Source organism: Coturnix japonica, chromosome 26 (assembly GCF_054131305.1).
Source record: "Coturnix japonica strain WE chromosome 26, WE-NBRP24, whole genome shotgun sequence".
Lineage (NCBI taxonomy): Eukaryota > Metazoa > Chordata > Aves > Galliformes > Phasianidae > Coturnix > Coturnix japonica.
The window spans coordinates 2,951,112-3,017,980 of NC_140688.1; the positions used below are offsets into that span (position 1 = coordinate 2,951,112).

At 40.9% G+C, this 66,869-nt stretch overlaps 1 protein-coding gene across 1 annotated transcript; it reads right to left on the bottom strand.

Annotated features, from left to right (window-relative positions):
• Nucleotides 1-10,219: 10,219 nt before the first annotated feature.
• Nucleotides 10,220-57,947, bottom strand: LOC146756626 (uncharacterized). The gene is made up of 32 exons (XM_085524241.1): nucleotides 57,326-57,947; nucleotides 56,263-56,377; nucleotides 55,831-56,004; nucleotides 55,613-55,719; nucleotides 55,050-55,187; nucleotides 54,157-54,305; nucleotides 48,904-48,937; nucleotides 48,754-48,823; nucleotides 47,452-47,512; nucleotides 46,902-47,086; nucleotides 45,976-46,123; nucleotides 44,946-45,091; nucleotides 32,439-32,460; nucleotides 30,794-30,879; nucleotides 30,395-30,510; nucleotides 30,175-30,224; nucleotides 28,544-29,423; nucleotides 28,128-28,131; nucleotides 27,564-27,781; nucleotides 25,796-25,979; nucleotides 24,064-24,210; nucleotides 22,523-23,479; nucleotides 22,131-22,283; nucleotides 20,686-20,861; nucleotides 20,424-20,490; nucleotides 17,844-17,956; nucleotides 17,294-17,435; nucleotides 16,244-16,537; nucleotides 15,324-15,556; nucleotides 14,690-14,936; nucleotides 12,723-12,768; nucleotides 10,220-11,211 (listed from the first exon to the last, which is right to left on the bottom strand). The coding sequence occupies exons 1-32, from the start codon at nucleotides 57,526-57,528 to the stop codon at nucleotides 11,069-11,071; spliced, it is 5,808 nt and encodes a 1,935-aa protein (XP_085380367.1). The 5' UTR covers nucleotides 57,529-57,947; the 3' UTR covers nucleotides 10,220-11,068.
• Nucleotides 57,948-66,869: the final 8,922 nt, after the last annotated feature.

Sequence of the window (66,869 nt, forward strand, 5' to 3'; positions counted from 1 at the left end):
GTGCTTATTTCCTCACATTCATTAACAAAGAACACGAGAGAGGCGACATCTCGCAGTCCATACAGTATCCAAGCTCTTCCCTCCTTCACATGCTGTCTCTTCACGAAGCCTCTCTCACCTCCCCAGTGAATAACTCACCCCCCTGACCTTTCTGACAGAGGTTGGCCCCCATGTTAAAAACTCAATCCATGCTTTACAAACACATTTACATATTAAAACAAGCAACACGCCAAAGATGAAGATAACCTTGGCGTCAACACACAGAACATGCCACACCAAAAACATGGCAGAAAGAAAGTACATGAGAAACTGAATTACAAAACCTCACAGCGAATGAATTCTCCAGAATGAAGCAGGCAGACACCACGGATTCAATGGAAAAACACATGGATGGACATCCTGGCACTTCCTGCCTTTGCATTTGGTAAGAAACAGCCCAGGCAATTCTAAGCAAACTCCATTTGCTTGACAGGGGAAGCACTTCAGCAGAGCAGACAGTGAAACACCTCGTTACCTGCTGGCTTTGCGATCTGCTGCATCCGCAGGGCTTTCTCCTGCTTGATTTCTTCTAAGCTTTTAATATGCATTTCTTCCAATCGCTTGATTTTACGCGGTGGCTCTTCCAGTTTCACTTTACCAGGCTCAGGTGGAGGGAAAATTCTCTTCTTCTTGCGCTTATCCTTAGATCTCTTCTCAGTAAGAACCTCTTCTACTTTTTGCTTCTCTTCTTCCAGTCGTCTCTTCTTCCAGATCTCCCCTGCTGGCTTGGCACCCTTCTCTGTCATCATCAAGAAAGGAGAAGCATAAGGATTACAAGAAATTCCAACGAGAGCTCAAGTTTCCAGATTTGTCATAATATTACAGAATATACGTGTTCCCAACAACAACGCTCCTGAGAAAGAATAAGCAGAAAGCCTAGAGAATCTGTGCAGCAAACACCGATGACCATTTACCTCTCCTTGGTGCTCTGTCAACCTCGATCTTCTTCCCCAGCCTTTCTACGAGGCTGCGCTTCAGCGGAAGGCCACTGACATCAGCTACAGAGAGAAAACAACAACATTCCTAAGATAATTCCTTTGGAGAAAGATTTTTACAAGTCAACCACAAACTTTGGTTTCTCCAAGTGTATGTTCTCAAATTCACCTTTCAGCTGCTACACTTGTGTGCCACTTGGAGTCATCACAGACCCACGACACACTTTCCTCCCTCCTGCTTCAGCAGTGCCCTCCCATTTGCGTGGAGGCAGCCAAACAGCAGCTCACAAGCAGCCCTTACCTACAGAGGATTTCCGTTTTCCAGGTTTATCAGCAGTATTCAGTTGACTCACAGGCACCTCCCCTAAAACAAAGAAAAACAAAGTGCTTATTTGACAGAAACCAACAGAATTACTGTCTTGTGAGCCCATTTCCCACCCAAAACAAATACAACCAAAAGACACCACTTTGACAGCCCTGACAGAAAATAATATTGCAACTGTAAGGCACTCAGGGTAAGTCCCAATTGTAATTTATCCATTCCACTTAGGAGCCACCAAATGGAAGCAAAGGTACTCATCATTACCCTGCTTTGCAGGCAGCATCACAGTGCTGACCAGTGTCCGCACATTCTCCTTCTTAGGCACACGAACAATCTGAGATTTGAGCCGATGAGCAGGAGCTCCTGAAGGTCCTTCTGATCCAAGTGTTTTTATTCCAGCATTCAAACTGTCATCTGGGAACACAGAGCAGTAAATGAGACCGAGGGACAGAGGCACACGCTGAGGACCACAGCTCTGCAAACTGCCTCCTGCTCAGAAGCATGCCGAACAAACCCTGTCAGCTCTCCCCACAGCTAAGAGCACCATGGACCTGATGTCTGTCTGCTGCCCTCCTTTCATCCTTCTGGATATTAAAAGTAGGCTTTATCCCTTACTTTATCCCATCCATATGACATTAGATTCCTCTATCAGCAAATGTGGCTTTCACCACTGGTTGAAAAGATGCACATACAGGCACTTAAACTCCATGCTGTGGCCTCGTCTTGCTCTAATGATGTAAACAAAGGAGTTTACCTTCCTAATCTGAAAGGCACATGAAGTTACAAGGTAGGAACAAGATCATGGAAATAGCTGATTCCATTCAGCAACCCTATGTTCTGTTGTGTTTGTACAATGAATTGCTTTGGAGTTAATTGGCAAGTGCTTCTGATTAATCCTGGAATACCTTGTTTTGTATCAGCATCAGATTTTGTAGTGGAAATTATCTGCAATCCATGATGGTTTTCTTCAGCTGGTTGCTGGACAGGTGTTTTTGTTTCTTCTCCCTCCTTAGAAAGCTGGTCTGTACAAGCAAAGAAAAAATCAGTCTCTTCAGTTATGCGGTAGGAATTCAATCAGATTATCCACTGCACAAAGATGGCAGGCAAGGCTGAAAACCCACACAGATAAATGCTGAGTCTCCACTTGCCCATCCAAATGGCTTCTCTGTGAACAAAGAAATCCCCCCCTACACAACATTCATCTCCCTGACACCCAGAAAAAGCTTAAATGCAGGAGAACAACCTGCAAGGCAAAGGCCACAGGAGCAGAGAGAAGCTGAGCATGCAAGATAAACTGAGGTATCAGAAGCGCACAAAGTTCAGCTCTGAACCTATCTATCAGCTCACAAGTGAACGTTACCTGGCATTCTTTATGACACTATACCCACCTGTGAGTAATAGAGTTAATCTTTCGTACCTAAAAAAGACAAACTCACTTTGGCTTGGTGGAAAGAAAACCCCATTGAGGTAACGTCCCTTGGTGTGATGGAAGGCACAGTTGGATTTCTGGCAGCCTCCTGGCTGGTTCTCCCAGTAGCAGGAAATCATGCTGCGTTTTTTCTGAAGACAGAAAGGAAGAAGAGCTGATGATAACGTGGACCTAAGATCTGCAAAGGGAGACTAAGCTCCAGACGGTGCCACAAAGAGCAGACTGCCACAAAGCAGCACTCAAACACCACTCTGAAGAGTGCGCAGGCTGGGAGCACCAGGCTCACTGAGCTTTCCTAGCATTCTGTGGGTGAGGACACCAGTTTAGAAGGGGTTAAACTAACACACCTTGCAGAATGCTTGTCTGATTGATGTGGTTCTTTAGCATCTGTTGATAGAACACTGTTGGTATCAACTACAAGAATATTCTGCTATGATATACCAATGCCATTGAGCTCTCTTCCCTCTGCTTCCTCCCCTATTCTTAACCGTAGGAACCATCATCATTTCAAAGCAAATGAACCTAATCTGCAAAAGCACATTCAGCCCACCTAAAGAAATGAGAAGTGGGTTTGGTGATAAACTCTGAGGAGCCAACACTCACACTGATCTCCATGTGCCTGAACCTGCAGACATTCCTGAAGCAGCGGCCCTCCTTCCACAGCGTGCAGATGGTTTCATTGCCCAAAGCGGCTTCACAGTGCCTGAAGGGACAGTTGTCTCCCTGTAACCCAATGGAAACCAAGAGAGGAAAATGAAATAGTACAGCCTGAGAACTGGCCATGCTTTGAGCTCATTTTTAGCGAGTTGCTCTATTGTACAATGCAATTAGTTATGAAGTTTGCTGAAGACCAGTAATACTTCTACTTATTCTACCCATTCCTCTTAACTTCAGAACTGAAAGAAAGAAAAAATGAAGGAAAAAACCCAAGCAGACCTTTTTACAAGTGGAATAGAAGTAGAAATAGCAATCATTTCCTTTAATTGACATGCTGGATGAGCGCACAGAAGCGGTTCTGGACTCGAGGATCTCTGTGCAGCTCTTCCTGTGCTTCTCAAAGAGCTGGCTCGTGCTTCCTTGGACTGAAAGTCTTCTACAGTCTTGATCAGTGAAATCTTCTTTTGAAAAGGAACCCTAAGCAAAACACCGACAAGCAGAAAAGAATGAGGAATGCCCACCCGTCTTCCCAGCTTTGTTCTCTTCATTCAATCAGTCTCTCAGGAGCAGTTGTTTCAAAACATTGCCCTCCTCAACACTGGTCAAACTCTAGTAACATCACCCTGACTCAGCACGGAGTCCCTGGGCTGCACGGCTGCAAGCCCTCCAATGGAGCCCCTCCTTCAACACCACGAGTGACAGCAGTGAGTAACCCCAACACATTTGTCTGACCGCTGCAGGTCTTCAAGCTCACCCACCTGGACAACCTCAGCAAAGACAGCGATCTTCCAAGCCTTGCAGTTCACTTCTCCTGTAGGCAGAACCAACACTGAATCCGTGAATTAATTAATTATAACAGGTTAGGAAGAATTTTCCTCCTCACTTTGCCTATGTCAAATTCTGTAAGTTGGAATTTCTGGTCTTCAAGGATTTTTCACCTTTGAAGAATCCACAAAAACCATCCTCCGTCTTTATTACCTGTACAGCAAAAGCATGCCAGTGCGTATCAATACACAAATCCACACACATGTGCCTGTATACTGTAACTCAGCACTGCATGGAGCTGCAGCACGATCTGCTCAGCCACAACAAGGGTTTGGGTTGGTTCATTTTTTTTTTTCTTTTCTGATGTAAAAATCAAATATTTTGATATTTTAGATTTGTTTTGTTGCTTTTTTTTTTAAGGTACCAAATGCAGTAAAACCTGCAACCAGGCCAGACAGAAGATCAAATTCAAGTGATTCAGAACTCTTTCATTAAAGTGCTGCACATTTCTGAGCTAAGCATTTCCGATAGTCAATAAAGGTTGGAACCTTTTACTCACACGGACACTAGTGAATTTTCGAGGAATTTTTTTTTTTTTTTTTTTTTTTTTTTTTTTTTTTTTTTTTTTTTTTTTTTTTTCCCAGGGAATTTCCCCAAATCTAAACTAAAGAGAGGAGAAGTAGGGTTCTCAAGTTAGTTGCTGGATTGACTGCATGACAAAGGGAACAAAAACAGCACTTAAGGACAAAGTTTCCTACCCTCCTCCAGTACTGATAGAAATGCTGCCTTTTACCTTTAGTACCTTCACATCAGATTCCTCTCTGGCAGATTCCTATGCTTCTAACAACCTCGGTGCTGCCCCGCACAGACGCCGGGCACCAACTGTCACTGGACTCTGCACCATGGAACACGCACACAGCTCAGCACTTCTGTTTCCTCACAATTGGAAGGGTTCTGGAATCGGGAGCATGAAGCGGACTAGAAATACCTCACATCCCTCTGCTCCTTACGAGCCCATCCATTTTAAAACAAGATAACCCCAGACACATCTGTTAGCACAGCAGCCCAAATGCTAACCAGAACACACAGTGTGTAACGCCGAAAGTACCAGTTTAATGCCGCGCCACAAACCCTATTTAATGGTGCAGGTGACCGCCCCTATCAGATACCCATGACCTCCATGACTCCAGCCCTGGTGCACGCAGGCACCACCTGCCCAATACCCAACATCTCCCCCCTCTTTATCATCTCCAGCCCCTGTAAAGGTTCCCCTGCACACTCCCTGTTACCCCAAAGGTGATTTGCACATTTAAGGCTATTCCGCAAATGAATCAATCATTAAACATATGCGAAAAACAATGAAACTGTCATAATAACATACCTAAGAGATGCAGCTGCAGTGACTACAAACCTGAAAGCACACAACAGCAATCTGCCTAAAAATTGTGAAATGCTGTATGGCAACACTTAGTCAACTTGTAGAGAACGGTGCATTCAAGTTCAAGATAACAGCACAGTACACAATGGAGTTACAACTTCTCCAAGTTCAATGTAACACTATTGTACAGAATCTTCATGGCAATCCAGTTCTGTCCAGTGTGCATTATAATGTCACACTCCATAACCAAATAAGAAGACAAAAACATATTGGCTGTGCAGAATCGTTCTGAATGTCCACCACTGGGGGACTATCCAGGAACAAGGTCTCCCCCGCTCACGAACTATCAGTCCGGCATGAAGGCTGGATTCCCAGTTCGGACCTTCAGGCACATTGGGAGCAACGCTGTCTCATGTGCCGTTACCAGCACCCGCTGCCCAGTGCTGACGTCAAATCACTGGCTGCACTGGAGACATTAACCAAGGAGACGTTGACGAAAACCGGTGCTGAGATGTTCAGATCCTCACGGTGCTCAGGATGGCTCGTCATTTGGTGCCGGCTTAACCCAACGTGCCGGCAGCCAGCAGGGCCCACTTGGGGTCCCGACACAGACGTGTTTCCTGCCCTTGACAAGGAGTGGCATAGGGTCTGGGAGCCATGGCCCTCCGTCGGGTCTGATCAGGACCTGACCTATTGGTGTCCATTTGGTCAGCTGATGGTCTCCCATCCGATTCTCTTACGCAGGAGGAGAGCGTGTGGGCACAGCTCAGGCCCCTCCAGCCCTCGCCCCTCTTTAAGCGCACAAAGACGCCCCTTCAAGGTCTGATGTGCACACTCCATAATAGCCTGGCAGGTGCTGCTGCCGGGAATGCTGAAGATATGCTTAATGCCCCAAGCTGTGCACCAACGTCCAAAACATGCATTTCTATATGCTGGGTCATTGTCAGTCTTTGACTCACGAGGTGCACCCATGACAGAGTTGGCCATGCACAACGCTTTTATGTAATGCATGGCGGTCTGTCCAGATTGTGCCACAGCCCAGAGAAAACCACTGCATGTGTCAGTTGTGACATGCAAGTGACGGAAACACCCAAACTCTGGGAAGTCTGTGACATTCATCTGCCAAACCTCATTTGGTCTCAAACCTCTGGGGTTCACCCCTGCAGGAAACAGGTTAGCCATAACTCCCGCTCCTCCTTGGCCGATTCAGTTAACTTTCTAAGAGCACCAAAGGTGGGTAGCAGCTTCTGCGCCTCTTCGTCCCCTGCAAAAGCTCACAGAACTCCATGCTGGCTTTCTCTAATGCTGACCGACTCACACAGTGAGAAGCTCCGTCAGCCAGACCTCTCCGCATTATCCACATAATAAGCAGATTGAGGTCCTCATCACACACTCTGTGTCATTTCTTGTCAGCATGTCCTGTCCCATCCCTGGCTCTCCAGCAGGACTGTAATGCTGGGTTGAGCAACACTGGGCACTGTCAGTGTGTTTTTCTTGCAAGCATCTTCCAGGGAAATACGTGCAGGCGTTCCCCACTCTTGGCTGTATCTCTGCAGTGCTGGGTCCTGTGTGAGCAGAGCTCTCTGCCCCAGAAGCCAAGTCACTGCTGTGCAGAGCTCAGCCTCGGGGTGAATGTGCTCCTGAGTTTGTCCCAGTGCAAGGACAACCTTCTCATTGCCCTTTAGGAGCACCTCTGGTGCTGATGGGTGCTCTGCTCTCAGCAACCACTGGATACACGGCTCCAGGCGCGTGTGTGCTTTGTCGCCTTGAGCTGTTTGCTCTGATCGCATCTCACCCTGGGGAGCCGGGATTTCCCTTTGGTCTCGGTGTCACTTCGAGACCAGTAGCAACAGTAGGGGTCAGAGGAGAGCTGCTGAATGTGTGAGCAAAGCTGCTAATTGAGAAGGGGATCGCACGCGTGTGACTTCGAAACCCGAATTAATGAGCTTACCTTCACCCTCCTGACTAATGCAGACCTCATGCAGCCCTGGGCCTGCCCTTCTCCAGCCTCCTGCCTTGTTTTGCCTACTCATAGGAAAAGATTTAGCATAGCTCAGAGCCCCACTGCAGTGCGTCTCTGTGGCAGAAGGACACACCAAGCCTGTGCTCTGCCTGGATGCCACCGATGAACTGCTTTTCACTGCCTAAAAAGGTATATGTTGGACAGAACAGGTGTGGGGGCTGTTGGCTTTTTATGTGCTATTCTCATAGATCTCCCCAGGCTGGCATGGGGAATTGGGGTGCATGGCAGGGATGGCTCCTTCTGGGCTGCTCCCCTGTCCCTGCCTTCTGATGTCCAGGTGCGGGAGCAGGCTGGCTCCATTGCCCTGGAGAGGAGCTGTGGGTGGTGGGAGGCAGCGCTTGGGAAGGAGTCGGTGCCTCCACGCCACGGATGAACTCCTTAGCCCAACTCTCTCAGTCACGTTCTTCTTCCTACAGACCGGAGCTGTAAGATGTGGAACTTGGTGACGGGTCAGTAAATTGCTTCCCTCAAGGGTCACCCAAATAATGTCGTTTCCATCAAGTACTGCAGCCACACGGGGTTGGTGTTCACCGTGTGTCATGGTTTTGTAATTTTGTAATTTTGCTATCAGTATTCCACATCATAACATCATGTAAAGTATGGATACTTCTATTGAATGTGCAGTCCACAGAAGAAGACTACGTTACCCCTGTTGTTCTCTGGGATATGATAAGTCACGGGACCAGGACGCTGTATAATCTCGTTCCCAGGCTGGAGTGCCCTCCTCCTTCTCTCGGACTTCTTGGAGAGTGGGAAGCGTTCCAGCCGTGTCGCATAGAGTTCACAGTAGGCCTCTCTGTTTTCGGGGACTCTCTCTCTCTCTGTTTGTTCGATTTGTTAGCCTCAATTATATTATATTGTGTTATCTTGTATTTCGATATCATATCCGCAGGCACCGAACCCCAAGGGGCCGCACACGCTCCGCCTCACTGCTCCGGCAGCCCAACTCTAACTCGGTCCGGTCCTGGGCTTGGCGCAGCTGCTAGTCCGATGGCAATGGAAATTATAATAATTGATCACAGTCCGTTACAGATTTCTTTGTTCTTTCTCCACACCCACTGCTGCATTTGACTAGTCTTTAAAAAATCTGTCATGGGTTACTTAGATTTACCTATGCATGTGACAGGGGAAGCCACCCCGTGGGCCCCCCCCAGGGCCCAGAAAGGAGGGGGAAAAAGGGGAATGGGATAAAAACAGCGGCAATCTAAGGAGGAAAAACTTATTTTACTAAATATGATATCGAAATACAAGACTCCTCACAAATTGAGGATTTCCCCTGCAGTTTCCTTAAATGACAGCATTCCCTGTCCCTTCTCTATCACAAGGAACTATCCACTCCCTGCACTGAATCTAGTTTAAAGTGCTGGTAATCAATCCAACCAGCTTGCTCCCCAGCATGCTTTTGCCCCACCTGCTCTGTCACATTCTGTCTGATGTCCACATACCTGGTCTCTCAAAGGCCTGCCCAAGATCACAGTAACCAAAACCTTGATCTGACACCATTACCTGAGCCAGTAATTTACCTGGCCCATTCTCCCTCTTCATTTCTCAGCCCCCAGTCAGCAGTACAGAGAAGACTACTTGTGTTCCTGCTCCCTTTAACATCTTCCCAAGGGATTCAAAGTCCCTTTTAATGTTCTGTAATTTCCTTTTTTGCAGCCTCCTGGGACCCTACTTGAATGAGACCTTGAGTGGGTAGTAGCCTTCTATTTTATCAGAGGCAGTAGAGTCTTCTTAACATCTGTGACATGTGGCCCCACATAACAGCAAACTGCTCTGGAGAGGTTATTTTTGGTGACAAATTCGAGGCCTCAGTGCCTCCCAGCAAGGAGTCCCAATTACCAAGGCTCGTCAGCTGTTTTTGGTGGCACTAGTTTTAATAGGACTCCTTGGTTGGCCCTGCCCCGCATGCTTGTTGTATGCAGTGGAAGCAGGGACAGGTAGCTGGGAAGGGGCCAGGTATGCTGTCTGGACATGCATGGGATCAGGAAGGCTGAGGCACAGATGGAACTGAACTTGGCGAGGGATGTAAAAATAACCAGAAGGGAGCCTACAGGTGCACTGGGCAGAAGTGACAGACCTGGGAGAGTGCACTCCCTCTGACAAATGAGGAGGGAGAACTGGCTTTAACCAACATGGAGAAGCGCAAGGTACTCTATGAGTGCTTTGCTGTCTGGATTCTGCTGGAGATATTCTTCCACCTGGCTCCTGGCTTGTACCAGCTGGAGAGAGCACAAAGGGCCACCAGAAGTTATCTCATAAAGGAATGGCCAACCTGCAGAAAAGGCTCCAAAGATCCCCCTCCCAAGCATGGCCAGGTTTACAACAGAGACTTTACCCTCGGCTTCCTGTTAATGAATCACCACCGAAGACCTGAAAGTGGTTCAGCACACCCATTAAAATCACAACCCTCCACACTTGTTTCAAGCATATACCCCTTAATTTCTATGATGACAAACCTTATGACATATAGTAGCTGTTTGCCCCACTGCTTCAAGTACCCAGGAGGAAAAGAACACAAATGCATGCTGGCCACTTGTCTGATCTCAGGGCAGACTGAAGGCACCAGAAGGAGAGATGGAAGTGAGCAGAGGAGGACTGTAGCAAGTCATAGAGGCAAGGAATGAGGTGGAAAGCAAGTCAAGAAGGCCAACAGAATAAAACAAAGATGTACCAGATATGAAAGTTTATTAAATACCAAGTTGGAACATAAATATCTGGAATTAAATATAGCATATTAGTGTCATAAAATACATTCATATAAAAAGGTGCAGTACCAATTAGACAGAAGGTTGAAACATTAATTTTCCTTCTTCCCACTATGAACCGCTTCAGGTTCATCATGTGTTCATCTACCAACTGTGAATGTCTTAAGATGGGTCAAATTCTAATGCAAAATCCAACAAGGATATCAAGTCAGAAATATCAAAAAGGTCACATTAAAGCTTTCTTGGCACTGCTACACACGCACAGTATTTTTAAACTCTAGGTGCGTGAAAGTGACAGCAATGTAAAGTGCATTCTTCTCCAGCTTAATCACTGCTAAAACTTCCACTTAACCAGCAGAAATATTCACAGCATCAGGACGGAAACAGCTGGCAGGAATCCAATCAAAATCTCCTATGCGTTAAAATAACACTGGAGACTCTACCACAAACAGTGGAAGGGTTAAATAGAACCAAAGGAATGCTTCTGGTAAAACCTTTAACAAAAAACATGGAGCAAAATAATGTGTCAAAAACATTTTGACAGTTCCGTCAAGTTCAAGAGCCAACCTTACTCAGTCTGACAGTAATTAAAAATAGATATGGTTCTTATCCTGAGTGCAAAATAAACTGACTACCCCTCGGTGACCAACAGGTAAGTGCAGAGTGTCAACCTATTTAATATATTTAAAATTTATATTCAAACCGCAGTAAAGATGTTTCCACACTAAGCTGCAGGATGGGAAGTCACAGACCTCCTATGTAAACAAATGATCTCCAGTACTTTTCCCTTTACATTTTAAATAAAAATATATTTAGATCAGGTAATTTTGGTTTAAAACATCCCGGTACTCCTGTACCGCTCTGCAAAGGGGATCCTGTTCAACATTGAGATTTTTTGAAGATCCATAAGTAGATTTCATTAGAGAAGCTCTAGCAGTTTCAAGCTCAGCGGTGGCTGGAAAGAAAAGAAACAAGATTGACGATGTTACTTTTACAGTAGATTGAGTCAAATCAGTCACTGTAAAAACATTACTGATAACTGATCAGGCTATGCTCTAGAGAGATATTTAAAAACTTCCAAGGAAAACACAAATCAAAAAGGAAGGCATAAAGGAAGAAACATTTTTTCACATTCAATGATCAGCCAATACAATTTTTAAAGCTAGTTAAAGAAATTCCAGGTTTTAGAAACACAGAATGGTTTGGGCTGGAAGGGACCTTTTAAGATCACCCAGTTCCAATCTCCCTTCTATAGGCAGGGACAGCTCCCTCTAGACCAGGTTCCTCAGAGCCCCATCCGGACTGGCTCTGAATGCCTGCAAGATGGGGGCTATGCACAACATCTCTAAGCAACCTGTTCCAGAGTCTCACCACCCTTACATTAGGAAGTAAAGAGTTTCTTCCTAATATCTAGTCTAAATCTACCTACTTTCAAGTTTACAGCCATTTCTCCGCATCCTGTTATTACATGCCCATATATATATATGGAAGTTTTAGCCTTAACTTTAACTGCCAGGGATGTCTTAACTTTCCCTGGCTAAACCCTCTTTCGTTCATGGAAACACATCTTCGATGGAAGCAGAAAAGGATTTTCAGTACTTCCATCCATCAGCCTTTTCCAGACAAGATCCCCAGACCAAGCAAATACTACGGCTCCTACTACACATGTAATTATGTTTGAATATGCAAATGAGCACATGGCAATGGGTTTCTGTCTATTCAGGGAAATTGGAAGAGCTGTGAAGCAACAGCTGGATTCTCAAGGGCTCCCTGCTTCAAAATAACTCTAGGAACAGCAGCAGTGACTCTGGCAGAATGCTAATTGTGAAACAGTATGAATTCTTCTCTGAAGACCTGGCCTTTTATTATAGAACAGGCTTTACACTGCATATTAAAAGCAATCAGTTCATGCTGTGTTTGCCTATATATTGCTGAATGATTTTTACCTAAAGAAAGGCTATCTTTTCCACTGATTCTTCTTTATCCAAAGACAAGTATGACAACATGTCAGGTACAAAAAAAAGCAATGAAAAAGAGCGAGCAAAAATTAAGAACACCAGAAAATGTATATGGTATATTTGAAGTGCTGAATGCAATGAATGTATGCAGAAAGAGAAGTAGTGACAGAAGTCCATAAAAATCTTATTTCTGGGCTTTTTTTTTTTTTTTTTACATTTGATGTTTGTGCCTGAGGATGAAAGGTGACTTGAACTTAAGCCAAGTGTATCTGTGCGGGGGAGATGGTTTGCTCTCCATGCTTCTTCTCAAAAGTAGCTGCAGAACATTCTGAAGAGTATATTGGTTAGCAGGAAGTTTTCCATTAAAACTCTCTAAGTTAGAGTTAAAAACAGCCCCACACTGTGCTTCAAACAGCACAAATCTTGACAACTTTTGAAAATAATTACATAGAAGTTACGAACAGTCATCACCTTCCTTAAAAACACTGATATCAGAGTAGCATATTACCTTGCTGAAGTTCCTTATTGATTTCTTCCTCCAATTCCTTCTGTACCTAGAATTATAAATAACACATGCATTATAAATAACACTGCACATTTTATTAAGTAACAGAAACCAGCTTGGATCGCTAGAAAGGAGCATTTGCCCCTCGCTCTCCCAGGAGATGTTTATTTACTGTCATTTATTCTGAATGCAAAGTTTTCATAAGGAGAAATTAGACCTTTTAAAGGGCCACAGTCCAAACACCGTATGCGATCATTTACATTTGAAGATATTTGCGACTCCTGTGTTATTTTCCATCAGGTCTTTAACGCATAGAAGTAATTGTCAAAACAGACAGCATATAGCTTCCAGACTCATGTCATTAGCAAATACAGTTAAGTGCTTGGAGCATGTGGCTTACGTGGAGAGGCTGAGAGCATCAGGACTGTTAAGCCTGGAGAACAGAAGGCTTGTGGTCTCACCTACAGGTGTAATTATCTGACTGTGGGATGCAGCATAAAGAAGACAGAGCAAGAAATTTCTCGGTGGTGCCAAGTAAAAGAACAAGAGGAACAGGCAGAAGTCAAAAGAGTGGAAATTTATAAGACTGCTAAAAATCAGGAGTGCAGACAGGAAATAAAATCAGAAAGGAAACAGAAACTGAGAGACGGAATGGGAAGTAGTTGTTCCCTTTCTTATGCTACCAGTAGGAAAACTGGTTTCATGAATCCATGCACTCACGCTGGTTGCAGCTAGCAGAAGTCACTATTATTTCCTGCACCCACTTTTCAGAGCTGCATTTCTTTCTCTTGTTTGTAATCAGTGCAATTTGTTTTTTCAAACAGTTGCATGGACAAAGTAATTGATACCAGCATTTTGAATAACAGCGGCGTAAAGTATTTTCAGCTTCTTATCCTTGAAGCTTTATCAAAGCTTTTGCAAAATCAAAGCCAAAATCTACACGAGCTTCCTCATCCCAGGAAATGCTCACACTCTACTTCAGATAACCTCCCTTACTTTGAAAAACACCAAATGTGCACTGAGAGCTTTACATAAAAACAAAAGTGCAAGATGACTACACGAGGCAAACTCCAATTTAAGTTCCTTAGTTTCCAGTTATTATGAACTTTACTGTCAGGAGAACTTGTAATCTCCTCCATCCAAGAAGGCAGCACTTAGTTTGAATTTAATGGCAATACAGAGGTGGTTTTTTTTGTTGTTTTTTTTTTTCCCAATAGAAGGAAACAGATTACTGGAAAAATCTGAGGTATAACTGCAGCAAAGACAAGGCTCAGAGTCAGGTAAACTCTTGTCTTTTTAAGTAGCCTGGTGAACAGGCCAAGTACTAAGCAGCACAACTGGCAAAGTACTTCAAAGCTATTGCAGAAGTTGCAATCATGTATAAATTGCTGCAAAATATTATAAAGCTGTGAAGACTTGAAGAGTAGGTTGTTGTTTTCTCAGGTAATAATACATAGCAGGAAGCACAAAAAGAAATGTTTACTAGGCACAGCATGCATCCCACAGCAGACTGTATAGGAAGAAGCAAAGCAATCATACTCACATCATCCTAGTTTTAAAGGATGTCTTTGTTAGTATTAATGTACTAAAAGAAACTAAAAATGAAGATCAGTAAGGAAAAAAACAACGTGGCTTGACCAGAGATGTCTGATGAGCTGAGCAAAGATGTCAAAGTTATCCATTTCAAGTATGTCATACACTTATGCACATTCTATACAGTAAAGTTTAATAAATAGCTTAGCTGGGAACTTCCAATGCCACAGCAGCTGCTTATTAAATTTTCTCTAGTTGAAAAAAAAGAAAAAAAAAACAATACAAAAACCTTACATAAGTACATAGTTATGTGTATATACAGTTAGATAGTTCATCATTTAGATGTCAGTATTTTTGGTGTCTGAGCACTCTAGGAATTCTGTACAATCTTAATGACCTAAAGTCTTCATCACTGAAGAGTATTTCACAATGCTTACCTTATCCATGTACACTTCAACTTTTTTTCTTGCCAATAATGCAGTCCCAGCAGCATCTAGGAAGCATTCCCCTTGGCTGAAGCTTCTGTTCAGTGTGGAATTGTTTCTGAGATTTCCCAGTTCAGCTGAATATTTTCCTGGACTTGCAGTAGGACCTCCACTGACAGTGCTGCTCGCAATTAAAGATTTGTTTCTTTGGCGTTCCTCAAAGAGCTTACAATTGGCTTCTGCAAGTCTCTCGGTTGTTCTGAAATATTTAAAAACACACAAAGAATTATCTTTGATAATATTTTTGCAGAGTCACTTCTTCCAGGTCTTTGACTACTATTCAGCTTTTGAAAAGAGAAGGCATTAGAAGTCCAAAATGAGAGGGGCCCAAAGGCCATGTGTTAAAATGCTATCAACTTCAAACATGGGCCAGTGATGCCATAACTAGTGGTGTGACTGCTAGAACACTGAAGTGAAATGATGGTGGTTCCAAAAATAAAGGGGAAAGGTTTTAGAGGGTTACGCTTACATCCATAGTGCTGACAAGACACAGAAAAAGGATTTTAGGAGGAAACAGTACAAGGTTTTTCATGCAAGCTACTGCTACTTCACGTCTTGTTACCACTCCAAAAAAGCACGCACTTACCTTTCCAGCTTATTTGCTAGCCTTATTCTCATTTTCATTTCTTCACGATGCAGCTCTTTGTATTTTCCCAGTTCCGCAAGCATAGATTCGTTTTGAAAAATACTGTCTTTGGTATTTTTTATTTTGTCCAACTCACATTCAACCTCTTTTATTCTGCACTTCAGCTGGTCTCTCAGCGAGGCATGATGATTTTCTCTGATTTGTTCTATCTTGTCTTGTGAGGCTGCCTGGACCTGAAGCAGATAATACAATTTCAACCATTGCAAAGAAAAAGTGAACTGCATCTCCCTATACGGTTGCCCATAACCAATTTAAAGGGCCCAGTTTTACTCAACTGAGTCAACTGGACCTTTTCACTACTATCAGCAATCAAGGCAAAACCCTGGAACCAACACGTTAAATAACTGTTTTCATCCAGACAGATCTGCTCTTAGCAATATTACTTATGGGAGCAGCTACTAAAAGAATGCTATGGCTGAAGGACAGGGCACACAAAAAGGATTCTACAAAGAAATTATGAGAATCCCATCCCCACTCTTTCTGCCCCACGGTAACTTCAGTGACTTCTTCCCTGAGCATTTTATCCTGTACAATGATAAAACATAACCTGTACGTATGGCCAAACCATCTCTAAGTTATAGCATTCATGTGATGAACAGCAATAACAAGATGACCAGATGGCCATAGCTTCTTCTAAGAACTGCAAAACAGAAGTCTGTCAAGGGACGGCTATTAGCTTGGGGACCTGCAGGCAAATTACACACACAAAAGCACTTTCGCCAAACAATTTTCCATTCTTCCACTTCCCTTCAGGAAATATAGAAGTATGGCACTAACACAAAAAACCAAAGTACGAACAAGAAATGGCAAAAAGAAGTTACATAATAAAAACTACAGACATACACAACAAATTCACTTACCTGCAAAAACAAATTGACTTCTTGAAGTTTTTGATTTATTTCTTGTGCAGCTCGCTCTTCCACTTCTTTCTTGTATCGTTCGATTTGGTTGTAAGTCATCATGTGCACATTGTGGACAGCCTCCAGATGTTGTCTCAGGTTTGCCACCTCTTCTTTCAGCTGGCATCTGGTCTTCTCTAGTTTTTCATGTTTTTTCATGTTTAGAGCCAGCAGTTCTTGCAAATAATGGTTTTGTCCTTGTAGTTGGACGCATTTTTTACACTCTAAATCCAGCTGATGAGAAAGTTCAGTAACCTACAGACAGTAATAAAATGAACTTAGAGGGGTGTAAAATTATTCTCTGAAAATTTATGAAGGGGAAGACCATCAAGTCTGTAACTGTCATCTGCTGACTCAGTACCCGAGTCAAAGGAAAGACAAGATCATCTTTTAAGGGAAGAACAACTTTTAAGTTCTTGCCAATAGGGTTCCTTGACTTACAACCTTCCTCAGTTCTGCAGCAAGTAAAAGATCAACAAGTAGCAAACTAGCAGAATTTCACTTACGGGAGTGTGCTGAAAGGCACTAGGGCCATTCTTTTGTGCACTGCTCTACTGCTCGATGGAAATCAAACCACTCTACCCAGACAGCAGAAAGAATGCCTATCATGCTTCAGGGGGAATGTTCCAGTACAGAGTTAACTGGGCACAGGAAACAAGTACTCCTCCTGCCATTGCTCTTGAAAGCTTTGTAAACAGTGCTTCAAAAAGCAGCTTCCACAGCAGTGGTAAAGGAAGGTATTTTCTCTCTAGGTCAAATCCAGTGTCTGGTTGCAAGAATATGTACAAAATATGAGATGTTTCAGTAGTTTCCAAGGTCAACTGTGAAGCCAATTTTCTCTCCCAGAAATATAACTTTTCCATACCTACTGAAAAGAATATTACAAGTCTCTAGAAATTAACATGACCCAAACAAAACAACAACAACAACAACAAACAAACAAACAACAACAAAAACAACAACAACAAAAAAAAACACCAAAAAACCCAAAAAGAAACAACAAGAACTTGCCTTTGTTCTTGATTTTTCAACTTCATTCACCATTTCAGAATACCTGTTCTTCATTTCTCCCTGGAAATTGAACTGGGAGTCTCTTTCTTTGGCTTCATGCATCTTTAGTTTTTTCACAGCTTTCTTCAAAAGGCTCTTGAACCTGCACAACAAATCAGTCAAGAAAATAAGCAAAGGAACTAGGTATCTATTTGTCACGCTTGTACAAGAAAAGCATAGCTATGGCTTGCTTCATTTTTAACATGCTCAACAGGCCAAAAGTTAATAAGAAAAACCAGCATTTCAATGCAATAGATCACCTGGAGGGTCCAAATTTCACCTCAACAGAGGAAAAAAAAGACTTCCCTCCCAGAAGTGCAAGGCAGCCTACATTTGCTCTTCTTATGGCAGCTACAGAAAATCATAGGCTCATGTACCAGAACTGTCTTGCAAGAACTGATGTGAGATCTGAATTTGCTCAGAGTTAAACACACCTGCTTTTACATGCAAGTTCCTTAAAGCCTGACTTCTAACCTACATGAGCTCTCTTTCAAGTACTAGTGAACCATACCTGTCACATTCCTTCTGCAGTTCAGTATTTCTTTCCCTTTCCTGGTCAAGACATGCTTCAAGTGGTCGTTTCAATTCTATCGGCTTCTTCACATTCTTTCTTTCATTCTCACACTTTCAAAAAACAAACAAACAAAAATACATGATACACTCAGCACAGGACAGTACACATAGCAACTGCAGATAGCACATATCCATCCTTTTGCCACATTCAGCAGAACACTGAGGCACAGGATTCTTGTAAACATTTAAATCACTTCAGGCTTCACACAAGCGGGCCAAGACCTAGGGATACCAATTAACGCCCCTGCTGAAGCAAATGCTCCTCTGCCCCCTTATTGGGCTTCGTCCCAAAAAGCTGGAAAAAAGATGCTAGAGAACAGCTTCCGCAGTTCCTCTGCTAATAGGTCAGCTTGCACAGGTAGCCACAGCCCTGGAGAACACTGCACACTCTACAGCATTCATTCCAATGACCAGCAGGCTCTTGTGGAAGAGTCTGCTTTTCTGGAATTCACCAGTGTCTTCTCAGTCATTACTTCCATATCTTATTTGTGGGTGTTTACTAATTTAGTTGCTGTTCCTCATGGTGTTTTTTCAGACAAACTACAGGAGAACTGGCAACTAGTTCTGTAGTTTGCATTTGCACCTTATTTATTCTGCAAGGGTTTTAAGCTCCTGTTATTCTGAAAACATGCAGCAGTTCCTCCGTACACTGCACTGAAAATAAGGGGTGTTTTAATCCTGCTTGGAAATCAAGGGGTCAGACAATAACCAGAAGGAAATCAAATAAAGAACACAGGAACTGCTGCCTTGCTCCATGTGCTCAACTGGTATCAAACCACACCGTCTTTCTGACAGCACAACTCCGAGATATTCTCTTGGCTTTTATTCAATTCCTTCATGACACCCAAATCACAATAGTACTCAGGACCTGAGTAGCAGGGATATAAAATCAGAGTATGTAAGAACTCAAGAAAATGTCAGCATTGCTCTGGGTATTGGCTAGGTGTTAGGGACTGTTTTCTGGGCTCACTTCTTCTAAAAGCTCAGCATTTTCCCTACTCAGTTTAGCAATATGGTCTTCAAGGTGGGCTCTCGACTTTCGATCTTCCTCGCACATCATGCATGAGCCTCTGGATGTCATAGCCAACATATTCTGATTTTGTATCTATGGAAACAACAATGACAAAGGGAATGCCAAGATAACCAGAGAGACAACACTGCACATAAACTGCATTATAAACTATTAACTCAAATGGAGGCAGGGCTAAGCTCTCACAACTAAGGATCTATAGTGAATGTTACACTGAGTTTATAAAAGATGGCTTGAGAAGCACCATCAAGAATAGCACTTAATGCTAGTGGAAAAAGTGAATGCTCTCTATACGATAAAATGAGGTTACATCATTTGGAGATAAGAAGACACACATACAACATTAACTCACAGTTTTCTTAAAATTCCCTACACTTACTGACTGTGAAATAACTGCAGATCTCCTCAGAGCAAGAAAATGTTTTCAGAACAGCAATGTTACTTATCCTTTTACACAAAGGAGCAAAGATTTGCATCACAGATGCATTTGTGTGTAAACAAGTTTGCTTATTCAGTTCCCTTTGTAAAGAATGAAAGTTGTCTACATGCTTTGAATAGCACATTTTAAGAAAAAGAGAGACATCCCTGACGTACAGAAGGACATAAAAACCTGAGCTTAAAGGCTTATATGACAAACTCATAAAACTTCCTCATGTGTCTTTACAGGATATGTTAAATGTCGGTTCTCCCTATGTGACAATGTATGGGTAAAATACAGAAGTGTTAAAAATGCTAAAAACCTTCTAATTGGTATATCACCAAAAGAAGATGACAGGAAAGGAACCTGGAAAAGAACTCAGACTTTTCTGGTGCAGATAATCAACAGCTTTTCCCTTCCACTAGATCCTTCTTATTCTCCCTATAGCAGCTTAATTTTCCAACAGCAAACTAATTAAAGAATATTCCAAGGTTACACAAGATGCTAAGCCATGCATGCGCACCAGCTACTTCCCAGCTGCCTGCCACTGACTGCACAGCATTACTTCACCTAGTTGTTCTTTCCTTACCTCAGCCCCCTGCGGGGCAGTAAAGTACCAACACATATTCACAAATGGAAAAAGAACCTAATGAGCTCAGGTGGAAACTATGACAAAGCTCTGAAGATAAAATAGATTTCTCACATCCAGGTTTCCCCTCCCAGATCTCAACCACACATCTCCCTCCTGCTGACACTGTCCGTCCTATCCATCAAAAGAATCATGCTGATTAACACAAACATTTTCATACTACTGCAAAGACAGAAATGGCAGCAGTGAAAGGTGGAGATTTACAACCTTTACCTTATGGGAAAACTCTCAAAACTGGAGAATAGACCATCAGGATTTTCAGAGTACCCTACAGTCACACCACAGCTCAGATGACTCAGCTCCCCTATGATCCCCAGGAAAACCACATAACTTCCCCACGAAAAATATCTAAATAGGCTCAGAAGCTCACATAAAAAAATAAAAAATAAATAAATAAAAGGGAAGTTTATGACTGGCTTACTGAGGCTTCAGTTCTCTTGTCCTGGTGTTGCGCAGCAGCTTCCACCCTGGCATTTTCCATTTCAAGCCTTAAAGAGAAGCACAGATCTTATTAGACAAATCCATAATAGCGCACACTGCAAAAGAATGGTGTGAAAGAATGCTATTTAAAGCAAGAGCTTCTTTTAAAATCATGTTTTACCCTGATGATGCAACAAGGCAATTCTGACGTTTTCAGAGAATCCCAGAAAGCAAAACCTTGCTTCACTCTGTTATTTTCTTACCGTTGGACATGTTCTTCCAGCTGCTTTATTGTAGAACTGCTTCTGGAAGCTGCTAACAGAAGGTCTTTCATTTTTTGGTTAGAAGCTGATATTTGTCTTTCCTTATTATCTAGGTCAGTCTTCAAATCTTGAATGCAACGCTCATATTGAATACGCTGTTTTTCAGAGTCATGTAACTGTAAAGTAGCAATGAGAATCCTCAGCAGCCCGGTTAGGTTCAGTATAGAGAGCTCAGTGAGCACTGAAGAATTTGGATATTGCATGTATCTACATACACCCCCTACCCAAAGTACTGGAATCGTTTCCAATCCATTCAAGCCTTCATTTCTCTTAGCAAATGAACAATAACAGATGATATTTCATCATCTGTGACACTGGCCTTTCCCATCTGCACAAAGGATTTTCTATAACACCATTATGAGCATTGACACTGCCAATCCTACCTTCTCAGTGGCTTGTGACATCCTGAAATTACTTGTTTGCTATTCTATCGAAAATATTAACCAAAAAAACCTCATCCTTTTCCTAAAGTGATTTCACAGCTCATTAGTATGTTATTATGGTAGATGTTTCAGAAAAAACCCACAACTCTCACAGAGAGCAAAAAAGAAAAACTCAAATTCAGCTGTCCAGTATTTCTACTTTTTCTCAGAAATCAGACACCAAACTTGGCCAAACCAAAAGCGATAACCTGCTGAGACACCAGGTCATTTTGCAAAGCAGCTTATCAAATACAGATCTTCTCCAGTTAAAGACATAATGACTTTGTGTCGAAGACCACCCAGTCATGGACACCAAGTGCACAGAACAATGCAGTTCATATACTTGTCTTTAAATCTATACCCCTGAATTTATTTCTAGAATAGGAGGACATTTGCTTATACTTTGAACTCTCTGCTCTGATTTGGCACAGGCATGACTGTGATCACAGATGACAAGGGGCAAGTTGAGAAGACTAAGGGGATAAAGACCACCTTATAGTGTTTACAACCAACCTTATAAGACACAGAAAAACAATTTGTAAATTCAGAGCACCTGTGTAATGTTGCTTCAGATAGTTGGTAGTTTGTACACATCCCATCCACAAATAAATTCTTAATTGTGTTTGACACCAGGAGAGGGAAGTAAGTTGGGAAAAGAAAGAACACTGCTACAACACCCTGGAGCCACAAGAAGAACTTTAGCTGTGGGGCTGAAGAACGGCTCCTACTTGCAAAAGAAACTAGTTGGCTTTTTGATGATTCTAGTAACACTTATCTTTCACTACAGAGGAGGAGGCCAGCTGGCAAAGATTTCACCAGCTTCATGAATTATGACAGGGTATCACTGCTAACCTCCTTAGCTCTCTCTGGTACTTGCTCTCAGAACATTATTTTTCTCTTCTTCACCAGAAACAGGGAAAAATCACCCTCAGATTTTATGTGTAAGTTACAGCCTCTCTGTACCTTAGCTTTAATCCTGTCCAGTTCCTTCTGCAAGTGCAATTTGTCTTCCTCAAGGTCACTGCGGTAGCATGTAGTAACTACAAGGGAAGCTTCTGACATAGACTGCTTTTTAAGAGCATCAGCAAGCTCCTGCTGCAGCTGTCTGACCAAACCCTAAGGAAACAGATAAACATGAGGAAAAACATGAAACTTGACTTTACTCCTTTAAACTGACTATATTATACAGTTCAGTCATTTACCGGTCCTCCTTAATTCTAAGAGAAAAAACAATGAACCACAACAAAACAACACAATTTGGTCCTATGTGTAAAACTTACACCTGATGCATTTTAGAAATACAAAATCATTTTATGAATTGAAACATTTTAATTTATTCTAATTGTATAGCTTACCTCTCTTTCTACTTTGTCAGTCTCATATTTAAAGACTTGTTCCTTTAAATCAGTACACTTGGTATTTAATTCCTTGTTTCTCTCTTCCATGAGGTAAACCTGCTTTTCACTGTCAGCTCTGAGTTTGTTGAACATATCATGAAATCTGTCCTGGACATCATTCACAACCTTTTCTTTGATGATCTCCTTGTTCCGCAAATCTTCCAGCTGCTGACGGAGTAAAAGGTTTTCACTTTGGAGCTGGGCCAATTGTTCCTGCATAGATTCATGCTTTATCATAAATTTACTGACTTGATCTTTCTCAAGTTGCCACGCATGCTCATTTTCTTTTGCTTGACACTGGGCTTGATTTAAGTCTTTTTGTGTCATTTCTAAAAGCAGTGTTTTTTCTCGAAGTGTTTGTTCCAACTGGTGAAGCTCGTTTTCTAGACTATTAACTTTGCTTTCCGTTTTACTCAGCTGCTGAGACAAGCTCTTGTTGCTCTCTCGCACCTCAGAGAGCTCACGATGGAGCTTGTCTTGTAAACGAAGCCATTCATCACGTTCTCTCTGAAATGTTCGTTCGGCATCACTTTTCAATGACTGATGATGTTCGAGATCTTGAACCACTGCATTCAAGCGGGAACAGAATGATTCAATCTCTGTTTCCAGTCTGTCTTTGCTTTCTTTTTTCTGTTCAAGCTTGGAAGTTAGCATTGCAGATTCCGTCTTGAGTAAATTCAGCTGTCCATTGTACTGAAATACTGTCTGTGTTAAGGTTTCCTCACTCAGTTTAAGTTCCTTCTGATGAGAATCATTCTTTTCTTTCAAAGACTCATTTTCCTCTAAGTATTTTCCTTCATCCTCCTGGTGCTTAAGTTTTACTTGATCGAGTTCTAGTCTTAGCATAGCAATCTCTTCTTGCAGTAACTGATTTCTGTGTAGCAGATCCTTTTCTCTATCATTAGTGTCAGATTTCTGTGTGATAAAGGACAATAATGAATAGTTAGTTGGGAAATAAATTCAGGTTTAACCCATCAGGCAGCTAGGCACCACACTCTCATCACTAAGTGGGATGAGGGAGAGAACAGGAAACAAAACAGAACTCATGGGCTGTGATAAAAATAATTTATTAAGCAAAAAGATGAAGGACATGGAAACAAGAAAGTGATGACAGTATAATAACGAATTCAAAAGCCAAGTAATAGGATCACAAACAGCCTCAGCCAGCTTCTTTCCTAGTTAATCTCCAGATATCTGGACATTTCACGGGTAGAAACCTTAGAAATGATTGTAACAACTATACAGTGAAGAACAGCAGGCAGTTTAAGAGACTGGGAACACAATGTCTTATTTTCCAGTGGCTTCCTACTTCCACATGCAATTCAGGTCTATGTGGGATTGATGATGCTATTCAGAGTTTTTAGACAACAGTAACAAAATTTGGTTATATTGATAAACTGTAGATAATCCACGAAAAGGCACAAAAGGTTATTTTTCTTAAGGTTTTAGAATGAGCACAGTGAAGTATAACCAAATTAATTAGGAATGGAACTGCTTACCTCTGAATTTTTCCCAATAGTTTTTCTTGTCTCTTCTTCCAGCTCCTTCTGTCTCCACAGGTGGTTGCTCAAAATTCCTTCTTGCAGAGCTCTAGCACTCCTTTCATTAGAGAGCTGTCTCTGTGTTTCATCACGCTCTTCTTCAACCTACAGTAATATAGTTGAACTTGTGAATCTTGAACAAAATCAGAATTAGCAATACCTTCCTATTTCATTCTTTTTATTCTTACATTCTATTAATTCTATTAAGAGTCATTTATCATAAAATCATAGAATGACCTGCATATCAATTTTCCATGTTTGCAAACAAACATCTTTAGATTTATCTGAATTGAAAGTTATAAGGATAGTGTGAGTCCTTTGCACAAATCAGCATCATAGAAGTTTTATACTTAATGAATCTCCCTCTATAACACAAGAAAAAAACAAACAAACTAGAACTACTATTCTTGGAAACATACAGAGTTTAAGTAGAAACCCAAGTTATCTTTCTAACAAACTATATATACATACTAAAACCAGAGATGGACACTCATATGCTTACAGTCAAAGATTTAAAAACATCTATTCATCAATATGAGCACTAACACTAAGAACTGCACAAAACAAATGACTAAGATTTCCAAAAGCACAATAACTACACTTACTTTACCCCACTGCAAGGTCTTAAGTCTACATCTCTTCTACTAATATTTAGAAATGCTTCAGAAAATGTGCCAATCCATTTTCAGTTTACCAAAATCTAGCAATACTGCTGGATAAATTGAGTTGTATGAGATTTCCAAAGGCTATTAATGAAGTGAGACACAGAAGAGGACTGACCAGCTGAACAGCAGACCAGGAGGTGAACTAATGCCAATGATGTCCCTGTTAAATCCAGGCAGACTGAAAGAGGTGATGCTAACTACTTACTGCTTCTGCCAGAGCAACGTGGCCACTGAGGATCCTTAATGACCACTTTCACATGTTCTTAATATGTTTGCAAATACAAGTTCTGAAAATTTGAGGCTTACTATTTATGGGGAAAAATACAACACAACAGACCGAATTTCCGAGGTATATTTCAAACTGCGTAGAACCATGACAGGAATGCTGAAAAGTAGGTAAAGGCCAGTGAAAAGACCCTCAAAACTGTATGTAAGAACTGAAGAATTCATGCAGGTTGTGTACAGTGAGAACATCATCACCTCAATTGCATCAAATAAGCCACTAAACTTGTAATAAAAATAAAGGTGAGAGTTTTTCTGGATTCAGTCTTGATTGTAAGCAACTGAGGCAATTTACAGATTATCAGGTAAACCGTAACATTTAGGCCTAAATTTAAATTCATGTAAGTATAATTGAAAGAATACTACAAACAGTAACTGTAATTTCCTTCTGAAGAAAAAAAACAATAATAATAAAAACATTATATATATATATATATACACATATAATATATATATAGATATATAGATATAGACATACATATACACACACGCGCACAGAGTTCTGTAGTAATTAGGAAAAATAACTCAAAGAGAAGCTTTGCCTGAAGCACAAACCAAACTATAATTCTGAAAAATGTGAAAAGGTATCATGAACTTGTTTGTTCACGCTGGTTTCATGACAATGGTCCTCAAAATGCACCAAGATAATTGCCTAATGTCTCTTTCACCAACAAGTTGAACATACTAGCATAAAATATCAGTTTGAAAGAAACAGAAAAACAGAAGATATATATTTAATATACCTGTTTCTTGAGCTGTTTCAGCGTTATTAACTCTGTTTCTAAATTCCTTACACGAAACTCAAGTTGTTGTTTTTCCTCTGTCTCTCTAGAATATTGATCCTTTTCCCTCTTTAGTTGCTTTCTTGTTTTTTCATATCGCATTTCAGCTCTATGTCTCTTTTCCTCTTCTTGTTTCACAAAAAATCTGGGATTTAAAAGAGAGTATTTGAGGAATTAAAGCACTGACAAAAAAGTAAATATGCCACATCATGAACCAGGAGAAACAACTTAAAACTGTAGAAATGTCACACCTTTTCAAATATAGAAGTTTTTCTGCAATTTTAAACTTTTAACATCACTCTAATTTCATTCCATTAGTGGTGGAAGACACGTTATACATGAGCTGCACAAGACTGACAAATAAGCCCTTAAGTGATGTACAAAATTCATCATGTATTTCCATGTCGACATAGGTAAACATGAACAGTAAACCACGAACTTTTACTAACAAAAATACACTGTTTTTAATAAGTTGATCATCACCTATATAGTACAGATTCATAATGACTGCAAGTAATACCGATAAAACATCACATCACTTATCTAAGACAAATCAAAAACTTTTAAGAAGCCTTCCCTAAGACTATAACAACTGCTTACCATGTGCGGATGAACCTTTTCATTTCTTTTAATAAATTAAAGGATAAGGATAGTGTTCAAAAAAAGATTTGAATATCAGCAACCACTAACAAGTAGTTCAAAACATTGGCTGTAACATCAGTATTGAAGCAGCTTATTCTAAAGGAGAAAGATTTACATGTAGTCTTTAGCTTCCCAAAAAGTACAGCTTTTATCATGTATAGCTAATACTGTTTTGAGATTTTACATAGAAGAAAAAATTAATTCCTTCTATTTACAGATGTTTGGGAATTCTGAAAAATGTTTAGAATCAAATCCAGGCCAAATCAGGAACGGCTTTGTCTTACTTACAATCCCCTTCCACGTACTGGGAGACTGCTGGCACATCCTGAAGTTTATTTCCCTCAGCTTATTCTCACAGAGTTTCATGCTCTGTGATCAGCCTGGAAAGCCTCTACTGAACTCACACATGTTGACTACGATCTCTTGAAGGCCATAAAAAGAAATGCACACAAGTACTTGGAGGCCAAAAGTTGGACCCAGTGCTCCAGACACAGACCAACTAGATGCTAAGTAGGGATGGACTCCTCCCTTCAGCTTCTTGACTCTGCAACCCAGGATGCTGCTGGCCTTCTCAGCTGCAAGATCATTCTGACTCATGTTGCACTTAATCTCTGCCAAAGCCCCCAGAGGCTTCTCAGCGAATCAGCTCACCAGCCAGAGCATTTCACTGTGTACACAAGGGCTTCCTCCATCCCACGTGCAAGGGCTTTGAATTCGTTCTTGATTAATTTATTAGGCATAGGAGGTAAGATTCTAAAGACACGATTAGAGTCAGTGTTAAGGAAGAAATTCTCTGGGAAGCCTGGTCTGGTGGTTGGTGACCCTGCACATAGCAGGGGGGTTGAAACTAGATGATCATTGTGGTCCTTTTGAACCTGGGCCATTCTATGATTCTGTGATTAAGACCTCTATCACCTCCAGCAAAATTAATCTGAACCTCCACTGTGCATTTAGTTCTTTGAAAAATATACTTTTAAAACAGTTTGGGGAGCAGGGGACTACTCAGCATAGCTTTCAATACCGAGGAAAGTGCTTCAATTACAAGATTTAAAACAATCTAATTCTACGGATTATTTTATTAGCTTACCCTTTTACTGGCATTTCAAGTAATTTTGGTCTCTCCTCAGATGAAGAATTCTTTGTGTGTTTTTCTTCTATCATTTTTTCATTCTTCCTTAGAGCAAGCTTTTCTTTTACTGGTTGATGGGTAATATTGCCCACTGGTGTATTTGATTTATCAAGACTTTCCTGTTTCTCCACTGCTTGCATTTTGAAATGTTTCTGCTTCCTTTTTTCCTTCTCAACCTATGAAGAGAAAATTAAGCTTCATATATTTTTCTGATTCTAAAGGAGATCCAAGACCAAATAATCTAAGCTTGACTTTTAAAATAATGTAAAATAAAAAAGATTTTCCCCCAAAATTACTCTACAAAATGTACCAAGTCTACAAATATACTCTGAATTCACTCTTGATTTGAAGTATAACAATCAAACAAAAACAAAAAAGCAAAGCAGCCCTAAGGAAACAAACAATAGAAGCATTACTGATGGATAAGAAATCAGATGGACTACACAACAGTAGTTGTAGAAACACAAAGTATGAGTGGATGTATGATGTCATACTTCCTTAATGATGAGGAAAAAAGCAAACTGAACTCAAAAGCAGAAACAGCTTCACAGCAATCAGGAATTTTAGTGAGAGGCAATGAAGGCACACCATGCACAAACCACAGCAAATGAAGAGATAAATCAAGACCCTGTTCAGAAGCTATTTTCCTTCCTTGATCGACAATCAAAACTGGTGTACTTGTATGAATTTCTTTTTATGGTAATGAGGTGATAACTACTTACACTGGAAATGACTGCCACCTATTGTCAAACTGAAACAATACACTTTGCTTTCTCAAAACCTTCTGATTACATTATGGGGAAAAGCACAGTTCTCCACTGCTTTCCTTATTTATGAGTAACGTTCTTCTCTTAAGACAAAAAAACCAATTTGCACAAAGCACCTTCTTTTAATGATCAATAGCTAACATGAACAGGACCACCGATACTGAGAAAGACTAAAGAATAAGGAAAAGCAGGTGAACTTCTACCTCTTTTTGTAGCTCTACCTTCTCTTTTTCCAAAGCCAGGAATACCATTTGCAGCATTCCTACCTTACTCTTAAATCTTTCCACATCTTGTTTTAGTTCTTCATCCAGATTCCTTTTCAGCATGCCACAAGGTTGCTGAGCATGCGGGAAAAGATTTTCGATTTCTGTTTCTCCTATTTCCTTGTTTTTGATAAGGCAGTCTCTGGGAACACTGTCACTAAGACAGATGTCCTTGCCAATTTTCTTCTCACTTATAAAGCCAAGTGTACTTTCACCATTTGTGGAAACAGGTCTTATATTAGGAAGATTATTAGAAATGTCATCCCAAATATTTGTTTTTAAACAATGTCTCAGGGAATACTCAGGACTTCCCTCTACATCTCTACTAATCCCATTCTCATTCTCTTCCATTTCCTCTGCTTTTGATAGATGTACTTTTGTATTATCTGTGTAATTATTGCAGCCTTCTTCATCTGGTATTCTCCAGGTATTTTCCATGCTCGCATTTAAGTTATTGTGATCAGGAAGGACACAGAGACTCAGAATAACTATTTCAGGTTTGGGTTCTTTTAGGTCTACATTAAGTTTCACATCTCCAAATTCACCTTTACTTTCTAACTTATCACTTGATTCTGTCACACAAGACGAAACACAAAGACTCTTCAATTCTTCAATGAGGTCATCTTCTGACACTTCTGCCACAAGGGATGGAGCTTTCTCAGATTCATTAATTTCACCAAACAGCTGCTTCAGCTCTGCTGTAATGTTTGTAAAATTTCTTTTCAACTCCCTTTTCTCTTTTTCAATCCACATTTTTTGTATCTTTCTTCCCACAGCTTTAGACTTAACTGCTTGTCAGCACTGTGGGATTCCTCATTTTCTGCTAGGGCTTCCTGATGAGAAATTTCTGCTTTGTCAGTCTGCTTTTCATGTGCTGTATTTTCTATCAAGTTTCTAAAACATATTTATCCTTAAGTAAGCAGGTAAAGACAGAAAAATTACCAAGAAAAATGAAATTACCGTTAAGCCATATAATTTACATTGCAAACTCATCCCATCATACAACAACAACAAAACAAAGATACCTTATTTATTTTTTCCTCAAAACAGAAGGATCTAGTTTAGAAACATAAACCAATCAAACAGATCAAAACCAATCAGTAACAACAGAAAACACAACTGCCCAAATTTTCCCATACTCAACTTTCTACTGACTGTCCCTTTAAACCCCCTGCTGGTTAGCGTTCATAACAAGCGTGAGTGATCATAACAAGCTTTTTTACTAACCACAACAAGGGACTGGCTACATTACAATCACTTATGCTCCTCAGAGTCAGAATTATTAAATTCTATTCCAAGCTCCCAAGACAAATATTTACAAGGAATACCTGTTCATTCCTGCCCTCAGCCCAAAATCAAGAACTGAGACATCTATCCAAACGGTACCATGCCTCAAGCTCACTGACCAGCTCCTCTCTCCAGCCTTCTCACTATCTCTGACTTCACAGTCCCTGCAAAGTTGCCCTTGGTTTGTGTTCCCTTCTGAACAAGGTCTGCAGCCTTGGCATCCCAAGGAACCACAACTATTGTCCTTCTTACTCTGGTTATAGAGGCCCTTTTCTCCTTCCACATCGTAACTCCACAAAAATCTTTCACAATGGAGAGCATCTCAGTCACCACCTGTCTCAGCCACTTCATTTCCAAGCTCCATTCACTTTGCACATCTGCTACCACCTTCCAATACTTAAGTTCCGCTCTCTACCTGCTGAAATGAATCACATCCCTCTTCCACAGTGCCTTGGATGTATGATGATATTACTTCCTCCACTTCCCTTGAGGTATTACAGAAGACTCCAGACACTCAATGAAGATCCCTACCCAGTCCTGTATGCTCAATACAAACAGGACGCCTAGCCTATATTCCTCCATAATGACCTTCAAAAAATATTTTCGAACACTTACTAACTTGATCAGATAAGGAGATATTTTGCAGAGGCAGAGAAAGCACTGACAGATCATATTTCAGGTTTTTACTTAATCTTTCTAATACACAGAGGAAAATCTGGCGTGTTTTGTCAAAGAAATAATCACATGATATAAAATTTTGCTCCCAAATGAGTATGTATTTTGCATAGGAAAAAACAAAAAACCCACCACATGACTGCACTGTTTCTCAGAATTGCACGCAAGGAAAAACACAATATTTGGTTTCACATACCTGCCTCCCAAAGTTTTCAGTGGCATCCTTGACCATCTCTTTTTTAGCTGATGACGACACATGAACGGTAGATTCTGAGCGCTCACCTACAGTGAAAAAATTACATCTTTATAACGAACATGACTTATTACAAATTAATTATACCTAGAGTACATCCTGAATCATTGCATTTGTGAGAAAATAGCACAAACTAACACAGCCTCTCAAGCGTATGATTATTTACGATTTGAACATAATATTACAAAACAGTTTGAAGATGCCTCTGTGCGAACTAATCCCTCTCAGGGCATTTTCCCTTTCATTCCTAAGGGAAATTTGATGAAAATCAGTCAGAAATACACCTTTAAGAATCTCAAATGGTTTACATGTAGAACTATATTTATACATACATGACACACTGTATGCTAGACAGCAATCGGCTAGATTCCTCTAGCTACTTTCATTTCTCCTTGTTTTGTGCCACAAAGGGTCTCGTTTAACCCTTTTAGAGTTAGAAATACTTGTACCATAGGAATTATAACACTCTGCAGAAGAAATACAGCTTGCTGAAACCCAAACATAGGAGTTTGAGACAAACTTTCACATATATTTCTTAATACCTGATCTTTGAGCAAATACATGGATTATAGAAAAAAAACAGACACGAGGAAGGATGAACAGAAAATACATGAAATGATGACATAAAATGAGCTATGAAAAGACTGTTTTTCCTATCTAACTTTGCCACGTCCCACACCATCACTGGACTACATTTCACATGACTACATAAAACAGACAAAACAAGAACTCACAGAATCACAGAAACACAAAGGATGGAAAAGACCTCCAAGATCATGGGTAAATTAGGTTGCTAAGTCACTATCCACCATATTTAAAGAGTTGTGGCAGTCAGGTAAAACCCTTAGTGACAGGAGAAAGGGAAACATCACACTTGTTTTTAAAGAGTTTAAGAAAGGAGGTACTTTCCAAGGCCCAGACAACCTTCTATTATGGAGTGACTAGAGTGGAGGATAAAGAAATAGCAACTGATGTTAGCTACCTAGAGAGCTCATCTCTCTAAATTGGAGAAATATCATGGATGGATTCTTTGGTAGACAGGGAAGTGCTGCCAAGTGGTGTATCTGATATGTTAGTGAAAAGAGATCGCATTCAGACAGATACTGACAGCCTACAGAAGCAGGTCTTATGATGTTCAGCAAGGCCAAGCGCAAGATCCTGCACCTGGGTTGGGAAGTCATCAGCTTCAGCACAGGCTGGACAATGAACAGACTGAGAGCAGTCCTGTGGAAAAGGACTTGGGGATAATGCTGGATGAAGAATTACATATAAGCTGAGAATGCATGCTTGCAGTCCAAAAAGCCAATTGCACCCTGGGCCACAAAAAAAGAAGCACTGCATGGCCAGCAGGCCAAGAGAGGTGGTGTCCCCTTCTACTCCACTCTTTCAAAACCCTACCAGGAGCACTGAGTTCATCTCCGGGGCCCCCAGCACAAAAAATCTCTGGCTAGAGCAGGTCCAGGGAAGGGTCTCAAAAAACAATTTGAGGACTGGAACACTTTTCCTATGAGGAAAGCTGACAGAGTTGGGGAATATAAGAGTTTGCAGAGACCATATGATGGCCTTTCAATAATTAATGGGGGCTTACACGAAAGACTTTTAACTATGGCCTGTAGTGACAGAGCAAAGGGTAACAGTTTTAAACTAAAAGATCGTTCAGATTAGATATAAGGAATAAATTCTTGATGAGGGTGATGAGGCACTGCAACAGGTTACCCACAGCTGGGAAGTTTCAATTAGGTGATTTTTAAAGGTCCTTTCCAGCCCAATTCTATAATTCAATGATTCTAACCACCTTTTGTGCATCTTACAGAAACAATATCACTGCAGTAGAGAATCTCCTTTTCTTTATGCAAACACACGTACATTTTTTTTCTAGAAAGAAGTTTAACCTCTATTGTCATCAAAAGAAACAGTACCTTTTTTCCCAAGACATGGATGTCAAACAGCTTGGAGCAATTTCCATTCCATACTTAGAAGTTGCAATAGTTTTCTGAACTCTTATCTAATCATCTACTTCATATGCTTGCTTATATAGGTTTTCACCTGATTTTTAATTTTCAGGGCTCGTTGTAGAAATTCTAAGACCTTAATAGGGAACTGTTTTGTATCTCGCTAACAAATACTTAAATTCACATATATCAGAATTAAGAAACTAAGAACCCACTGAGGTTAGATATACTCCCTCCCATGTATAACAAATGATCTAGCTGCTTCACTTTTATTTATCTTTCCCAACCAAAAGGAATACCTGCCAACATACTTCCACTCACTACCTCCCACCTACACTCTCTTTCCCATGTCCTTCCACTAGCTCTAAACTCAGTGGCCAGTTTAAACAAAACATGAGAGGATGGCTTTGGAAGAGCATATGTAATACATGTTTTCATACAACTGCCAGAGAGGCAAAGAAAAAGCCAGGTAAATAATCAATCATGCTAATGAAGCATAAGCCTGTGAATCACCCATTCTGTCCCACCTGCAGCTCCTGGACAGCTCCACCTGCAGACCCTAGCCAGGAATCAGACACAGGACATGACCCTATTGCTCCTCTGCAGATTGGTATATTTGGCAATGAGAAGGAAATGAGTAAATGTGGACTCCCTGACAAGGGGTGATGATAGCAGGTATGCCGGAGGAACCTTACACTGTAGAAGGATGTTTAGAAATGTTGAATGGAGCTGTAGTGGAGAAAACACCCAAAGATAGAGCCATATTTCATTAAATCTGCTGCTGAAATAACATCTTGCTAGCAAAACATTAATTTAATATGAAGAATTTACAACTACAATGTATCTGCCCACAAAGGGACATGACAAAAAAAAAACAACAACTATTTATAAATACCTTCAATATCATCTACACTCAATTTCTCCTGTGGATCTGCAAAACAAATGAATCAAATGCTTAATTAAATATGCTTATCAGAAAGATTTTGAAGCTAAAATCAGAATATAAAAGACATCATTACCTGATTTTTTCTTTTCAGTTTTTGAAGATGTTTCATTCATCTCTAAAACTGCAGAAACCTTTAACTATGAAAGACAAACCAATGAAAAATAAACACCCATACATTCAAAGTAACCACATATTCATTAATGAGCAGGACAAGTAGATTTCAATGAAAAGCATTTACCTGCAAATTACTGGGTTTCTCTGAAAAGCCTGGAGATGAAAAATGAAAGCGTTATTTTATTTAATTGAAGATATCTTTTATTCTTTACAACATTAGTAGGCTCTGTAATTGTTTCTTGCACAAATTACTTCATTGAGAGTGAAATAGCTAATATCCAATTATCTTATCACACAGAACTTGTAGTAGTATATAAGAAATACAGAGTAATTCCCATCATCCAACTTTTATTTAAAAAAAAAAAAGAATCAAATCACAGAATGACAACAATTCATGTGAAGCATTAAGTCATGTCTATTAAGAGAACAAGATTAAAATATTTTGTTCCTTTTGGAAGCTGAATTCTGCTTTCTGGAAAAATTAATTAGAGCAGATAGCTTTGGCTTCTTAATGACCAATCAAGAAAGAACCCAGCAGAACTATGACTACTTCTATTCTAGCAGTGCATAATGTTGAGGCTACTTTCTCATTAACAGCTTATGGAGAGCAAGGGTACAGACACAGCAACCTCATACAAACATCATTCAATGAGGTAAAAACAATCTGGTTCTCAACTGACCTCTCTGGATCAGTTTGCAAGGAAATAAATGATACAAACATTGCTTGGTTGTAATGCACAACATGTGCGTTATTCCTAATCTTTTTCAAGTTTAGTGTCAAATTTTATTTCCTAACTCACACAACCTACTGCCCTGTGCTGCAGTCATCTTATACTTTACGACTCCATTCATGAAACAAGCATACAAAATGCTTCTACGAATCGTTCCACAAAATAATTTTTAGATTTAAATAAATACTAAAAACAAATCATCAAGACTTGATTTTCAAACACTAGGTGGTCAAGTAACATGGAAATACATTAGAAAGACTACCACAGTCACCTCTTCCCCCCTCCCACACTGATTTCAAGCTTAGCAGAATCATATGAAGCAGACATTAAAGACAATTGGTAAGTTGATTTGTGGATTCCAGAAGCTTGCAAAGATTTGGTGTCTGCTTACAAAAATAAAATTGGACTTGCCTTTTAGGCTATGTCATTGAATCCATATTATAAGCCACATTGCCAAAGCACTCTCAAAAAGATAAAAGCTTTATTCCAATAGCAAAACTTTCCAGCACACTTATGATCAATCAGGATGGTCATAAAGCAAATGCCATGAGCTGCAGGTGGAAACCCGCAGAAACATAACAAGAATTTGCCCACATATTTTAGTTTTTAAAGAAAAACAGGAAACTAAAAAAAATTAAATAAACAAACAAAAAGATCAACCAAATTATATTTTTCTTCTGCTGATTATCCAGAAAGATCCAAATCCTCAGACAGATAAATCTTAAAACAGATACCACTCTCACCACTTTAAGCAACCACTTAAAGCAAAGAAAAACACCCGAACAAACACATATCCAAAAAGTATACATAATGAACGCAAGAACCGCCTGGACTAATCAAGCAGGCCAGCAAGTTCAGTGTTCACTGCTGTTAATTAACATCAGCCAAGCACTTCATTGCTACAGCACATACTCACTGAACAACAGGACTAACAAGGAAAACAAAAGAAAAAGTTCACTTGTCTATAAACACAGACAAATCCAATCTATGAGATAGTTACCCTTGTTGTGCTCCCCTGAAACACTCTGCAAGCGTACTCCATGTTCAACTGCAGGTGGGAGAAACACAGGAGGAGATGCTTTCCTCGAACCTTCAGAACACGGCTGTATAATACAGTACATACGCGTAAGAATTTGTACAAAACAATTTTTTTAAAATAAAATCTAACAAAGGCTTTTGCATTTTAAATAAAAGGGCAAAAAAATCCTCACAATTCATCTAAACTATTCCATAATGTTGATTAAGGCTGGCAAATCACAGAGCCACACAAGAAATTAACACAGGAAATCAAGATGTTGATTGTGAACAAGAAGCTGCAGCTCTGTGTTGATTGAACATTGGCATCAAATTTGCACCTGGCATTCAAATATCAGCCTACATTGCTGGGGCACATGTCCCACAATGTTGAGTGAGTGCATCACTACGTTGCAAAAGCAAGATTTGATTTGCTTAAAGGCCAAAAAGGCAAAGCTGATAGCGATTAAGCTATCTAGAAAGTCTTGTATTTTTAAGAAAGGAGTGGGGAATTAGTTTTTTTCCCAACAACAAAGGCTAGAGGGGAAGTAGCTACAGACCCTGCTCACTCTCATCTTGAGAATTATCAGACAGAAAGGATAAACACAGCCAGCACACTTGGTGTCTGCTGAACATGATTTTCAAAATCGGATTAAGTCTATCTAGAGAAGACAGAGGTTCTATACAGAAAAATCTAAATGTCTGGGTTGCTCAGTGTATTGGCATCCGTTAAACTGTGACTGGATCAGCAGAATAGATCTGAATAGTAGGAAAAAAAAAAATCCTCACAAAAATATGCCTGAGAAGTTCATAAGTTTAAAAGCAGCAATAAACTGCTGTATTAAAACTGTGCTAGAAAATCAACTCCAAAGCCTGCAGCCAGGAGGCCAACGTAAGTAGTCTGACATAACTTTGTCCCAGTACTATCTCAACAGAGAACCTACGCTACAGGTATTTCAATGACCCTCAGATACAGGACATCGAGCAGCAGCAACATGGGGTAAATAAGCCTCACCAGGGGCGGGGCTCAACGCAAAGGCAAGCTCTGACGTAGTTCTCATCTGGCTCTCCCACAGACCGGGGAGATGCACATATCACAGAAAGTACCTCAGAATCCCAGGGAGAATCAGACTCTTCCTTTTTCTCTGTTCCTACTGCTGGCAGAGCACCTACAAAAAAATGGACAAAGAGAGACACTGAGAATTTACTGCACTCCACTTTTATACCCCATCAGTCAAACAAAGGATCTGAAAGATGAGTAACAGTACTACAGCAAAGGACAAACCAAGAAATGAGTTACACTCAACGGTAGCTTTACACCCAGTCACATCACAGTATTCTGTTTTCTCCTCTTCATTTCTTTTCCAGCAAAAGATGCATAAGAATGGTGGCTGACATGACAATGTCCCTCGTGTTGGGACAACGTTAAGGAAGAAACTCCAGCATGCTTCAGTCTCAGCATATGGACACCCTGAGTCATCTTCCCTCTTGCCTACACCTCCATCATCTGGCACTTACTATCACATTCCACTCTACAGGACATACCACAAAAGCACGATACAAAACAACCTCACACTAAGAGGAAGCTGCCAACACACACGGCTCCTTGCTTAGTGCTATCAAGGGATACCTCACCTGACCATGATTCATAATCCTGCAACTTCTGACCAGGTACATACATAAGAAACTGACATTTAGGAATGAAACAGAAGCTCACAGCTCCAATACAGTCCAGAACACTGCAAGCATTTTAAATCTTATCACTTCAAAGTCTAGTATCTTCTGACCACCAAACTCCCATCTAGAGCAGACCACAGTCAGTTCTCTCTTCTAAGCTACTCCATTATGTAAAACAAACTCAGGATTGACTCACACAGAAACGCAAGGAAAATTTACAGGAATGAGCCAGACAGGAGCAATGGCGTCCACTCTGGAAAACCGTAACTGCTGATTCCAGCCTGAGTGCTGACTATTCATGCTTTTCCAAAATAAACTCTTTGCACATAAAATGCACTAAGAGAAAAGTGAATGCACCGTGAGTGCTGCTTCCACACCTTCTGAGCAGCAACTGACCAATAGCTACACGAGCTCTGAAAACATCTACAGCAACAAGATATCCTCTGGAGACGGACATACTATCTTCTGCTCTGAGACCCTGGGGTGAGTACCTAAGCACCCACCTCTCTCTGAGGTCATGCTCTCAAGCATACAAACGAGTAGCACAGGAGAGATCTCCTACATTTTACAACTGAACAAGGTGAGGCACTGGAAGAGTCTTCTCTGACTTTGAATCAGGTCAGCTCTTGGCTGAAGCCCTGAAAAACCACAGCTTTTCAATCTGATAGTACCCATTAGAAAGGGAATCAATAGTGTCACACACAAGGCACACTAGACTACCTACTTGTTTTGTGCAGATCAAGGAGAACACAGCAACAAAATTAATAAAGAAACTTGCATCATACATAATCATTAGGAACCCAGCACCACCATTTGTGACCTTTAGGAAAGAACGAAAAGCAACAAAAGCTGCAGACCTTCTCTACCACAGCAGGCTAGGGTTCACAGCTAAATCTTAAACCAGATACACCTCCCACCACTTTAAGCAACCACCTAAAGCAAAGAAAAACACCCGAACAAACACATATCCAAAAAGTATACATAATGAACGCAAGAACCGCCTGGACTAATCAAGCAGGCCAGCAAGTTCAGTGTTCACTGCTGTTAATTAACATCAGCCAAGCACTTCATTGCTACAGCACATACTCACTGAACAACAGGACTAACAAGGAAAACAAAAGAAAAAGTTCACTTGTCTATAAACACAGACAAATCCAATCTATGAGATAGTTACCCTTGTTGTGCTCCCCTGAAACACTCTGCAAGCGTACTCCATGTTCAACTGCAGGTGGGAGAAACACAGGAGGAGATGCTTTCCTCGAACCTTCAGAACACGGCTGTACAATACAGTACATACGCGTAAGAATTTGTACAAAACAATTTTTTTAAAATAAAATCTAACAAAGGCTTTTGCATTTTAAATAAAAGGGCAAAAAAATCCTCACAATTCATCTAAACTATTCCATAATGTTGATTAAGGCTGGCAAATCACAGAGCCACACAAGAAATTAACACAGGAAATCAAGATGTTGATTGTGAACAAGAAGCTGCAGCTCTGTGTTGATTGAACATTGGCATCAAATTTGCACCTGGCATTCAAATATCAGCCTACATTGCTGGGGCACATGTCCCACAATGTTGAGTGAGTGCATCACTACGTTGCAAAAGCAAGATTTGATTTGCTTAAAGGCCAAAAAGGCAAAGCTGATAGCGATTAAGCTATCTAGAAAGTCTTGTATTTTTAAGAAAGGAGTGGGGAATTAGTTTTTTTCCCAACAACAAAGGCTAGAGGGGAAGTAGCTACAGACCCTGCTCACTCTCATCTTGAGAATTATCAGACAGAAAGGATAAACACAGCCAGCACACTTGGTGTCTGCTGAACATGATTTTCAAAATCGGATTAAGTCTATCTAGAGAAGACAGAGGTTCTATACAGAAAAATCTAAATGTCTGGGTTGCTCAGTGTATTGGCATCCGTTAAACTGTGACTGGATCAGCAGAATAGATCTGAATAGTAGGAAAAAAAAAAATCCTCACAAAAATATGCCTGAGAAGTTCATAAGTTTAAAAGCAGCAATAAACTGCTGTATTAAAACTGTGCTAGAAAATCAACTCCAAAGCCTGCAGCCAGGAGGCCAACGTAAGTAGTCTGACATAACTTTGTCCCAGTACTATCTCAACAGAGAACCTACGCTACAGGTATTTCAATGACCCTCAGATACAGGACATCGAGCAGCAGCAACATGGGGTAAATAAGCCTCACCAGGGGCGGGGCTCAACGCAAAGGCAAGCTCTGACGTAGTTCTCATCTGGCTCTCCCACAGACCGGGGAGATGCACATATCACAGAAAGTACCTCAGAATCCCAGGGAGAATCAGACTCTTCCTTTTTCTCTGTTCCTACTGCTGGCAGAGCACCTACAAAAAAATGGACAAAGAGAGACACTGAGAATTTACTGCACTCCACTTTTATACCCCATCAGTCAAACAAAGGATCTGAAAGATGAGTAACAGTACTACAGCAAAGGACAAACCAAGAAATGAGTTACACTCAACGGCAGCTTTACACCCAGTCACATCACAGTATTCTGTTTTCTCCTCTTCATTTCTTTTCCAGCAAAAGATGCATAAGAATGGTGGCTGACATGACAATGTCCCTCGTGTTGGGACAACGTTAAGGAAGAAACTCCAGCATGCTTCAGTCTCAGCATATGGACACCCTGAGTCATCTTCCCTCTTGCCTACACCTCCATCATCTGGCACTTACTATCACATTCCACTCTACAGGACATACCACAAAAGCACGATACAAAACAACCTCACACTAAGAGGAAGCTGCCAACACACACGGCTCCTTGCTTAGTGCTATCAAGGGATACCTCACCTGACCATGATTCATAATCCTGCAACTTCTGACCAGGTACATACATAAGAAACTGACATTTAGGAATGAAACAGAAGCTCACAGCTCCAATACAGTCCAGAACACTGCAAGCATTTTAAATCTTATCACTTCAAAGTCTAGTATCTTCTGACCACCAAACTCCCATCTAGAGCAGACCACAGTCAGTTCTCTCTTCTAAGCTACTCCATTATGTAAAACAAACTCAGGATTGACTCACACAGAAACGCAAGGAAAATTTACAGGAATGAGCCAGACAGGAGCAATGGCGTCCACTCTGGAAAACCGTAACTGCTGATTCCAGCCTGAGTGCTGACTATTCATGCTTTTCCAAAATAAACTCTTTGCACATAAAATGCACTAAGAGAAAAGTGAATGCACCGTGAGTGCTGCTTCCACACCTTCTGAGCAGCAACTGACCAATAGCTACACGAGCTCTGAAAACATCTACAGCAACAAGATATCCTCTGGAGACGGACATACTATCTTCTGCTCTGAGACCCTGGGGTGAGTACCTAAGCACCCACCTCTCTCTGAGGTCATGCTCTCAAGCATACAAACGAGTAGCACAGGAGAGATCTCCTACATTTTACAACTGAACAAGGTGAGGCACTGGAAGAGTCTTCTCTGACTTTGAATCAGGTCAGCTCTTGGCTGAAGCCCTGAAAAACCACAGCTTTTCAATCTGATAGTACCCATTAGAAAGGGAATCAATAGTGTCACACACAAGGCACACTAGACTACCTACTTGTTTTGTGCAGATCAAGGAGAACACAGCAACAAAATTAATAAAGAAACTTGCATCATACATAATCATTAGGAACCCAGCACCACCATTTGTGACCTTTAGGAAAGAACGAAAAGCAACAAAAGCTGCAGACCTTCTCTACCACAGCAGGCTAGGGTTCACAGCTAAATCTTAAACCAGATACACCTCCCACCACTTTAAGCAACCACCTAAAGCAAAGAAAAACACCCGAACAAACACATATCCAAAAAGTATACATAATGAACGCAAGAACCGCCTGGACTAATCAAGCAGGCCAGCAAGTTCAGTGTTCACTGCTGTTAATTAACATCAGCCAAGCACTTCATTGCTACAGCACATACTCACTGAACAACAGGACTAACAAGGAAAACAAAAGAAAAAGTTCACTTGTCTATAAACACAGACAAATCCAATCTATGAGATAGTTACCCTTGTTGTGCTCCCCTGAAACACTCTGCAAGCGTACTCCATGTTCAACTGCAGGTGGGAGAAACACAGGAGGAGATGCTTTCCTCGAACCTTCAGAACACGGCTGTACAATACAGTACATACGCGTAAGAATTTGTACAAAACAATTTTTTTAAAATAAAATCTAACAAAGGCTTTTGCATTTTAAATAAAAGGGCAAAAAAATCCTCACAATTCATCTAAACTATTCCATAATGTTGATTAAGGCTGGCAAATCACAGAGCCACACAAGAAATTAACACAGGAAATCAAGATGTTGATTGTGAACAAGAAGCTGCAGCTCTGTGTTGATTGAACATTGGCATCAAATTTGCACCTGGCATTCAAATATCAGCCTACATTGCTGGGGCACATGTCCCACAATGTTGAGTGAGTGCATCACTACGTTGCAAAAGCAAGATTTGATTTGCTTAAAGGCCAAAAAGGCAAAGCTGATAGCGATTAAGCTATCTAGAAAGTCTTGTATTTTTAAGAAAGGAGTGGGGAATTAGTTTTTTTCCCAACAACAAAGGCTAGAGGGGAAGTAGCTACAGACCCTGCTCACTCTCATCTTGAGAATTATCAGACAGAAAGGATAAACACAGCCAGCACACTTGGTGTCTGCTGAACATGATTTTCAAAATCGGATTAAGTCTATCTAGAGAAGACAGAGGTTCTATACAGAAAAATCTAAATGTCTGGGTTGCTCAGTGTATTGGCATCCGTTAAACTGTGACTGGATCAGCAGAATAGATCTGAATAGTAGGAAAAAAAAAAATCCTCACAAAAATATGCCTGAGAAGTTCATAAGTTTAAAAGCAGCAATAAACTGCTGTATTAAAACTGTGCTAGAAAATCAACTCCAAAGCCTGCAGCCAGGAGGCCAACGTAAGTAGTCTGACATAACTTTGTCCCAGTACTATCTCAACAGAGAACCTACGCTACAGGTATTTCAATGACCCTCAGATACAGGACATCGAGCAGCAGCAACATGGGGTAAATAAGCCTCACCAGGGGCGGGGCTCAACGCAAAGGCAAGCTCTGACGTAGTTCTCATCTGGCTCTCCCACAGACCGGGGAGATGCACATATCACAGAAAGTACCTCAGAATCCCAGGGAGAATCAGACTCTTCCTTTTTCTCTGTTCCTACTGCTGGCAGAGCACCTACAAAAAAATGGACAAAGAGAGACACTGAGAATTTACTGCACTCCACTTTTATACCCCATCAGTCAAACAAAGGATCTGAAAGATGAGTAACAGTACTACAGCAAAGGACAAACCAAGAAATGAGTTACACTCAACGGCAGCTTTACACCCAGTCACATCACAGTATTCTGTTTTCTCCTCTTCATTTCTTTTCCAGCAAAAGATGCATAAGAATGGTGGCTGACATGACAATGTCCCTCGTGTTGGGACAACGTTAAGGAAGAAACTCCAGCATGCTTCAGTCTCAGCATATGGACACCCTGAGTCATCTTCCCTCTTGCCTACACCTCCATCATCTGGCACTTACTATCACATTCCACTCTACAGGACATACCACAAAAGCACGATACAAAACAACCTCACACTAAGAGGAAGCTGCCAACACACACGGCTCCTTGCTTAGTGCTATCAAGGGATACCTCACCTGACCATGATTCATAATCCTGCAACTTCTGACCAGGTACATACATAAGGACTGACATTTAGGAATGAAACAGAAGCTCACAGCTCCAATACAGTCCAGAACACTGCAAGCATTTTAAATCTTATCACTTCAAAGTCTAGTATCTTCTGACCACCAAACTCCCATCTAGAGCAGACCACAGTCAGTTCTCTCTTCTAAGCTACTCCATTATGTAAAACAAACTCAGGATTGACTCACACAGAAACGCAAGGAAAATTTACAGGAATGAGCCAGACAGGAGCAATGGCGTCCACTCTGGAAAACCATAACTGCTGATTCCAGCCTGAGTGCTGACTATTCATGCTTTTCCAAAATAAACTCTTTGCACATAAAATGCACTAAGAGAAAAGTGAATGCACCGTGAGTGCTGCTTCCACACCTTCTGAGCAGCAACTGACCAATAGCTACACGAGCTCTGAAAACATCTACAGCAACAAGATATCCTCTGGAGACGGACATACTATCTTCTGCTCTGAGACCCTGGGGTGAGTACCTAAGCACCCACCTCTCTCTGAGGTCATGCTCTCAAGCATACAAACGAGTAGCACAGGAGAGATCTCCTACATTTTACAACTGAACAAGGTGAGGCACTGGAAGAGTCTTCTCTGACTTTGAATCAGGTCAGCTCTTGGCTGAAGCCCTGAAAAACCACAGCTTTTCAATCTGATAGTACCCATTAGAAAGGGAATCAATAGTGTCACACACAAGGCACACTAGACTACCTACTTGTTTTGTGCAGATCAAGGAGAACACAGCAACAAAATTAATAAAGAAACTTGCATCATACATAATCATTAGGAACCCAGCACCACCATTTGTGACCTTTAGGAAAGAACGAAAAGCAACAAAAGCTGCAGACCTTCTCTACCACAGCAGGCTAGGGTTCACAGCTAAATCTTAAACCAGATACACCTCCCACCACTTTAAGCAACCACCTAAAGCAAAGAAAAACACCCGAACAAACACATATCCAAAAAGTATACATAATGAACGCAAGAACCGCCTGGACTAATCAAGCAGGCCAGCAAGTTCAGTGTTCACTGCTGTTAATTAACATCAGCCAAGCACTTCATTGCTACAGCACATACTCACTGAACAACAGGACTAACAAGGAAAACAAAAGAAAAAGTTCACTTGTCTATAAACACAGACAAATCCAATCTATGAGATAGTTACCCTTGTTGTGCTCCCCTGAAACACTCTGCAAGCGTACTCCATGTTCAACTGCAGGTGGGAGAAACACAGGAGGAGATGCTTTCCTCGAACCTTCAGAACACGGCTGTATAATACAGTACATACGCGTAAGAATTTGTACAAAACAATTTTTTTAAAATAAAATCTAACAAAGGCTTTTGCATTTTAAATAAAAGGGCAAAAAAATCCTCACAATTCATCTAAACTATTCCATAATGTTGATTAAGGCTGGCAAATCACAGAGCCACACAAGAAATTAACACAGGAAATCAAGATGTTGATTGTGAACAAGAAGCTGCAGCTCTGTGTTGATTGAACATTGGCATCAAATTTGCACCTGGCATTCAAATATCAGCCTACATTGCTGGGGCACATGTCCCACAATGTTGAGTGAGTGCATCACTACGTTGCAAAAGCAAGATTTGATTTGCTTAAAGGCCAAAATGGCAAAGCTGATAGCGATTAAGCTATCTAGAAAGTCTCGTATTTTTAAGAAAGGAGTGGGGAATTAGTTTTTTTCCCAACAACAAAGACTAGAGGGGAAGTAGTTATTCTGTTTCACTACTGTGCTAGAAAATCAACTCAAAAGCCTGCAACCAAAGGGCCGATACAAGAAGCTTTACCTAACTTTGTCCCAGTACTATCTCCACACAGAACCTACACTACAAGTATTTCGTTGACCCTCAGATACAGGACATAGAGCAGCAGCAATATGGGGTAAATAAGCCTCACCAGGGGCAGGGCTCAACGCAAAGGCAAGCTCTCACGTAGTTCTCATCTGGCTCTCCCACAGACCGGGGAGATGCACATTTCACAGAAAGTACCTCAGAATCCCAAGGAGAATCAGACTCTTCCTTTTTCTCTGCTCCTACTGTGGGTCGGGCTTCTACAAAAAAAAAGGAGAAATACAGACACTGAGAAATATACTGCACTACACTTTTATACCCCATCAGTCAAATAAAGGATCTGAAAGACGAGCAGTAATTCTACAGCAAAGAACAAACCAAACAGTGAGTCCCACTCAAGGGTAACTTTACATCCAGTCACATCACAGTATTCTCTTCACTCCTCTTCATCTGTTTTCCAGCAGAAGATGCCCAAGCAGGACAGCTGACATGGCTACGTTCACCATGTTTGGACAATGTTCTGTGCAGCATCTGACCAATAGCTACACATGCTCCGAAGAAGTCTACTGCAACAAGCAGTGCTCTGGAGTCAGACAATGGAAATAGTATCTTCTGTTTTCACACCCTGGGGTCTATGCCAAATTACCCAACTCTCTCTGAGCTGGTCATGCTCTCAAGCCCACAAAGGTTTAGCAAAGGAGAGATCTCCTACATTCTACAACTGAACAAGTTGAGGTACTGGAAGAGTCTTCTCTGAGTTTGACTCAGGTCTGCTTTTGGCTGAAGCCCTGAAAAACCACAGCTTTTCAATCAGATAGTAGCATCGGAAAGGGAAACAATATTGTCACACAGAAGATAGATTAGATTAGCTTCTTGTTTTGTTCAGACGGCATCAAGGAGAACACAGCAACAAAATTAATAAAGAAACTTGCATCATACGTAATCATTAGGAATCCAGCACCACCATTTGTGACCGTTAGGTAAGAACGAAAAAAAACAAAAGCTGCAGACCTTCTCTACCACAGCAGGCTAGGGTTCACAGGTAACAGGAAAGTTTATCATCTTTGAGGATAATCATCATTTTACTTTATTTACTGAACATTAATACTTATAGAGGAGCAATCAGGATCATATTTAAACTCACTTCTCGCATAAGCTGTGTCTTCTGAAACTTTATGGACTTGATGTTTATTACTAGAAACAGAATGTTTCACATCCCCCAAAACTGTCGTTTGCAGCTTCCTTCTAGTATCTTCCTTCTCCTGTTCTTCTTTCCATTTAGGTGACTCCTTCTAAAACAGATTGACCAAAACAGCTGAAAAGCACAGAAATCAATATCTACTTCACCACCCATTAACAACTTGGAAAACGGTTTTCTTGGGTAAGACTTAAATGAAGCAAAGTGCAACATGGTTTCTAAAGGCCTACAATTTTTAGTGGGAATCTGCACAATTAAACTGCAGTGCCTCATGTTGTAAACTTCATCTCTGGCTATGCAAAACCTCTGAGAAGCACTTCCTTGTGTCAATCTAAATGCAGTTTCATTGATATTATTCAGAAAGTCTTCTTTCTGCCTACATATCTCACAATTTCACTAGTTTCCTGCCCTCAATTTCATTCAAAACTTCCTTTTGTTTCTTCATTTCCAGTCATTACCTCATGAATTCTACTAAATGGCTACAACTTCTAATGGATATTATCCATTCCCTCAGTTTTACATAACAGAAAGTGCACAGATTCCAGAAAGAATGAAGTTTCCTGTCTTTCTCCTTCCAAAACTCTCCAATCTCATAATAAAAATATTGAAAATAATGTCTGAGTTTGGCTATGAACAAGATGTTTTCAGTATCAAAATACAATGATTGAATACAGATACGTGATTGAGTATTAACAGGAAAATAGTTTACTGTCGCTTACCTGTATTACCCTTAACAAACTCTTCCAATTGAATCATCCCTGTACACTTACTTTTGTGCTTGAGGGAAATGCTGCCCATAGATTTTCCTCATATCTATTTAGGCCCAGGTTTTCACTTTCTTGTTTTAGTGTTTCATGGAATTTATTATGTACCTCTTTGCACTGCCCTTCTTCCTCTTCCACCAATTCATCTTCCTCAAGGTTGCCTGAATCTGAGACATCTTGTTTCAACAACTCTCCACATTCTCCTCTGCTCAGATTTGCACCTGTTGGTTTTTTTTGTTTGAGGCTTTTCTTCTGTGACTTAGGAATTTCAATTCTAGAACTATCACCACCACCTTAAAGCATGAGAAAGGGAAAGAGGAATATGAATCAAATGGGTTATATAAATAGCAGCAGGCATTTTACCCATTAAAAACACAGGAAAGTAGTCATCTGGGACTGTATGGAAAAGAAGCCAGGTAAGGGCAGGATGGGAGAAGGACACATCAGACACAAAGGCTTAGGAGGGGACTCAGTATGGTCATTTCCATTATCTTACTTATTTTATTCTGACATGACCATCTGTTCTGTTCTTATAACACTACTTTCCTCAATTACTACAGCCAAGTGAAAACAACAACAACAAAAACCGAAATGAAATTACTTAGTAAGTTTACTTTTGTATGTCATTGTATTATGAAGTACTTTCCAAATAACTTACCATTATTTCTGAACTTTTGGGGAACATTCATTAACGATGTCAAGTTTGGCTTCTGTGGCTTCTGCAAATAAAAACACATTTTAAAAGAATTATTTGATCTGTTTTTGTTTGCTTTTTTGTTTTAAAGCAAATCCTTTACTTACATCAAATCTTGAACAGTAAATACAACCAGGCTGTCCCCTTTTGAAAGGACTCAGATACTTGCTAGATCCTTCAACTTTAATTACACAAACATTCCTCTCCTCTTGTGTACAAGTCAGTGACTATTCAAAACTATCTGTAAATGCGTAACAATTCTAAAAAGGTATTTTAATCCATTGGTAAAATACAACTACACTCGCGATTACTTACTTGTAAGTATGCACAACTCAAGTATCAATTAAAGTTCCTGAAGCTTGAAGAATAAATTAGTTAATATAACTCCACTTAGTGAAATATCTGTAAATTTCAAAATAATGCTAGAAATTTGAATCACTTCCCCTAAAATCAATGTAAGAAAATAGAAAAAATTTTAAAGTACACATGCTTACATCTCCAGCATTACAGAGTGTGCTGAACTAACAAACTAAAGTTCCTAATCACTGCAGAATCCCAGTGCAACAGACTAAATACTCCAGACGCCATTGAAAAAACTGGTAATCCTTTGGAACATTCATAAAAACAGCAGGATAAGCACATGGAGCTTATAAAGAGAAAAGTCCAAATATTCAAAAAATGAAGATAGTCATGCAGTGTGAGATTATATACAAGCACGGAATGTCATCCCACAGAAGGAAAAAAGAAAGAAAAAATAATTATTTGAGCAACTCAAGTATCGAACACTTGAGGAACCTAGTGAGGAAGGAAAGAGAACCAGGTGATGAACAATTTCACTAGATTTTGATAAATAAATGTTCTTTTTCATTATCGTGTTCTTTTTCATTAATCATCCTATCATGTAAATTAGGGGAAACAATTGTGAAGTTTGAAAGAGAACAGAACAGGTTATTATTAACTTATCAATTCCTAGGGTTGGCAAATCTCACTCAATGAACAACTAATACAATGTGGTAGTTTATCTTAATATCTACTCTTTTGCCTCAAACCACAAATCTACTGCATGTTCTGCCAAAGCAACAATTTTTAGGAAAAACTTACAGCAGAAGAAAGGTTGGCAGATGAGAGACTCTTCTTAAGGAGGAAAAAAAAAAACAAAACAAAAAAACAAAGAATTGGCTGGAAAAAGAGTTTCCTTCTATCTCATAGGAAATTGCCTTCAAATCACTTATTTTACACAACTATTTTCCCATAAAGGCACCATACCTTGGCTGTAAAATCCAGTTCTTCTTCCTCAGAATTATTCCAGGTGCCATTACTGCCCTCTTTTTCAGAACTTCAAAAACAACGAAAAGTAAGTACTGGTCCTCTCAAATAATTCCTCAAATAAGCATTTGGTATTTTTATAAGACTCACCTTGTTGAGTATCCTTCGAAAAAGTCATCCATTGCTGTTCAAATATAAATCGACATGTTGAGATTAGATTTTGCATACTAAAAATTAACCAATACAGACATTTAACATGAAAACAGCTCATAAGAGTACAGAAGCTGAAGTGGCCAATTCAATAAGAACAGCATGAAGGAAAGTATTTACAAAACAAATGCTTTTTCAAATTATACTGAAAAACAAATCAGACATATCTACAATATCTACCATTTTTTGCTGCCGTACCTTGCTATGGATTATAAATAAAGTATATTTATAAATACAAAGAAAATCAAAAAGCATACTCAGGAGCTATAGGTTATCCCTAGCTAGAAGAATCACCAGCATTTCTCTACAGTGAATCAAAAAATGATATACTTGAGACAAAAGGAGCATTAGCAGGGCATGCTATACTACACCCCCAAGTTTTTATCAGTTCAGTGAAGGTAGTAACTCACACCTAAGACTATAGGATAGGTCAGGTCAAAAGGGATCTCTGGAAGTCTCTCAACCAACTACTTAAAGCCAGCTCAGCTTTGAGGTCAGGAAAAGTTGGTCAGGGTTTTATTCAGTCTAGTCTTGAACACCTCCAAGAGAAGGTTCACAACTTCTCTATTTTGCCATCCTTATCATGGCAACACTTTTCATCTCCAGCTAGAAACCATCTTGCTTCCATTTATACCTCTTGCCATCTTCGCTTCCTGTCAAGTATCACAGGGAAGCATCTGGCTTTGTCTTCTCATCTGCATTGGACGCTGCAGTTAGGGCCCTTCAAAGCTGCCTCTTCTTCAGGCTGAGTAAGTCCACTTTCTCAGCCCTCTCTCACAGGGCAAATACTCCTTCACAAATATGATGGCTCCCTAGAGAATTAGCTTGCTATTGATCCATCGACCTCTCACGTAGAAGGAACTCAAAATTACAGCCAAGGCACAGTCAAGTGAGTGCTAAACAGGGGCTGACAATCGCTTCTCTCAGTCTCCTGGCTTTGCTACTCTTAGCACAGTGCAAGCTGCAGCCCTTAGCTGCCAGAGCACCCTGCTGCCTCATGCTCAGCTTGCCTTCTGACAGGTCTGTGTCCTTTCTCAGCAGAGCTGCTCCCCTGCCGTGCAGTCCCATCATGTTTTGTAGGAAGGGGCTTTTTCACCCCAAATGGGTCTTGGTATTTGCCCCCAATGGATTTCTTAAGATGCCTGCCAGTCTATTGCCCTGGCTCATTGAAGTCCCTCTGAATGCCAGCTCTGTGCTGAAGCATATCCAACAATCGCTCTTACTTCAGATCATTAGCAACCCTGATGAGAGCGCCCTGCAGTAAATCCTTCAGGTCACCGTTCTAATGAAAACTGCAGTCTAGGAACACAATTTTTGAAGCGCTAACACCTCTTAACAACTAAAACATAATAGAAGGACTTTCTGATTCCCAGCACAGAAGGGAAAACAGACATATCTGATCTCCACATAGAAATCATAATTCCTGAAGTTTCTGAACTGTTAAATATTATAACAAAAAGAAGGGTTACTACTAACAACCTACAAATGAGTGTACAAATTTTGCCTTTCCTAAACACAGTATGCGAGAATATTCCCTGATCTGAACACAGCTTTCTGAGATGCAGTACAGTACAAATGTTCAAAGAAATCTCATGGAGAAAAAAGCTAGAGGCTGAAACTTCCCATCTGAGGGCATCTTAAATGGTTCAAATGCTAACAATCTGATTTTTGATGTTTTCCACTACAGAAAACACAGAATATTCTTAAATGCTAATGGAATCCTGCTGTATGTAAAGCTAAATAACTAACTCAGTACTATGACTCTATCTGCTAACTTTCCACGCAGAACAGAAAATTGCTGCTGTGTGGAACAGTTAAACTCTGGACGAACGACTTCAGTTACATCTTCAATGAGTACCACTAGAAGTAAGGAAAACAGCTCATTAAATTACCTACACTTTTGCTTTCAACATATAAATACTGCCAATGATCCTGCTATCCTTTAGAAGGCGAGACAGGAATTTGATGAGATAGCTTTCAGCTAGACCAAAACCACAGCCATGATGCACTGACACAGAAATGAGATCTAGTCTCCAGGGACCCGTTTCCACTTTAACTGAAGCCTATATCACCATTTCTGAGCAAGAGGAGAACAGATTACAAAACAAACAACCCCAAAACCAACACTATCACAAGTGATAAAAGCAAATGCTGAATTCAGTAATAAGGGACTCATGCAAAACATGCAAAGAAACAAAAGCTGCCCCAAATCCACTCTAACTCATAGATCTTAAATCATCAAGATACAGATCTGCAAGATAATAAGCACCTATGATGAATAAGTATTTGTGTATCACAAGACATGTGTGGTATTTAAAATACTGCTGTGCAGAATGAATACCTTCACTCGATTCTCCTGTTCTCAGAGTCTGCTCAGGGGACCGCTGCATTTCTATATCCACTAAGGGAAAGGCATGGAAAGGACAGACAACAATGACATCAGAATAAATGCGGAATCTCACAAGTTTGGAAAATACAAAAAGCACACACACAAAGCTACAGCACTGGGAGAATGCGCTGTGACTATGACATGCATTTGTGTGCATGTGTACATCTGTGTGTCAAAAGAGAAACTGTGGAACACTACCTTGACATCAAATTCTTTCACAATAAATCTGTTACTTTTCTCTGGAGCAGAAGATTGTCCTACTTACATGGATTTTATCACATACACATGCAGTGCTGTGGAAAAACAGCTACTATCAGAAACATACACTTAAGAGAAAGTTTAAAAGAATCATAGGATGGCTTGGGTTGAAAAGAACCTCAAGATGATTTCTCATCCCTTCTGGCTTTTCTCTGTTTCCTTAAGAGGGAATACAGGAAAAGTTTTATCTGACCTCAGGAGATAAAAATCACACAGAAGTGATAATTTACTTTTGTAAAGAGTTTTACAATGCTGAGACAATTCCTCTAATCATAGAAACACTAAGGTTGGAAAAGATTATCAAGTCCAATTGCAAATGACTCAGGGAAACGCTGAACAATACACTAGTATGTGCTGCAGTGGCCAAACATACTGTCACTGCAAACATACTAGAAACAGAAATAGCACAACTACTGTTTTCCTCAAAAATAAATTGTTACTTAAAATCTAAGAGATCAGTCATTCAATATGTTCTGGAAGCCAATCTGTACGTGATTAATAAAAGGGTTCATGTTCTGACATCCAAATAATCATGAGCAAACTTGTTGAAAAATGCTGACCTGTTCAACATTCTTCAGAATCTCCTCTTCTAATTAGAAAGTACAAAAGTAGCAGAAAGGATAAGGTCAAAATTTTAGATAGCAGAAAAATAAAACAGAAGAGCAAAAGACAATAAAAGAATTCCAAAGTGGGTATTTCTCTGGTCTCTCTCTCAACATCCCGGCTTCTCTAAAGGACACTTTTAAGACTGTTACTGTGGCATATTAAAAGGACTCTCATGATTCAGGGTGTGGATGCAATCAGAGACTGCAGAATTAATTCCAATATTGTTTCTACTACGCTACTGAACTTTCTCTCTGCTCCCTCCTACTCCTCATGCTGGTGTCATCTTTAAGAGACTGAGCACAGGGAGAATCACAGAATGGTTTGAGTTGGAACAGACCTTTAATATCATCTAAATCCAACTCCCTGCTATAGGCAGGGACACCTCCCTCTAGACCAGGTTGCTCAAAGCCCCATGCACCTTTGGCTTTGAATGCTTGCAGGGAGGGAGCATTTACAACCTCTCTGGGCAACCTGTTCCAGTGTCTCATCCCCCTCACAGTAAAGAATTTCTTCCTGATATCTAGTCTAAATGTACCCTCTACTTGGAAGAAGAAACCCTCAAATCACATATTTTAAATTAACCCAGGCCTGTTAGTCCTTACAATGGGGTACCAGAGCAACTATCTATGTGCATGGAAGGTAGCAACTGAGTGGATTTGGATAAAAAAAAGTATTTCAATGATTAAACCAACTGTATCGAGCCCCACTGAAAAACAAGCAAACAAAACTTCAAAACCAAGCTACGAAGAAACTTTTTCAACCACTCTCTAGTTCAAAGTAACTGCTCCTAAGTCAAAGGCAACATCACTTGGGTCTAAAATCTATACTTCCATCTGGGATAAGTCCAGGAAGAAAAAATATGCCATGTATTCTTTGATCATATTTCTCAGTCTTTATAATAAAAAAGTAATGACTTGTGTTTGAACAGTCTGCTGCCCATCTGACACATGATTCTCACAAAACCCTTAAAAATAAGGAACAAATAAAACCTCGTACGTTGGGGCTTGAAACGTAAACTGCAAGGCAATCTCATTCATACTAAAATAGCAACTTTCTAAGATTCATTTAGGGCAATTTGAGCTTATAAACGCTGCCTGGATTTTACAAATTCATTGAAGGAATGTATTTCTTTTATTTACAAGGCAATGAGAAAATGTAACAGATCACAAAGTCTTTCTCAGTTGTTTTTTTTTTTTTTCTTTTTTAAATAAAAGTAATTGAAAAAAACATTATTTGATTATAAATCAAACCATGTCCAAAAAGATACGGTATATACAAACAATGTACTGTTGTTGCTTATGAAGTTATTTTTCCAAGACAATTTTTGTTACGTCTCCACAACACAAACAAAAGCAATTGTAATTGAAGGTGAGAAATTATGTCTCCCAAAAAAGGAGCTTTATGCAGGTGAAACTATTAAAATTAAAACAAAGTGACAGAAATCCAGTGGTAATCAACAAAAGATGCATCTTCTTGCAATTCATCTGCTGCTTCGCTGCTACAGAAGATAAAACTACTATTTGGGATGAAACTACAGCTTTTGCAATTGGATTTTCTGAACAACAATCTAAATGAGCATCTCTAAGAAAAATTGCACACCCATAAAACAAGGCTACTTTAACCTATTTTGTTTCTTCTCTTCCCTCCTCCCCCTTGCTAAAGGGACAATTTAAATAAATGGGCAACTTGATGTGCTGAAAGTGACAACTGTATGAGCAGATGGATGTAGTGCACACAAATCACAACTGTCCCCACAGCCTGTGGAGATGCAGTGTAAACTAGCAGCAAGCAAACACATTCATAACACTTCTTATTACAGTCCACCTGATGCTTCCACTGAAGTCCACACTGAGCACGGTGAATTTAAAAGATGCAAACCAACCTAAGGAAGGGGCCACCACGATTCTGCCCATTAGCTCTACCACAGTTAAGTATCCTACCTCCTCTGCTCGAAGCAGCTGCACCCAACGTAAAGCCAGCAGCTCTTGCCTGGTGAGGAGTCACTGGCACAGGGATGCCTCCTTTAGCACCTGCAGAAGCTTCCCCTGCGTTCTCATGGTCTGCATATTCTGCCAGTGTTTTACTAAGACTACGGAGAGCAAAAAAGGAAATGCATTTGGGAAAAATAATCCCATAGCTACATAAACACTTAATGGGATAATAAGAGCCTTATACTATCCATCCTAAACATAACCATAGCCAAAACAATTTTCATATTCAGTAAGTGTAACATACTCTACTTTTTGCAAACCGTAACATACTCAAATATAATGGACACATCTATTTTATAGATGCACATCCAGATCTATGAAGTTATTTACTTCTGCTCGGTACCCTTTGCAGTCCAGTTTTTACAAATACAACCACTCTTATGAATGAACACCCATGGGTAAAATACTTATGTGTAGGAGGAGTTAAACTGCTTAGTAATTTAACAAAAGAAATAACAGCTAGATCTCCTCTGAAACAAAACAGGTGGTTCCTGGTCAGTGGAACTGAAGACAGTAATAACAAGGGTTCTGTTTTGAGAAGAATTTACAAACATTTCAGTTTTTCAAGTTGAACTTCTGCGTCTGTGGGCTACAGACACATTTTAATAGTGTATAGCAGGCAGACATCAGCTTAGAAACAAACACTTGAAATCTTACAGAGAATTTTGAGCAGAAGCCCTTTTCTCAACTTTCAAATTAACACCAGACACATGAACAGTATATGTGAGAAGATGTCAATGAACACATCTTCAAAATAGCACCGTTAAACTTGGTGCTGTTACCAAAAAGGTTCAAACTCAACACTGATAACTAAAAACCTAGCAATAAATTTAAAAGTTTACCTAGCATTTCCATGAAGAATAGCATAGTCCTCAGCTGTCCATCCATTAACGTCTTTATGGAAAATTTCAGCACCATAGCGAAGAAGTATTTCTACCAACTTAAGCTCCCCACTGGCTGCTGCAGTCATAAGTGGGGTTCTACAGCATCCAAAATACAAGACAAACCATACAATTTAGTCAGACATTGTAATTATTTTAATTCCCATTTGCTCAATCTCAAAGAAAATCACTTTATGAACAGAAAAAAAAGCTTCCATATTAACAACACTTGCATACAAACTTGGCATCAATTTGAAAAACTCTCTCTGGCATAACAGCAATGTTGCTGGCACAATAGCAATTTTCCTGCCACAGCGGCTACCAGAAACAATGTTTTCTTGCAGTTCTCAATGCAGAAAACATGCAATAATGCATGCCACCTGCCAAGCTGAGACCTGCTTTCGCCAGTCACTCAACGAGCTCTTTCTCTGTGTCTTTCTACTTCAATGCTCATTCCCATCCCTCCCATCAGTCCAACCTGAAGACAACTAAGGTGACCTGCAGAGTTTAGACCATCTCCTCACCTTTCACACGGATCTCGAGTGTGAACATCAGCTCCTTTTTTAAGAAGGAGCTCTACCATTTCTTTGTGATTTTCAGAGATAGCAAGAGTAAGAGGAGTACATCCGTCCTGAAAGAACAGAAATAATTCAAGTTAAAAATCAAAAGAAACAAACAAAAAATCTACAATAAAAATATCAATGCAACTTTTTGAACTTCTCTATTGAATCTCGAAATGTACCTTATTCTGAGCATTGATACGGGCACTGTGCTCAATTAACATCCCTGCTAGAAATGTGTTAGGAGTTACAGCAGCCAAGTGAAGGGCAGTGTTGCCACCAGCATCTGCCAGGTTCGGATCAGCACCATGCTCTAGCAGGATCACTGCACATCTTTCTTTCTGGCATTGTACTGCCTGGAAACAACACACACACACACACACAAAAAAAAAAAGGTAAAATTTCCAGCAGTCATATTTCACTGTGTCACTACTACTACAACTTCCCATTCCTGGAATATAAAAGCATCTGCCAAGATTAGCTAGCACATGCCAAAGCCACACTGATTACAGCATGCATGCTTCTACACAGACTTACTTAAAGAATCTGGAAAGACATCATTTAATACATAATCAATAATTCCTACTTGCAGCAACATAGTATGTTCTACTTACCTTCATCAGTGGAGATCTGTTATCACTGTCAAAAAGATTTAGCTTACACTTGTTTTCTACTAGAAACGTAACGACATCCTCACGTCCATTTGCACAAGCAAGATGCAGTGGTGTCCTAAAAGTGAAACGTGTAAATTGAAACAGACAGCTAAATAAATATTTTCACTCTGTGGTACATGAACAGGGCAAATTGCATTTCTTTATCCCAATTACCTCCCAAAATAAACAAAATCAAATAAAAACAAGCTTATTCCATTACCAGCGTGCACCAAACCATGTCGCTTAGTACAACATCTACATGTTTCTTGAACACCTCCAGGGACGGTGACTTTACCACCAACCTGGGCAGCCCATTCCAGTGCACAACCACTCTCTGGAGAGGCTTATCCTAGCATCCAACGTGAACCTCCCCTGGTGCAAGCTGAGGCTGTTCCCTCTTGTCCTAACAGCTCCCATCACGGGCAGGCTGATGAGTACCCTCCATAAGACCAGCTTCCTCCAAGGCAGAGAAGATGAGGACGAAATAACACGCAGAACGTCAAATAACTCATCATGCCTTGTCACAGACATGGAACAACTCGAGGGTGACTGTCCCCACTGAGAAATTCCCAAATAAGTATACAAGATCCTTCACCTCCGAATAGAAGCCTGACAATATTGATCTGAGCACTGTATTTATTATTTATTTAGCACAGTGTACCGCAAAGAGCTCGAATGAGTAATTTAACTGTAACAAACACAACTTTGTGCAGGAGCCCCTCCTCACCCAAAAGCAGCCGTTACCAAGCACTGGGGAATATGACAACCTAAAGGAACCACCATCAGCTTCGCAAGCAAGAAAGCCTTCATGAAGCCAGCAGCCTTATCGCTGCCCTTTCTCACCAGCCCCCAACAGAGCTCTCAGCTCGGAGGAATGCCGAGCAGCCCTACGAGGGATCCAGGCCGGGAGGGCACATCGGAGCGGCCTCTACCGGCCGTCCCAGCCACGCGCGGCCCCCGTTAACAGCAGCCCTCTGTGCCCAGGTCATGCAGCGGGGATCCCGGCCCGGCCCGCCGCCCTTACCGCTGCGCCTTGTCGCGCTCGTCGATGTCGTGCTTCTTCAGTCCTTGCTGCACCAGGGCCAGGTCTCCGGCGGCGGCCCCCCGGTGCAGCTTGGTCAGCTCCTTCCGGCGGATCTCGTACGCACCGGCGGAGCACGCCGAGGCGGCGCTGCCGGGCGGCGGATCCCGTTTTTTCTTCTTTACGAAGCTGAGTATCTTCTTCATGTCGTCTTAAAACTCTGCCGGGCCGAGCCCCGAGCAGGACGCGGAAACACGGCGCACGCTCAGGAAGCCGCGGCCCAACCCACAGGCTGCAGGGCAGCCTCAGGCTCCCAGCCGGAGCCGGGAGCCCCACGTATGCGTTATACGTGCGATATTAAGCGATACTAAGCGATATGAAGCGATAGTAAGCGATATCAAGAGGATACACACCCGCGGAGAGCAGGAGTGTGCGCGTCTGTAGGCTCGGCTGCCTCAGAAAGCGGTTGGCAACGGTGTGTCCTGGGGCCGTTGCCTTTGGAATAGTCACGGGGATAACCGTCTGCAGGGTTATTTCTTGCCCTACTTGTGGGTATTATTTAATAGGGATCTCAAAGCACGCGTTTTTAACCTGTTACTAAACCAGTTGTCAGCTTTCTGTCTTCAGTTTTCCCATCTTCCCCTCCCCCCCTCCACCTTTGTTCATACTGTTTATTAAATCTTTAATATGGGTGATTTTGAATAATATTTTTAATTCATTCCTGTTAAAAACAAATAGTTCCATTTAATTTTTATTTTTCTTCAGAAATTGGTATTTCCTGTCACGGCTCCTCATATTCTCAGTGTGTTCTCTTTGATAATCTGGAGCTTTCTCTAAGAACCATTGAGCAATTGCTATTCCTATTGCTGTCTGCATGAGGTGATTCCTCTTCTCTTACCCAGTACTAGATCCACGTAGCACAGTAAGATTTTCAAGTAAAGGCTTAAGTGTGGCTTAAGTGTTGCGTAAGCATTGGCATTTGGGTTAGTCTGCTAAAGACTCACCTTTCCTTTGACATAACAATACGGCTGGATAATTTAGCTCACAATCCTTGCAGCTCTGAGGTACAAAATGGCAGTCTGAAGCTCTCTTTCTGCAGTCTTTATTTTTCCCCTATTAAATCACTGTGTGTATTTTGCTTATTGAAGAGTAACAATGGCAGTAAAGGCTTGTGTGCTGCGTGTTGTCTGGTCATAGAATCTTTTAATCATAGAATGGAATGGCCTGGATTGAAAAGGCCCACAATGACCATCTAGTTTCAACCCCCCTGGATATAGCCACATCCAGCCTGGCCTTGAATGTCACCAGGGATGGGGCATCCTCAACCCCCTTGGGCAACCTGTTTCAGTGAGTTACCACCCTCTGTGTGAAAAACTTCCTCCTAATATCTAACCTAAACCTCCCCTGCCTTAGTTTCAAACCATTCCCCTTGTCCTATCAGTATCCACAGGTGATTTACTACGCCTGATTTGCAGCTGATGTGTTTACAAGCTGGGAAATCTGGCTGGGCAGATAGCATGTTTCTGCATTGCTTGCTCCAGGGCTTTGAAGAGAACTGGGCAGTTGCAGGTAGAGACTATAGCAGCTCCAGCTCTGTCTAGGTTGGAGAGCTGGAGCTGAGGTGGTGCTTTTGATGTTACACTCTTGCTTCCCTATGCAGCCAATGTGTATGCTTAAATACAGTTTTGCTTGTTCCTGGTCCAGTCTGAAGCTCTCACTCTGTATCTCATGCACATGGTCTGTTAATCCTCAGCTGGATTAACAGCTAGTTTCTATTGATAATGCTGAAAGAATTCCTTTTGGCTTACTCTAAATGAAAAAGATGCAGCTATGCTTCCCATTTTAACAATGAAAATTAAGAATAGGTTTCAAGATTGAAAAAAAATATATATCATTTATTTGCTTTCTTTATGACTCCATTTTCAGTTGACATAAATACATGACTTGCAGATTTTCAAATGGAATATATGGAGTTGCAACTAAAAGTTTGATCATGTCTCTCTACCAGACCTCTACAAGTCTCATTTTACCAGAGAGAAATATCCTCCTTCTTACTTGTGTCACCGCTTCTGGCAGTAAATACATTTGTGAGTGACTGTTTTTCAAGGCTGAAGCACAGGAAGAGTAAAATTTCATCAAAACTGTGATCAAAACCTGGAGTTCTCACTGAGAATGGCAATCACTGCCATTAAAGCAGCCTCATGTGGTTGTTTCACAGAAACAAGATCACATATCCCACTAGTTTTGTGGGTTTTTTGGTCTCTTTTTTATATGCTTTAATAATAAAGACTAAAAATTAAGTTTTGTTATTTTGTATATGCAGTGTTTCTTCCTGAAGTTCACACCTTATTGCCACTCTTGCCAGTATCAGTACAGCACAGGGCCTGCAGTCACCTCCCTACCTCCCCAGACCAAATCCATGAATCATTTGCTTCTCATAGGCCTCAGATGAAAATACTATTTTATAACAACTCTAACCACATTAAGGACAGTGAGACACTTTAAGTCAGTGCTGTGCAGTTCTACAAACTTGGCAAATACCTCTAATGCAGGAGGAATGTCTAACGTGTAGCCTGAGGTCTTCCATACCACAACTAAAGCAGATCTAAACCTGAAAATACTTACACCAGCATGTTAGTGTAAACCCTTACCTTCTCTAGTGTTAACTACGGCTTGCCATAGCATCGTGGCAAGTCTCAAAACCACAAACGTGGGGAAATAACGAATGGCAGGATTTTCAGAGTAGCCTATGGTCGGCACAGCTTGGGAATTCAGCTCTCCTAGGCCCTCCAGGAAAATGTCATCATGCATTTTCCTCACAGAATTACTTAACTAGTCTCAGGAGCTTGCAAAACCCACAGAGGTTTTTAACTAGCTTACTGAAGCAAAGGCTTGAAGGTTGTCCTGAGGGGCTTCATTCGTTTTGCTTTGTTGCTGAGCTGTGGTTTCCAGTCTGTCACTTCCAGCCTTGAGCCTGAAAGAGAGACAGGCCTTGCTGTGGACATTCACAAGAGCACAACTTCTGAAAGAGCAGTCTTTATGGAGGGAAACTGACAACTTCTACTTTCAAAAACTCACGTTACTTAATTGCATTCCCTTCTATTAGAATTCAAAAAATAGCTTTTTGAAAGGAACATGCACACAATTCTCCCAGCATGGAAAAAGCAACTTCTTGATTGGCAGCCCTCCTAATTACAGGTTAGTAAAACAAGGCAACCAACTTTCATATCACTGAATCTACCCTGCTGAAACGATGCTCAGTGTGCTACAGCAACCTGAGCTCATGCCCCCACTGTAACCTTAAGCTGCTCATAGGAGCAGACACGGAATGCAGCAGCCCCATTCCTTCCCAGTCACTGTCACAGCTGAGTGCACGCTGAAGCATCCTGAGCTACAGAAATGTCCCAGAGAAGGAATCAGCTCTCCACTCTGGGTTGTTACAGCAAAGACCTGAGCACCACTCTCTGGGAACTACGTGGAAACTTGGGACGGACATGGAGAAACCTCAGAGTCCAGAGCTTTGATGTGAGTATATGGCTTGTGTTGTCGTGTAATTTGGTGCCTGTTTACATTAAACATCCCCAATATGGCTGCAGTCTTTCATGTGGCACAAGCTTAGCAAAAGGGCCAATTCACAGTTGGGCATTGAAGGCAGGAGCTTGGGCTCCTCCTAGAATCAGGGATGGGGAGAATTCAGAAATACCCATTGCTCATCCACTGTTAGGTTCATGTCAGCTTCAGTGCAGAAACCTGCAGGGGGAGCAAAGTGTTTCTGTGTATCCACTAGAAGGCTGTTTCTAACACACTGCTTTGCCCCTCCAGCTTGTGAAAAGCACCCAGGCCTGCTAGCAGCATTATGTACCTTGAACAGCTGGCCTAGAGCTTAAGTATTTCAAGGTCTCATTGTTCAGAAGCATAAGGCAGAGGCAGCAGCAGAGGGAGGTGGGTCCAGAGGTGACAAGCCTAGAAGTAAGCAAGCCAAGAAGTAAGCAAGCCAACAGGGGTCCCTGCACATCCTTCAGAGAAAGTACCTCAGAGTACTGGGGAGATTCAGTCTTCCTCTTGCTCTGCTCCTGCTGCGGGCAGGGCACCTATGAAGAATGGACAAAGTGAGACACATTCAGTCTCTTGCAGTGAGTTTTCCTAAGTCTGTTAAGCCCTGTCATCAAAGCTTTGCCATGCTCTCTGTGGGGAAGTGCAGCTGCAAGCTTTGTTAAAAATTGGTGTTATCTAGCTTTACAACGTGAGTTTTCCAGTTATCATGTTCTGTGTTTTTTTTCAAGATTGTAATAGGGCCCTCTGTCAAAAGAAGCCCAACTCTATGCAGAGAGATGTGCATAATCAGGCAGAGCTTTCTAAAGAACAGCACCTGTTGCAGAACGGCGGGAGAAAAGCAAACGATCACACCTGTCATTGACATATGATCAGCTAATCTCGTTTATTCCTTGGCTGCGTGTACATTTATAATACGGATAATTAGCTCATACATATTGCAAAAGCGGAGCTCATCATTGGTTCCCAATTACATACCATCCCCAAGTATCTTTGCAGCTTCTTGTTATCATCCTGAAAGCTACTCCCTTGCTGAGTTCACAAAACCATGGCTAGTTTCTCACCATCCCAGGGCATCCTGTTGTTCTCACTGTCCTTGCAGGTGTTATGGCTGCTTGATTAACTGCACCGTGTTTACGACCCTTCTCAGCTAACTAGCTGTAAAAAACACTCTCTACATTTCCCCCGTTTTCTTTTAGGCTGGAAAGGCTCAGTTTACCGACCGACTAACCATATTTAACAAGCAATTCAGTTCATTTGTTCAATTAGTTCTCATGTAGTTTTATCCTGCTCCGTAGCTGCTGCTCTGTGAACTCCTTATCTTGATCCATGGCTGCTGCTCCATAAAATTCTTCTTGTATTACAACAATTTCAAGATACTGCCTATAGAATAACAACACTACTTATATTAATAACATAACTATGATAACTCAATCAAGGCCTTGATTGACAATACTCTAAAAGTGAAAAAAGAGACAAGTCAAATACAACATAACAACATTACTGTTAAACCCACTAAAAAGAACAAATATGTTTGTACTGCAACCTAAGTTTCTGCAACCTGAAAATAAATCTGTGAGGGTCCCATTGTGTTAATCTGTAACTGATTTGGAAAAGTCTTCAATTTTCATATACTCTGATACATTGATTTTTTAATGACCACTAAAATTTGTGCAATAAATGCTTTTAAGATGCTCATAACCATGCTCTACTGACTGAGTTATCCGGGCTAATAATTGATTAATGATCGCGCAATTTAATGGAATAGCATGTCAAATAGAACCAATTTTAGAGGACAAATGTACTAGAGTATCACTAGGGGCATTATTACTTACTGACCCGTGAGAAACAGCAAGCCATGTTGGTGTTGGATGTAACAGGTAGTGCCAGCAGGGCGTCCCCTGCTTCAAGGTGCACATTTCCTCTCTCACCCATCACAGATTCTCTCCTGCATTCAGGGTCTGAAGGATTTCTTCCAGTTGTACACCATATCCGCATGGCCAGTGCGTGATATAGAGCCCAAGTGGAACACCTGCTTGGAAAACAGAATAAACTATCAAATTTAGTTCTATTAGCGTGCACTTTCCTCTAAAATGATGTATGGTTATATTTTCAGATCCCAATTAGTTGGATGTAAGAGAGGTATCTATTCTATGATACAGGGTCATCTCTTTGTCTGGGATTCCTATCCAGGTTTTGTCTTTGCAAATTAAGAAAAGCTAATTAATAGGATAATAACATCGTAACCAAACAGTACTAAAACACTGAAAGAGCTGTTCCTGTACATTCTAGCATGGATTACATCAAATCCTGTTTAATACACATCTGATCTATTACTAAAATAGAAGAAGCACACAACATCCTAGCTAATGCCTAAAACTCCAGATCTTGAGACTGCATTGGTAAAACAGAAAATCACACACTATGTCAAACTATTACTAATATTATCTATAACAAAGAGTTACATATAACTCTTTGTTATATATATATATAACTCTTTGTTATATATATACTATAACTCTATACAAAGAGGCTGTTAAGATGTGTAGAGGGAAAATCAGAGAGGCAAAAGCCCAGTTTGAATCTAAGCTGGCCACTGGGGTAAAAACAAACAAGAAACCCTTTTACAAGTACATCAGCTGTAAGAGGAGGACAAAGGGGAATCTCCATTCTTTACTGGACGAGGCTGGGAATGTGATTACAGAGGGTAAGGAAAAGGCAGAGGTTCTGAATGCCTTCTTTACGTCTGTCTTTAAAAGTCGTCTCGGTCCTTCCCAGGGCTCCCCATGCTCTGACCTGGTAGTCTCGTCTGGGGAGCAGACTGAACCCCCTGTGATTCTTGAAGAAGCGGTCAGGGAATTACTACTCCAACTGGACTGCCACAAGTCCATGGGTCTGGATGAGATTCACCCGAGAGTGCTGAAGGAACTGGCGGAGGTGATCGCTGAGCCGCTTTCTGTTATCTTTCAGCGCTCCCTATTAACGGGTGAGGTGCCGGAAGACTGGAGGCTTGCCAACGTGACTCCCATTTACAAGAAAGGTTGTAAGGAGGATCCGGGGAACTACAGGCCTGTTAGCCTGACCTCGGTGCCAGGGAAGGGAATGGAACGAATTGTCTTGAGGGAGATCACAAGTCAGGTGTGGGATGACCAGGAGATCAAACCTAGCCAGCATGGGTTCATGACGGGCAGGTCCTGCTTGACCAATCTGATCTCCTTCTATGATCCTGTGACCCGTCTAATAGATGAAGGAAAGGCTGTTAATGTGGTCTACTTAGACCTCAGCAAAGCCTTTGACACTGTCTCCCATGCTGTTCTCCTACAAAAGCTGGCAGCCCGTGGCTTGGATGAGTACACTCTTGGCTGGGTAAGGAGCTGGCTGGAGGGCTGGGCCCAGAGAGTGGTGGTAAATGGAGTTAAATCCAGTTGGAGACCAGTCATGAGTGGTGTTCCCCAGGGGTCAGTGCTGGGACCTGTCCTCTTCAACATCTTTATTGATGACTTGGATGAGGGCATTGAATGCACCCTCAGTAAGATCATGAATGACACCAAATTGGCAGGGAGTGTCAATCTGCCTGAGGGTAGCGAGGCCCTGCAGAGGGATCTGGATAGTCTGGAGAGCTGGGCGAAAGCCAACAGGATGAGGTTCAACAAGACCGAATGCCGAGTTCTGCACTTTGGCCACAACAACCCTGGGCAGCACTATAGGCTTGGGGCAGAATGGCTAGAGGATTGTGTTGAGGAAACGGACCTGGGGGTACTGATTGATGCTCGGCTGAACATGAGCCGACAGTGTGCCCGGGTGGCCAAGAAGGCCAACGGCACCCTGGCTTGCATCAAAAACAGTGTTACTAGCAGGAACAGAGAGGTAATTGTCCCCCTGTACTCAGCATTGGTGCGGCTGCACCTTGAGTACTGTGTTCAGTTTTGGGCCCCACACTGCAAGAAAGACATTGCGGCCCTGGAACGCGTTCAGAGGAGGGCTACAAAGCTGGTGAGGGGTCTGGAGCACAGGCCGTATGAGGAGCAGCTGAGGGAGCTGGGATTGTTCATCCTGGAGAAGAGGAGGCTCAGGGGAGACCTTATAGCTCTCTATAACTTCCTGAAGGGGGGTTGTAGTGAGCTGGGGGTTGGCCTCTTCTCTTGTGTAATCAGTGATAGAACTAGAGGGAATGGTTTTAAGCTGCATCAGGGGAGATTCAGGCTGGACATTAGGAAGTATTACTTTTCGGAAAGAGTAGTCAGGCATTGGAATGCACTGCCCAGGGACGTGGTGGAGTCACCAACCATGGGAGTGTTCAAGAAACGCTTGGATGTGGTGCTGAGGAATATGATTTAGCCAGGAAGTATTGGTAATGGTTGGACTAGATGATCTTCTAGGTCTTTTCCAACCTTGATAATTCTGTGATTCTGTGATTCTATAACACAGCAAGTTTCAAAGCAATACCACTAAGTAAGAAACACACAATTACAATTACTATGATGTTGGAAGTAACCGCGGGAGACAAGTCTCATGCTATCATGGTCAACAAGCCTCGTTTATTAGGTGTTACAGCATCTCATTTATACAATCAGTAATAAGTTCATGCATATTGCAAAAGTTAAGCTCAGGATTGGTGAATTAGACATTACTTCATCTGACCTTTGTGGTTAGTCTTATAGATACTTTTTCTTTGCAGCTTTGTCTACACCTTGCTACACATCTTGCTTTTCCCTTAGGCCGTCCTTGCTTCTAGATACATATTTCATCTTTAGCTACATACCCTGTCTTTTCACATACTGATTTCTCCACAGCTGCTTAGCCCGTGACCGTCCCTAGGATAAACCGTCTTTGTCTTTAATCACATTCATTCTTTTACAATTTAACTAGTGGAATCTCTTCATGTCCTTTCTCATGAAGCCATTCTGCATAAACACTCTCCACATTTCCCCCGTTTTCTTTTAAAATGAAAAGGCTCAGTTTAACGACCGATTAATCATATTTAACAAGCAGTTCAGTTCAATTGTTCAATTAGTTCTCATGTAGTTTTATCCTGCTCCATAGCTGCTGCTCTGTGAACTTCTCATCTCGATCCATGGCTGCTGCTCCGTAGAATTCTTCTTGTATTACAACAATTCCAAGATACTGCCTATAGAATAACAACACTACTTATATTAATGACATAACTATTATAACTCAATCAAGACCTCGATTGACAATACTCTAAAAGTGAAAAAAGAGACAAGTCAAATACAACACAACAACATTACTGTTAAACCTACTAAAAAGAACAAACATGTTTGTACTGCAACCTAAGTTTCTGCAACCTAAAAATAAATCCGTGAGGGTCCCATTGTGTTAATCTGTAACTGATCAGGAAAAGTCTTCAATTTTCATATACTCTGATACATTGATTTTTTAATGACCACTAAAATTTGTGCAATAAATGCTTTTAAGATGTTCATAACCATGCTCTACTGACTGAGTTATCCGGGCTAATAATTGATTAATGATTGTGCAATTTTATGAAGTAGCATGTCAAATAGAACCAATTTTAGAGGACAAATGTACTAGAGTATCACTAGGGGCATTAATACTTATTGACCCTTGAGAAACAGCAAGCCATGTTGGTGTTGGATGTAACAGGTAGTGCCAGCAGGGCGTCCCCTGCTTCAAGGTGCACATTTCCTCTCTCACCCATCACAGATTCTCTCCTGCATTCAGGGTCTGAAGGATTTCTTCCAGTTGTACACCATATCCGCATGGCCAGTGCGTGATATAGAACCCAAGTGGAACACCTGCTTGGAAAACAGAATAAACTATCAAATTTAGTTCTATTAGCGTGCACTTTTGTCTAAAATGATGCATGGTTATATTTTCAGATCCCAATTAATTGGATGTAAAATAGGTATCCGTTATATGATACAGTGTCATCTCTTTGACTAGAATTCCTTTCCAGGTTTTGTCTTTGCAAATTAAGAAAAGCTAATTAATAGGCTAATAATATCATAACCAA

Excerpts from the sequence above, each read along its gene's own strand:
- LOC146756626 (XM_085524241.1), bottom strand. The coding sequence starts at position 57,528 with ATGAAGAAGATACTCAGCTTCGTAAAGAAGAAAAAACGGGATCCGCCG. Across the intron at positions 56,005-56,262 it reads ACAGATCTCCACTGATGAAG|GCAGTACAATGCCAGAAAGA; the intron begins GTAAGTAGAACA and ends TGTTGTTTCCAG. Across the intron at positions 46,124-46,901 it reads AAGAAGGGCAGTGCAAAGAG|AAGGAGTCACCTAAATGGAA; the intron begins GTACATAATAAA and ends AATCTGTTTTAG.